This window comes from Podarcis gaigeae, assembly GCF_964106915.1.
Source record: "Podarcis gaigeae genome assembly, chromosome: 11".
Lineage (NCBI taxonomy): Eukaryota > Metazoa > Chordata > Lepidosauria > Squamata > Lacertidae > Podarcis > Podarcis gaigeae.
In genome coordinates, this window is record NC_139687.1 from 20,075,298 (window position 1) to 20,147,386 (window position 72,089).

The 72,089-nt window shown below is 42.0% G+C and overlaps 1 long non-coding RNA gene across 1 annotated transcript; it reads left to right on the forward strand.

The window, feature by feature from the left end:
• Positions 1 to 11,125: 11,125 nt before the first annotated feature.
• Positions 11,126 to 42,656, forward strand: LOC310827007. Its single transcript, XR_014556127.1, has 4 exons — positions 11,126 to 11,204; positions 17,512 to 17,565; positions 29,149 to 29,355; positions 42,106 to 42,656. It is a non-coding gene; the product is annotated as an uncharacterized lncRNA (long non-coding RNA).
• The last annotated feature ends 29,433 nt before the right edge of the window (positions 42,657 to 72,089 follow it).

The following is a 72,089-nucleotide window of genomic DNA, read 5'->3' on the forward strand; positions in this document are numbered from 1 at the left end:
GGGATTCGAACTGCCGACCTTCTGATTGGCAAGTCCTAGGCTCTGTGGTTTAACCCACAGCTACAGCAGGGCAAAACAAATGGGTCATATGCTGAAACTCAAACCTTTGATTATCTATTTTCCCAGTACAGGTGGCGACCATTTTAGGCACATTCAACTGACATGTGAGCACTGACATGCAGGTCCATTTGGACCAGGTAGAGGGCAGAATGGGAGTGGAACAAGGGAAGGGCATAATTAGGGTGTAATGTGCTTATGCACACTTCACTGATGCATGTGGGGGTCGGGAATGGAATCCCCTGGGCAAAATGGTAGCTTCCTGCACAGCACAACTCTTTTAATTGGTACAATAAATAAACATTTTAATGTTGGAGCAGATATCTCTTTTTTATTTATTTAAGCAGGATATATAAAAAAGAAAGTGATGCCATTTTGGAGAGTGGAATGTTGGGGCTCAGTAGTTAGAGTCAGATATCCTATAGTCTTTCACCTGAGGAAAAAAAGGATTCTATAAGCCAATCTTTTCCAACTGCGTGCCCTCCAGAATTGGTTAGACCAACTCCCACCAGCCCTACTCAGCATGGCCAATGACCAAGGAAGATGGAAGTTATAATTCAAAACATTTGAAGGGTACCAGGTTGAGGATGGCTGGTAGAAACAAATGGGATGGACCACTGTGACTTGGACACATGCAGAAAGTCCTAGAAATTCAATTTCCAGTTTGTTTTTAAATTTCACATGGCGAATCTTGGAAGCATTTTTGCCTACAACCTTTTGAAGCACTGGCACCACTTGACAATCTAGAGAATTTGGGTTTATGACTATACAATCCTAGAGCTACTTTATTTCTTCTTGAAGGGAAATAATTTCATGAACAATATGGCTGGCATTATGTCTATCAGCTGAAACCCATGTATTAGAAACAGTTGCCCATTGTTCTGCCATTCACAATCCACATACATGGTCACCCCATGTTGTAGTAGAAGGCCCATCAAATGATTCCAGAGGGATGGGAAGGTGTTACCAAAATGTATGCAGCTGATTATACAACATCTTAGGCAAGAAACAGCCACCACTTTGGAACACCTGCTCATTTTTGTTTCATCTAAGGTAAAGGTAAAGGTACCCCTGCCCGTACGGGCCAGTCTTGACAGACTCTGGGGTTGTGCGCCCATCTCACTTAAGAGGCCAGGGGCCAGCGCTGTCCGGAGACACTTCCGGGTCACGTGGCCAGCGTGACATCGCTGCTCTGGCGAGCCAGAGCCGCACACGGAAACACCGTTTACCTTCCCGCTGGTAAGCGGTCCCTATTTATCTACTTGCACCCGGAGGTGCTTTCGAACTGCTAGGTTGGCAGGCGCTGGGACCGAGCAGCGGGAGCGCACCCCGCCGCAGGGATTCGAACCGCCGACCTTTCGATCGGCAAGTCCTAGGCGCTGAGGCTTTAACCCACAGCGCCACCTGCGTCCCCTATTTTGTTTCATCTAGCATGAAACAAAACAACACGTCAGCCCTTCATGCGATATTTTCCATAAATACAGTGGCACCTCGGGTTACGGACGCTTCAGGTTACAGACGCTTCAGGTTACAGACGCTTCAGGTTACAGGTTCCACCAACCCAGAAATAGTACTTCAGGTTAAGAACAGAAATTGTGAGTGACGGTACAGTGGCAGCGGGAGGCCCCATTAGCTAAAGTGGTACCTCAGGTTAAGAACAGTTTCAGGTTAAGAACGGACCTCCGGAACGAATTAAGTTCTTAACCCGAGGTACCACTATACTTCACTTTTCATTCAAAGGACCTTTTACCTGAAGGAATGACCAGCGGGTGTGGAGCACACTTCCACCTACAGACAAAGCCACAGCAGTCTGAACATCATGCCCTCTATCTAACCTTTGCTCTCTTAGTGGTCTGCCATGCCCTGTCTATGACCTTTGTCTCCTTTATCATACATTGTTCTAGGAGAAAGTGACACGGTGGAAACAGGTGCCAAAATAACTTTGTACCACCCCACGATCTCGGGATTGGAAGATGTGTAAAGGTCACAGTCCAAAATGTATCTGCCTGGTTTTGCATATTGTGCTAATATAAAGAGCCTTGGCAGAGCTAGCTGGCAGCTTGCTTATGCACAGCTCACCTGCATTACCAACTCCTGCCTCATGTCCTTCACTTCATTACCTCTTATGAACATTGTCTTCACAAGACTAATCTTAAATATGCGTGAATAGTCACACTTCAAGTTTCCACACTGAAGGTCTCATTTTACAAAGTTTCTCTCAAGTTTTTTAGGAGATCACCAGAAAGATCTGAGCTGGCAGTTTTTACTTGTATTGAAGGGAATATATACATTCCTCCCTCAAAAAGGTGATTGCACGGCAGTCATGCCACAGAATTTCATGCTGTATAGTTTTATACACCAGCTATAAACATATTGTTTAAGAAAAGGAACTATGCACTGAGGCAGAATATATTAACTGAGAAGGAAAGGGTGGCATCTGATTCTGATGTCACATGAGTCAAAGGAGCAAACTCAGTGGGCTTCAGCAAAGGCAACTTTTGACAATTAAAATAGAGTGTTGTTGGATTTTAGGCTTATACATACATACAGACACACAAGCCATGTAGAAGCTGCTTTTCTGCAATGTGTTTTGATGTTACTGAGAGCTGCAGGTAAATGATGTAATTATGTGGTTGAGATCAATTGCACAAATCTCTCCCATTGCACACCTTGAATCGTGCAGCAGGATCTTCTACATGGCAGAGAAGGGCACTCATAAGAAGGCGTAATGGGTAGCAGAAACATCAAGCTGGTGGCTCAGTGATCACCATCCAATCTTTGCTAGAAGATGGGATCTCACTCAAAGCTGTGTTTGTCAAAGGACCAAGCGTGCTTCTTCATTTCCACTGAGGCAGCCTTGGAGGAAGGTTGATGGCTTAAGACTAAGTAATAATTATTTAAGAAGCATAAACAGAAACAATTGAAATCTAGAAAGACGCATTATGTGCTTCCTCTCAGGGGTTATAAAATAGGTTCTAAATTTTTTAATCTTTGCCTCATCTGTGTGTGCTTCATCTAATATGCATGCCTAGATGTAATGAATATAAATTGTATCTAAAATAAACTAATAAATTGGATCCCTGATTAGCCAAAACAGTCTCATTTGTTGAAAAGTCAAATGCAAATTCTTCAGGGTCATTGTCTCAACATGAATACAAGTGAGGTTCAGACCTTTTTCTCGAGAACACATCCTTCCCCTTTTCTTAAGAATATATAAAGTGAATGGCTAAAAGATTCTTTTTCTAAAAAAACCCCAAAAACTCCCAAGATGGACTGAGTTTTCTCCTTACTTGCACTTCTCAACAAATGAGACTGCTTTGGCTAATCAAGATCTGATTTATTATATAAAGAGCCATTCTCTCCCAATAAAGGTAAAGGTAAAGGGACCCCTGACCATTAGGTCCAGTCGTGACCGACTCTGGGGTTGCGGCACTCATCTCGCTTTATTGACTGAGGGAGCCAGCGTACAGCTTCTGGGTCATGTGGCCAGCATGACTAAGCCACTTCTGGCGAACCAGAGCAGCACACAGAAACGCCGTTTACCTTCCTGCTGGAGTGGTACCTATTTATCTACTTGCACTTGACGTGCTTTCGAACTGCTAGGTTGGCAGGAGCAGGGACCGAGCAAGGGGAGCTCACCCAGTCGCGGGGATTCGAACTGCCGACCTTCTGATTGGCAAGTCCTAGGCTCTGTGGTTTAACCCACAGCGTCACCTGCATCCCTTAACAATAACAACAAGCAAATTCATTTATTTGTTGCATCTGTATGCTTGTCTCATGCCTTTTTGGCAAGTGTATGTGGTCAGCAGATCTAAGTTCCAAGGTCCATGTGAAATCAAACCCATTTATATACAGGGTAGCGCTCTATGTGTTTCCAAGCAACACACTGAAAATCTTAAACTGCTTTACAATGAGTCCAGATAGCCCAGTTTTGTCTAATCTGAATGGTAATGGTTCTTCTGAGTTTTAGGCAAGGCATCTTGTACAACAAGAGCTCCCCTTAACTGGAGATGTCATTGATTGGACCTGAATAACTTCTGCATATACAACAGTTGAGTTGGGCTCCTACCTTCTTAGAATCATAGAATCAAAGAATTGTAGAACTGGAAGGGACCGCGGGGGTTATCTAATCCAAACCCCTGCAATGCAGGAATCTTTTTTCCCCCTAAGAAGGGGCTTGAACCCATGAACCTGAGATTAAGAGTCTCATCATCTACCGTATGAACTATCCCAGCTTGATGAAGAGTAACCTAGCACTCTCAAAGCCTTTTGCTAGAAAGGTGGAGGGAGACATGCACAATTAGGATATGTGAAATGGTTGTTTCGGACACACATGCCTCTTAAGCAGAATTGCATTTCATGGAGACTGGTGTTATAGCACCCAAAGATCACTCTCCCTGACTTTCTTCAAGGGTTCTCTATATTTCTTAAGAATAATCCTTCCATCATTGTCCAGTGCTTGCAAAGATCTGAATCACTGTGAAATTATCAAAGGTTCAGCTAGTGTATGATTGTGTATTGAATACACTTGTGGGTCCATGTCTTGAGAGACTGAAATTGCTCAGCGGTAAGAGCTGATGGGACTTCACAAACTCAAATGGAGGAGAAATAGCTAATGCAGAGCACCCCTCATAACCTAGTGCACTTGAAAGTATAAAGTATTATGGAAAGCAGTTGCAGAAATGTGAACCTGGACTGAATTACTGTATTTCATTATGTGAACCTACTTCAGAAAGACACAGAACTGGTGTGAGATCGATAATTTGACTGGTATTGCAGAGTATTTCTACCTTTCTTCTTCCCAAATCAATAAGAATGTTGAAAATGTAGATCTTACAGTTCTTAATGGTCCCTTTTCCATGTAGTTTTGTAGGTGCACTTGCATGTAACCATCTAAGAGTGAGGGGGAAGGTTGCGTGGAAATATTTACAGGCACACAGGTCCCTTCCAGCTCTACAAGTCCATGATTTCTGGATCATGACTGATATTTTTTCAACTGTCACAACAGCAGAAATGGCTGCAACTACCTGAGTATAGCCTCCTGGTTCGCAGCAGCCTTTTCTGCATGGGGTCTTGCATCCAATATATGGCTGCATGGATTAAAAATGGCCAGTTGCATGCATGAACTGATTCTCATTGTGTAATTGCCTTGTCTTCCTAGGCTCTGAATAGTGAATTGTTTTATGCCTGATGTTTAGTCGTAAACTGTGTATCTGTAAGGAACAGATTGTTGCTGACCAATCAGGCACTAATGTCTTTCATGGGATTTGGCAATGCAGCTTTTTGGGGGAAAAGAAAGTAAGCTCACATATTCAGCAAAGTGCTTTCTGAAAGGCTGACCCTAGTCTGCAAAGCGTTGGTCCTGCCTTCTGTCCTCACACGTCATGTTTCATTTGCCAGTCCCTACCCTGCTCCAATCCCCATAACTATGATTTATGTCTATTGTAGGTAGCAAGCCTAATAAGAAAGACTTGTACCATAAATTGTACCTTGGAATAGATGGATCAGACTATTTTCATTCTTTGTCAGTTTCACATGAGTTTAGTTATGTCTCTTCGGGCTGGATTTTGGAATATATTTTTTTAATGCACAGAAGATTCACATGTATATTGTATGCATTTTTGCATGCACATTTCTCTTTAAAAATGTGCTTGTTTCTCTCATGAATTATGCAATTTTATACACTAAAAAAACACCCCTGCATTGCAAACTTCAGAGACATGCACACTCAAACTGTTCACTGTCTTATATGCCCGAGAATGGTGAATAAGGTCTGTTAACTTTAAAATGAAGACCAAACAAAATCATCACTAATTGCACCATGTTCAGTACAGTGTTAGCCCTCAAACCCTTTTGGCCAACCCTGAAGAGTTGCTTCCAGTGAGTGCATTTAATAGTGAGCTAGATGGACCAATGATTTTACTTGCTATAAGGCAGCTTCCTCCTAGGAAGGCTAAGAAAACTCTTTGATGTGATGCTTGAAACCATGCTGTGCAAGCACATTGCATTATTTCAATTTGCTATTTTAAGCCAAATAAATGAGTTGTGTGTGTGTGTGTTAAAAAATGCTAATACGTTTCTTTTTAAATCTAATTTTGCTTTACTGTAATGCAGAAGGATATTTCCAATAATTGTGTCCCAGATAATTTGCAGATTATTGTAATGGGCACGATGTCCTCAGACCCTCAGCAATGGCTGTGGCTTTCAGATTTCAGTACAAAAGAGACATGCTGTACCAGGTCTCCATGTGGCAGGGAAGGAGGATCGTAAAACCCACCTCTCTCTCATTATTGAAATTAACATTCATTGATTGCATGTGCCCAACGCAGCACTCAGGCATTCAGTGCACATCAGAAACAAATTTGAAAATTAATGATATCACTTCTAAGGCATGAATCCCAATAAAGGCAATTGGAAAAAAGAAAAAAGAACAAGAAAGCAAAACTTTGTGTATTCACTGGTGTCTCTCCAACAGAGAGAGAGAGAGAGAGAGAGAGAGGGAAAGAGAAGAGCACATGAAATACCGACAACAACATCACTGGCCAAAGGACTTATTCTTTGTTCTAAGGTACATTACCAGTCCTTCTATGTTAAATGCTGGGGAAAGTCTAATAGAATCAGATTGACATTTGAGAGCAGGCTGCACTAAAATAAGTAGTGAAGGATAACAGAACAGAAAGGTAAAAAGGTTTTGACTCCACAATATCACTTTAAATGGGGAGCACAAAGGATGCAATCATAAACACACTTATTGGGGAGTTAAGTCTCAATGAATATAGTGTAGCTTACGTCTAAGTAAACATGTGTAGATTGTGCTACATGCCAGGTCCAATCCGCGCATGTAGATGGTGCTACACATCTGGTCCAATGTACTTATGGATTCTTTGGTTTGTCCTATCACATTAAAATGCAGAGCTTTATTTACTGTGGCATTGCAAAATGTTCTCGAGGCAGACACTTTCCTAACCCACTCTTCTGACAGCTAGTTAAGCTAAATGATCAGGGTGAGGTTTTTTGGGTGGTGATGGTGGTTTGGACTAGGTTGCCCTCATACAATCATATACAGCATATATGAAAGGAAAAGCAAAAGAATGGAATGTACACTTAAAATATCAGATGACGGAATGATTTAGCCTGTGTACAAAACATGCCTACAAGCAAAATATTTTCAAGCTTGAGCTACGCCAAGCCTCCTGGGGTAATATTTTGGGGAAGGGTAATAGCTCAGTGATGGGACACGGGTGGTGCTGTGGGTTAAACCACAGAGCCTAGGACTTGCTGATCAGAAGGTTGGCAGTTCGAATCCCCGTGACGGGGTGAGCTCCTGTTGCTTGGTTCCTGCTCCTGCCAACCTATCAGTTTAAAAGCACGTCAAAAGTGCAAGTAGATAAATAGGTACTGCTGTGCTGGAAAGGTAAACGGTGTTTCCATGTGCTGCTCTGGTTCGCCAGAAGCGTCTTAGTCACGCTGGCCACATGACTGTATGCCGGCTCCCTTGGCCAATAAAGCGAGATGAGCACTGCAACCCCATAGTCGGCCACGACTGGACCTAATGGTCAGGGATCCCTTTACCTTTACTAATAGCTCAGTGGTACATCACCTGCCTTGCATGCATAATGTCTTGCATTCAACACCCTGACCTTGCTATGGACCTTGGTTGGTCGCCTGTTGAAGGGGCCTGGTAGGAATTTTCCCACTTGGCAGATTGGCAGCAGCCACTTGGTCTTTGCCTACCTCATAGCAAATCATCACAACTTTGTAAGGTTTGGCATTGGAAAAGCTTGTTTATGGGAGGGGAGGTTGTGGCCATCACCTGCCCCTTTCCTTTAAGGGTATTCCGTTAAAGGAATCCTGGGGTTGTGGTTCCTGTCCGAAGCCTGGCTAGAGGCTAAGGCCATGGCACGACCTCTCTAGTGACCCTGAGCAGAGCTCCAAGTTTATGTACATCAACAGGGCTCCCTCTACTGGTGGTTAACCCTTGTGAGACTACCTGCATGGTGGGCAGGAGCCAGATATAGTCGGTTTGGGTCCAATGCCTAAGCCAATACCATTCACATTCTGTAACCAATACATTTGTGGCCTTTATTAGCCCATTAACCTAAAATACTGGTGTCTACGTGTCTTATTCATCAAATGGGGGGTGGGGGTGGGGCCTTGACACGCAATACCTAGCTAGGAGGACCAATTGTCTGACTAGGTATAAGGCAGCTTCCTGTTGTCCCACAGCTGTAGAGCAATCGCCGAGAAAGCTTCTATCCATGCCATTGCAACTGTAGAGATACAGTTATCAACAGAATGTAGAGTCAATATATCAAATCTTTCACACAAGATAAAATTGAAAGCTGTGGCGAGATCTCATAGGATCAGTAGCAAATCAAGATCAACAGAATCCAAAGCTGCAGCAAGAGCATACAATAGGATCAGCTGGGTAAAATGTCATCTCTTGTTCTAAGGTTGAAAACATAAACCAAAGCCATCATAGTCTCAGCACCAAATCCAGGTCAAAAGCCAAAATTATCTTCAGGAGTATCTAAAGCTGCACAAGCTGTGTGTGTGTGTGTGGGAGAGAGAGAGAGAGACAGACAGACAGACAGACAGACAGACAGACAAAGAGAAAGAGAAAGAGAGACAGAGAAATGGAGTGTTGCCTGTCTAAGGTTGCAAACATAAACACATTTATTGGACGTTATCCCTACTGAACACAGTGAGGTATTATTCTGAGTAAACAGGCAGAATATCAAGTAGCAAGTCAATTTTTCTTTCCCAATCATATGTTTAGTTACAGCAGATTTAAGGCTGCTTGATCTGCTCTCTCCCTTGCCCTCCATGAGGCATTGGGAAATCCAGCCAATACATGATCCAGCATATCTCAGCTGATTTTCATGAATCAGAATGGACCTAGGTCCAGGTTGTAATGATCAGTTTTGCTTCAATACAGTGGGCAACACAGATCATTGTAAATTCTTGAAATGGAATTCATTTTTTTTTAATTGTATCTCTTCCACCCATAAACATAGAAATATGGGATTTTCAGTTTAGGCAGAAGGTTGAGCAAAGTGGTGACTTGATAGAGGTTCACTTTGCCCCCTCAAAAAATAAATATTGTGGAATCCCCATTTTCGCTTCACAATAACCTTGGGTATTAGGCTAAAATATGCTAAATAGACCAATGTCAACCAGTAGGATACATGGCTATGTTGGGATTTCAACTGGTTTATTTATCCCTGGTTTAAGTCCACCTACCTTTATATTATAGCACACTGGCTCTAAATGAACAATCAGTTCCTTTCCTGTCCTTCCTACATAGTTAAGAAATAGGACAGTTTTGGATTATACAATGTATTCTCATGGCCCTTTTTTCATATAGTAACCATTGATGTAAAAACATGTGTTTGTTTTACGGTGACAGGGTAATGGCCTTGTCAGTCGATAAATGAATGAACATTCAGAGTGAGTTGCTGTATTCAACTTATGCTTCTGAGGACCAAACACCACACAGAATGTCACAAACATGCTTGTGGTTGATAGAAACCAAACTCAATGAACAAAGTAACCATATGCCTACCTACTCAGAAGCCTTACTGAGTTCAGTGGGGCTTACCCCATGCAAGCTGGTATAGGATTGCAGGATTTGAGTAGTAGCCTCAGTCATTTGGAGAGCCTAACACAAGGTCCTGCCAAATAATAGCCCTTTAACTCCCTTTGTGTGTGTACATGAAATCATGGTGTCTTAAAACTGCTCTGCTTTGGCTAGATCACGACCAATATTATTAGAGTGGAATGGAAGTTTATTTTAAATGGTACCCACATAATAATCTTTCCTTGTGTCATTTCTTATTTTTAATTCATATACCTGAAAGTCAGGGGGTGAGGCGTAAATTTCCAAGAATGATTTATAGAACAAGATAATTAGCTAGAGGTGACATACTTGAGTTTATTATGCCGGAGACCGGAGATTCTTTGTACCACACAGTGCAGGTGACTTTTCCAAGGTTGCGCTACCAGTGAGTGATTGCATAATGAGTGATATGAGCTGTCATCCATGCTTTCCATAATTTGCAAAGCCCTGGCGTTCACAGAGTTCTGAGAACACAAAGCAATGAATGAGATATTAAACCATCTAATCCTTTCCTCCCTAATCCCTTCCCCCATCCAGTGCTTGCTTGAAAACAATGGTAATGAAGGGTAGGGATTTTGTGGTTTGATGCAGGCTCCCTGTGGTATTTCTTTGAAATGCTGAGACGCTGTAGCTTGCTCTCCCTTTCTTGTTTAGCCCAGTTTAGCAAAAAGAAAACAAAACAAAAAAACCCTTCTTGCTCATCATAACCACAAGACTCCAAGGAGAAACACGAAGCGGTGTAGCTTTAAAGGTCTCATTAATTTCCTTTGTACTCCAAACCTGGAACATTAGAAATTGTGATAGCGCAGATTCTATTCCAAAGTCAAAAATTCACTCCAATTATCCCGCTATTTACATCAAAGAGAGCCTGAAAGGGATGCACACGAGAATTACATTCTTGTGCTGAAAAATTAATACATCGTTGACACTGACCCATTTTCCTGGCTTATGAATTTTTCAAGCTTTTCTGACTTGTAAGACAGATCCATGCTTAAACTTGTTTTGGGATATTGTCCCTTGAAAGATTAAAGAGCAAGGCCTGTTGTTCCTTTGGAGGACAGATAATGCATAAAATAAAATATATTTTTAAAATGGTCTTCGCAATGCCAATGTCTAGACTATTTAAATCTCAAGCACTTGTTTCAACAAGGAGGCAAATTGAGTACAAATGCACATATGAGTTGAGTTACACAAAATAGCATTTACATCATGATAGCATTCTATAAGACAAAGGCTGAATCTACACTTAGAGATCTGTAACATCTCAGTCACTCTGAATCAGGCTTCCTCAACCTCGGCCCTCCAGATGTTTTTGGCCTACAACTCCCATGATCCCTAGCTAGCAGGACCAGTGGTCGGGGATGATGGGAATTGTGGACTCAAAACATCTGGAGGGCTGAGGCTGAGGAAGCCTGCTCTGAATCCTCATGACACAACACACTGCATTCCCATGAGTCCTACCTCATTATTCCAATATTCTCCTGACCCAATTTGTGAGGTTTTTCCCCACCTCTTGTGCCTAATGTAGGTAAGTGACACATGATTCTTATGATGGGAGTGGATGATATCTACAATTTCATAAGGACTTTCCTCAAACACACCCTTGACTCTGTTTTAGGAATGGGTAAATAGGCCAGTTTCAGTTTCTCTTTCTGATTTTTTCCAAAGTTAAAATTGGTTATCCACATTTCCATGTAGTGTTCTGGAAGCTTCTCTGTGTGAAAGAAATAAGCAAAAGCTGGCTTAAATTGGTTCGGTTATCTCTTTCAGTCAAGGTCATGCTAACTATGAAAGTAGGGCCAGAAGGAGCCTTGGCTTCACTTTCTCTTTCTCTCTCCGCCACCCTTTCTGGTGTGGTTTTCTGCACATAGTATGCTTAGTGTTAAGGTTTAGACTTATCAGTGGCGTAGCGTGGGTTGTCAGCACCTGGGGCAAGGCAAGTAATTTGACCCCCTAACCCATGGATTTGCGCCCCCTAACCCTAACTCCCAGATGTTGCGCTCGGTGCGGTTGGCCCCCCCTGCACCCCCCACGCTACGCCACTGAGTCTTATTATAAGTTATTGTAAGTTTAAGTTAAGTCTGCTGCAACTGGATTTCTTATGGACAGTGCCAACCCTGAATGTATTGGACACAACCATTATCTGGTCTATTTTTTGGGACTCCTGCAAAGTGTTTAAGTTTTACTCTGCCACTTTTTACTCCAAAATCTACTCTGGATCAATATTGAGTAAAATTTCAGTGACAGCCTGACAGTGCCATGACATCAGGACATCCCTCTCTAGGAATAGGTTGTTGTTTTTTTAAAAAAGTAAAGGACCCCTGGACAGTTAAGTCCAGTAAAAGGCGACTATGGGGTTGTGGCGCTTATATCACTTCAGGCCAAGGGAGCCAGCATTTGTCCACAGACAGCTTTCTGGGTCATGTGCTAGCATGACTAAACCATTCCTAGTGCAATGGGATCCCACAACAGAAGCCAGAGCGCACGGAACATTGTTTACCTTCCCACCACAGCAGTACCTACTTATCTACTTGCACCAGCGTTCTTTTGAACTTCTAGGTTGGCAGGGGCTGGGACAGAGCAACAGGAGCTCACCCCATCGTGGGGATTCGAACCGCCGACCTTCCGATCGGCAAGCCCAAGAGGTTCGGTGGTTTAGACCACAGCACCACCTGTGTAGGTGATGAAGCAGACAAAGCTGGTCGAAGGCACTCCTAGCTGCAGAGGACACTTGGGTGACATTTGGGAGTTTCCCTAAGCTACACACTTGTTTTTTCAGAGGGAGTGGAACCACTTCCAGATCAGGGAGTTTGCCTATCTCCTGGACATGGGTACTTCCCATCCACAACCTCCATCTTCCCTGGTTTCAAGCTTTCACAGCCTCTCTCAATTCACATCCTAATTTACATACCATATCAGTGATCCCATCCAATGAAAAGGAAGGATGTTTCCAAAGTCCACAGTCTTCAGAAGAGATTTCAAAATTTAATTCAGGATTCCTTTTAAAACACTATTCATTCATTATTCCCACATGCCTTTGTTGTTGCCCTTATTGGTTATAAACTGCATTTGGGAGTCCTTTTAAGGGCTGAAAGGCGGTGTACAGGTATTTTCAATGAATAAAGGAAAAAGAAATCATTATATATGATTTGTGCCAATCTCTAGATGAGCCAAAAAAGCAAGTGTTGTGTTTTGCTAAGCAGATTCTATGTTAGGAACATTTAATATTTGTCCGTAAGATTTCATCACAGCCACTTTTGGAGAGGTGTTTTTGATATATTAAAATTGATTAGATTGTTTTGACAGCTTTACTTCTGCTCGGAGATTCTTACTGTTGCTTTTCTGCAGTAATCAATCTCTAGTCTGAAAGATTGTGGGTTGGGAAGGAGGGGGCGAGAGCTTTGCAAGATGCCAAAAATCATATGAAGCAAAATGAAACACAGTGTGGTTGTCTACTTAGTTCTCCAACTACTCCCCCCCACACACACCCCAAGAAAGAAAACAGCCAGCTCAGCCACAAAATCAATGGCTTTGGATATATGACCTCTGGCTGGCTGAGAAGACTAAAACCAAATGTGGGATTAGGAAGGACAAGACATGGAAATTGTCAAATGTAGAAGATCCTCTTTTTCAAGAGTCAGCAGGATGACTTGAAAAATTAACTAAAAATAAGTTATGTATAGCATCACCATGCACATACCTAAATAAATGGAAAGCATATGTTACAATCTATACAACCTCCTGCAGTTCTGGTTATAAAGGGAGGGAGAAAAGTGCTGAGTATATAAAAATGGTGGAGAATTTGTTACATTTGTCTCCCCCACTGACCAACAAATGAATTTTATATGAAACATACATTGAAGTTTCACTGTCCCATATGTGACCCCTCCTTGTACAGGAAATAATCAGTTTGGAGCTCATAATGTATGGAATATTGAGCATTTTCCATAACAAGGCATGGTGATGGAAGAATCAAGTTGATAAGTGTGTCCTGAGCTATAAATTTGCTATGGCCATTTCATTCATATATATATATATATATATATATATATATATATATATATATGCAATGGAAAAGATTGCTGGTTGCTGGAACATACACCAACTTTCAATTCCCAATTCCCTGATTTTATTAAATGCGTTGCTTACATTCTGAAAATTCGAGAAAATATTTGCTTCTCTAGGTTGGCCTAGATGACCCTAATAGTCCCTTCCAACTCTACAGGTCTGTGATTCTACTCAGTTTTCTTGTAGCTAAAGAGACTGTATGCAGTGTCTAGGCAATATGAATCAACAGTGAAGACCTAGCAGGAGCATTGCTAAGTATGTCTTTATCAGTTCATTCAGATGGCCGCATAAACAGTGTAATATTGTGGAACTCGTTAGAAAAAATACCCCATAGCAAATGAGATAAGGGGTTTGTCCATACTGGAACAAAATGTGGGTATGCATTTGCCTGTCTCTTCATTAACACTGGGGACCCTTCCTCCTTCAAATTTGGTGGGTTTTAAAAAATGGATAGGATGGGTGGGGGAGAACCCTGTATTTAAAGAGGGAAAGATAATACCAATGGGGAATATTAATGGGGAAACGGGCAGTTGCAGATCCACGTTTTGCTCTGTTATGAACAACCCAAATTTTCCATCCACCCACCCACTCACTTAGTTCTTTGGGTTAGAAAAATATCATCCCTCGGAGAAAATATTCATGCAAGTGCATGAAGATTCACACAACTGAGTGTTGCATATAGTTTGGCCACAATGCACACAGTTTTAAAGACAGAATTCAAAGCTTGCGGCTCCACCTTAAACACTGAAGATTTCCAACACAGAAAGTATTTCTGTGTAGTTAAAGAATAAGACTAATATATAGAACATTGTGTGAAAACACTGTTGGCTCCATATTTTTAATTTTTTTTGGAGGCAGGGAGAGGGATCCTTGGAAAAGATGCCCTATGTGGTCCCCACATCTTGTCCACCATTTCTCTTCCTCTCTGGCCCAATTCTTAAGAAGAAAAGGTCAGCTAGGTCAGGAGGAAGATCAACTGCTGGTCCTCCTCCTTGCTCACATATTTACTTCCAAGTGTCAATAGTGGGAAGGGCAGCAGTGCCAGTGGTGGTGGATGTTTCATTTGGACAAATGGATCACTGCCTTATGAACCCCAATCTGCTCTCAGTCAGCCCCCACCAGCCTGTCAGCTTCCTCCTCATGGGCCTCAATGTTGCCTAGGTAGAACTCAGCAGGCAGTTAGAGGATAGGGACACAACTTGAATTAGTTGGCTCTGCCATTCATTAGCTCTCGCCCTACCTACTATTGGTCTCTCTGCCTTCTGCCCTACCAGTCCCAATGAGCAATGATCACTACTGACTCTGCTAATCAGCTGTGGGTACCATGCTGATATATGGGGCCTGGTAGATGCCTGATGGCACCAACTCCCAACAACCTCTACATGAGAATCGTAGAGAGTTACTCTTGTGTAGACATCGTCTACATGTACTGAAAAGCCAGGGCCTTTTGTAGGCGCACTTGCAATGAAACGGAGATTTCACAGTGTCATACATGAGAACTTACACATGGCTTTGTGTGGGAAATATTTCATGTCCGATGTAGGTTTTGGATAGTCATTGGAGGGTTATATTCAGGGTTAGGCAAGGACCGCAAGCTGAGGGGATTATAGGAAACTGACAGATTTTCTGACAGAGGGCAACCTTCCAAACTGATTTATCGAAGAAATAAATTAGTTGACTGCACTGTGCTTTATTAAGTGGAACATTTTTCAGCTTTTGACATTTTGAAATTGGTATCAGCCACAAATGTTTTCCTAGCAAAGAGGACATGAAAGTTGCTCCGGTTAAGTTAAGGGTCCATGTTTTATTTTCTATTTCCATGCAGCAGACACTTTCAAACAGCACCAAGCCAAAATGAGGTGTGTGAGAGTGAGTGAGTGAGTGTGTGTGTGTGTGTGTGTGTGTGTGTGTGTGTGTGAGAGAGAGAGAGAGAGAGAGAGAGAGAGAGAGAGAGAGTATGTGTGTGTAAACACACAGTGTGTGGGTATGTTATGTGAATATTTTCACCATCTTTATGTATGTTGATTTTGTACAGCCATTCATACTTCCCCCTGACTGGATGTGAAAGGGATGTTGAAAACCAATCCCATTTCAGAATACTGAAAAGGTCAAGGTAGTATACTTGATAAATATATGAGACATTATAACATTTTTGGTATCTAATTTTCATGTCTTGCACAGCATTAATCTTATCGAAAAGATGAACCATACTAATGAGAACTGGAAATAGTATAAATCTGGCACATTCCCTTGCATAATTTTTAGACTGTAGAGGTGCGAAACTCACCTTAGCTGGCATATATTGTTTCTGTGTTAACAAAAGTGTAAGATTGACGCTAAATTGAAAGCATATTTCTTCATCCAAATGAAGGCTAATTTTACCACTGCAAAGGCTTGTAAGCTATTTTCATTTCTGTATACGGCAAATCAACTGTTCAGAGGATTTTGCGATGCTCAAGTTCAGTCCTTTGTAAGAAATGTAATTTTAGTAAAAGGAACAACTCCCTTGTTCAACACACTGAATACAAAAGTCTTTTGAGGTCCATAGGTTCTGAGGAACACTATGTTTCTTTGGGAATGTGGGAAATGCCATATTGCAGACGCCACCATCCCAAGTTGCATGCACAAAAATTCAAAATCTCAAAATCACAGAGAACTTTTGCCCGAGCTTGTAATGTTGGATCCACAATTTGGCTTGCTGGTTATGATTTCAGACTGCAAAGTTCACCTAGTTGTGTGGAACAGCTAGAAAGGATATCAGCTGGCACACACTTTCAAAATCAGGCTGCAGTTGTCCCTGGGAGGACAGGACATGATGGAGTACTGCCTCTCTTCTGAACTTTGAAGATGGATGGCTGCTGCCACAAGTAAATCAAGGGGTTGAATTGTGCACCATTCCATCCCATTCTTCCGCAGTCTATTCCCATCCACAAGGTGTTCAGCAACAGCACCTAGAACTTGTTAATGAGAGGAAAAAGTTAAAAGGCAGCCCTGGGACACCTCATAAAATATGAGTGTTTTTTAAAAAACAACAACAAAACAAATAAATTTTCATGCAAGGATTTTTTTTAAGTCCGCACATAGGAAGCTTCCTTATACTGAACCAGACCATTGGTTCACTTAGTATTATCTACAATGACTAGAAGTGGTTTTCCCAGGTTTCAGAAAACAAGCCATTCTCAATCCTACCTGGAGGTGTTTAGGATTTTTGCACCCAGAGCAGAGACTTTACCACTGAGCTAAGGCCCTTTCCCAATGGCAAGGTTGTGTGTCCCAGTTGTGTGTCAAGCCTCCCCCTCCTGTTTTTGGTGAATGCTGTATGAATATCCTCATCAGAAGATTTTATGGTGCACTTTGGGCAAAAGTTGAACATCTTGCATAGCAATAGAGATGGCCACTGTTGCATCAGGAACGGAACAGATGATGTGACTCAGTGATGGAACAAAATCTTATAACTTTTGCCCTTATGTGATCTTATACACTCTGGTAGCAAACTACTGGGGGCATTGGTTACAAATGTCAGATGATATGCCAGAGTTAGAGGAAGCTGTGAATCTTTTGGAACATATTTGTCTCAACGTTATTGAAAGGGCTTTATTTTTTTCCTTCGTTAATAAGCTTTGTGCTGCTTTTGTATTAAAAATAAGCTGCTTCTTGTGAATGAAAAGTGATGATACTTACATTTCTTTTGATCTTGACAAAGGCCACAATCCTTTTGAATGCTTTATAGTTTATTTGGCTTCTTTTTCTCTCTTTCTCTCTCTCAGGTCGTCCTGAGTAGTGGATATATCACATCTAATTCTCTTGAAACTTGGCCAAAGGTCAGTCTTGTGCAGGAGTGATACAGGATTAATGTGTCAGTAAATTGCTCATCACTGCTTGACATGAGAAATAGCTGGACTGACAGAATGCTGGCAGATGAGCCTTTAGCCAAGGAAGTTTCATCTGAAGGGGATTAAGACTAAGGCTAAGCCTTATGAGACTTTGACTATGCCACATTGAAAGAGAGAGTCCTGCCCTTTGTCTTTATATGTAGACAGCTTTCCCCTAAATTGTTCCGTGTTTCAATGCATTCAAGCCCTTGCAACTGGAGAAAGTTTAGCCCAAGTTTTCTCTGTGACACTTTTTAGCATCTGTGCCAATTATCTCCCCTTAAGAGATTTTTGGGGTTGGGTGGGTGGGAGGTTCTGAATGCCTGCTGTCAATAAATCCACCATTGTTGCCACAGGAGGGCACTGGCAGTAAATACAAACATGAGGGTAGCAATAGGTGACTTTATTTCCCCATTATAATATGATTTTACCCCATGGTTGTAAGGAGCCAGCTATCTCAAATCACACAACAGGCTGAGGAAGGTGAGCAGCATGGGAGCAAATTTGTAATGGAGAAAGGGTGCAATATTGTTTTGTATTAATTTTAGAACAGTTGGCCAAATAGTAGAGGGGCGGTACTTTAAAAAGCCATTAAAAGTGTATGGGAGTTTTCTGCAGTGGCTCCCACTCTGTAGAATGCTCTCCCCAGGGAGTTTCACCTGGTGCCTTCAATATACATCTTTAGGCGCTAATGTTCCTCTTCAACTGGACCTTTGGCTGATTAACACCCAACACCCTTTTAAATGTGTTGTGGGAAGGGAAATTCTTAGTTTTGTTTTTATTTGAATTATGTATTATTATTATTTTTGTTAAATCCTATTTTTATATTGTGAACTGACCTGAGATCTAAGGAAGAAATGCAGTATACAAATTTAATAAAGAAGAAGAAGAATTCACAGTTAGGGGTAGGGGAGAAATTCACTTCCGGTCTCATCTGGAGCCAGACCTACCAAATTTGTACCTTCCAAAGCAAGATGGGAACTGAAGCACAGCCATCCTTCAATATTCGTGCTTAACTGAATTTTGCTACGCAGTTTGCCAGCCAAGCAATGTTTACAAAAACACATATACTAGGATAAAGTGTGCCCCAAAAATGGATATATTGGTGAAAATAATAAACCAAAATGGATCATATTAGGTTAATATTCTGGTAACCAAAGGAAAAGGCCCATATGTTGTGTGGAAAGTCCTGACTCCTACATAAAATTATTGTGAAATATAATAAAAATGACATGAAAGCAACCCTTAAGCAGATTTAGGCTGTGAATGCATAGGAAAATGTCCTAACCATTTTATTTGAGAGGAAAGTTTTCCTCACAATTAATTACTTATAAATGTTATCAGATCCCTAAAAGCATCAGCATTGTGAAATATGCTTCCTAATTTGGACATGCTTGCTGAACAAAGAGGCTACTAACAGGAAGAAATGCATTTGAAGTGTTCCAGGAGTGGCCATGTGTCCTGCTTTAAAGCCCTCTATTTCAAGGGCTGTCTGATTTAAAGAAACATAAGAAAGGAGTGCAGAGTTCCAGAAGCTGCCTGTCAACAATCCAAACTTTATTCACTATACCAGACTGATTCATTATTATACCTTCTCTCTTCAGGTGATTTTTTTTCTAGTCACTCAATATTTTTTCTAGTCCTGTAATGACATGCATAGACCTGCATCCCATTATGGGCTGACATAAAATGAAGACAAGTACATATTACTATAGAGGCCCTTTGCATGTTAAAGTGGACCTTATAGATAATTGTTGAAATAAAAAATTGTCCAGTAGCATCTTATAGACCAACTGAGTTTGTTCTGGTATAAGCTTTCGTGTGCATGCACACTTCAGATACACTTAAACAGAAGTCACCAGACCCTTATATGTAGTGGGAGGGTGGGGTGGGGTATTTCTCAGAAGGGTAGGAGGAGATGGGTGATTGGCTCAATGGGTATGGTAAACCTGTTGACTACTTATAGGCAGGTAGCCATGTTGGTCTGCCGTAGTAAAAAAATAATAATAAAAAATCCTTCCAGTAGCACCTTAGAGGCCAACTAAGTTTGTTATTGCTATGAGCTTTCATGTGCATGCAGATTCTGAAGAAGTGTGCATGCACACAAAAGCTCAAACCAATAACAAACTTAGTTGGTCTCTAAGGTGCTACTGGAAGGATTTTTTTAAAAAAAATTGTTTCTGTTGACTACTATTAATGACTATTAATGACTGCAATTAGTCCTACAGGAAAAAGCAAGGGATAGTATGCAGATGCTTATAGGTAATTGTCATGAATTTATTTATGGACAAAAGAGAGCACTGTTTTACACCATGCAAGATGTAATTATGGTACCCTAGACAAATACATGGATGATGGATGATGATTCAGTGGCTACCAACCATGATGGCTATGTTCTATCTCCACATTTGGGGACAATATGCCTCTAAATAACAGTTACTGAGAACCACAGGTGGGATGAGTGCTGTTGCACTAGGTTATGCTTGTGGGCTTCCTATGGCATCTGGTTGGCCACTGTAAGAACATGATGTTGGACTAGGTGGACTCAGTGGACTACTGTGTTTATTCAGGGTTTGGTCCATGTATTTTATATTCTGTTAAAAAGGGTGCATCTGGTTGATCAGATGAATCTTCAAATCAATATAAAGATCCTTTTGTCTCTGATGGAGTATTTTGGAAGTAAAGGTAAAGGGACCCCTGACCATTAGGTCCAGTCGTGGCCGACTCTGGGGTTGCGGCGCTCATCTCGCTTTACTGGCTGAGGGAGCTGGCATACAGCTTCCGGGTCATGTGGCCAGCATGACTAAGCCGCTTCTGGCGAACCAGAGCAGGGCACGGAAACGGCATTTACCTTCCCGCCGGAGCGGTACCTATTTATCTACTTGCACTTTGACGTGCTTTTGAACTGCTAGGTTGGCAGCAGCAGGGACTGAGCAACGGGAACTCACCCCGTCGCGGGGATTCAAACCGCCGATCTTCTGATTGGCAAGTCCTAGGCTCTGTGGTTTAACCCACAGCGCCACCCGCGTCCCTATTTTGGAAGTAGTAGAGGAAATAAGTGTTTTGAAAAATAGATAGGAATAGGGGTTCAAAATAACTTGTCTGGCACTCATGAGCAGAAGGAAGTTTGAAGCCAAGGGTAAAAGAAGCCACACACACAAAAACCCACACGGTAAAAAATGATCAGGCAAGAAGCTTGAGAAAAGGAGGAAGAAACAAAGACTTAGATGGATTTTTAAACCACCAAGGAAGCAATGCTGGGTTGTTGAAAGCTTAAGTGATAAAAGCTGAATTGTTGCTGAATACATAAAGAAGCCACTAATGGAAATCAAAGAGAAAAAGGTAGGCTAGACTCTCAGGGTATTAATTTAAACCATATCAGCACTGGACATAATCCAGTCTTTGCTGAAGGTGCAGTCTATTTCCACAGGCCCCAAAAAGCAACACATCTTTTCCTCCAGAAGCTGGGTGGCATCAATGGTGGTTTCTGATGGTGATGCTCAGGGGCTCATATGTGGTTCTCTCCTCCCCATATAATCCTCACAACAAAGATATGAGGTAAGTTTGGCTGGGAAACAGTGTCTGGCCCAAGGGCACCCAGTGAGCCTTATGTACATGAAGTGCTATCACTGTGACATTTGCTCCAACTGTGTAGAGAGGAAAGTGGGACAATGTCTATTGTCTATTGGTTATGCATCTCTAACAGGCCGTACATTTGGAAGAAGATCTGCAGAGCCTGTATTTGCATGCAGCCTAACCCTGAAATGCAGAACCCTGCATGATCAGAGTTCCCTGTCTCTGGCAGAGCTGATATTTCTCTGAGGAGTTGCCACCACAGACTACCTGAATGAACCCCTGATCTCATTATACACAATCTTGCCTTATATTTCCCAAAGTACACACAGAAACACCCACCCACCTCAGTTACTTCTTGTCAAGTCAACTCCTTGTCCCAGTGGTTTTCAACGCTGGGGTGCCTTGAATGATGGTCAGGGGTGCCGCAGGTAACACTGGACTCTGTCCCTCTTTCCTTCCCTCCTCTGATGCCATCTTGCATCTCTGCCTCCCAAAGGCTTGCACAGCTGTTTGTTGCAGCAGCTCCAGCTACAAGCTCTGAAGGCAAATGGTGCCTCTGGGGCCGGCCAGGGGGTGCTGGTTGCCAGGAGCTGAGGTGGCCTTGGAGTAAGCAAGCAAGCAAGCAAGCAGGCAAGGGAGCCCAGCCAGGCAGTCTGCCAGCCCTTGCTGTTGGGAATGAATAGACAGTGTGAGGAGGCATCTCTTTTTGGGGTGGGGTGGGGGCAAGCTCCGAGGCCAGGGCACCGGCAGCAGCTGCCCGGAGGACTCCCAAGGAGAGGGGAGAGGAGGCTGAGGGTACACTCCACAAGGGAGGGTGATTGAAAAAGGGTGAGAGGCTGCCAGCTCTGCAGGCAAGGGGTGACATAACTGGGCTCCTGAGCCACACAGTGGTACCGTAGAAAGAATGTAGTTGGTCAAGGAAGCTGTGCATTCCGAAAGGTTGAAAACCTCTGCCTTATCCTGTTATCACAGTGGCCAACTAGGTGCATTTAGCTAAAACATTTCAGCTCCCCCCTCTCTTTCAGATACTTTTTCTCCCCCTCTTCTTTAATGCACACATACAGACATAATTTTATTTGTATGACACCTTTCCACAGTTCAAACCATGGTCAAGGTGGTTTTTATATCTGTTAAAAGCTACCCAGAGTGGCTGGGGCAACCCAAACAGATGGGTGAGGTATAAATAATAAAATTCTTAAGGTTATTATTAATAATATGACAACATGAAAAAATACATAACTTCAACACAACAAAAGTACCCCGTATTTTTCGCTCTATAACACGCACCCGACCATAACACGCACGTAGTTTTTAGAGGAGGAAAATCCGTAGGCATGCCACCTGTAGGCATTTCCTCCATAACACGCACAGACATTCCCCCTTACTTTCTAGGAGGAAAAAAGTGAGTGTTATGGTGCAAAAAATACGGTATTTAGCAACAATAAATAAAACTTTAAAAAACACACAACCAAACTGAACAATGTTCACATAAATCACACCAAGATCTAAAATAATGATTTAAAACAACAACAACAACAACGGCAAAAGGAGCAACAGCCCCCTGGCAGGGGTTGTTGCCCAAATAACACCCCAACCCAAGAGTCTGTTCAGCAGCCTCAGCTTATGTAGCTGGAGTCTGTCCGTCAGTCAGGGCCTTGTCCTCCTAGGCCTGATGGAAAAAGGCCTGCAAGATAGGGAGCAGGTCTTTCTGCACATATCTCTGTTCTCAGATCCCATCCTGCAGGTAAATAGTCCATTCAGAAGGGAAACTATTTTAACCATTAGCCCCTATTAGGGACATATCAACTGGGCATCCTTGGCTATTAGCAAGCCATCAGCTTAACAAAGCGGCCCTAACAATATGAACATAGAGACGAATGGCATAACTACAGGGGGAAAAAGTAGAATCAGGGATTCAGAGAGGCGATCAATATATGGAAAGGCAAGACAACTAGCAATGCTGATGAAAAGCAGCCATAAAGAGTAGGGTAGATAAAAGAGGGGTGCATAATAAGATAGCAGTAAATAGACAGATAAAAGGCAAAGTTCTGGCAGGTAGTAAGGAAACAGTCAATAGGGGAGGGGAGCACAATTAATATGGCACATAATAAAATGCAAATCAATGGGACAAAGCTCAGCTAATTCAGCAAGAGGCAAAGGGTCAGGTAATATTAATAATGAGAACAACTACTAAAGCAAAGCCCTAATTTTATATAGCTCACTGTAGATATATCAGAGAGATCACTTCATTTACTTGGTGACCTTGGGGGGGGGGGCAGTCACCATTTCCAAATCAAACTTACCTCACAGGTTTGTTGCAAGGATTATATGGGAAGAGAGAAAACCACTTGCTTTGTCCTTGACTCACGTTCAGTGCCATCATTCACAACATCAGTAAAGTAAAATAATCCCTTTTACCTGACTCCACTATTCTTTCCAACCACCAGCCCGAAATTTAGCTGCCACTTTGTTGTGTTTCAGATAGGTAGCCGTGTTGGTCTGCCATAGTCAAAACAAAAAAAATTCCTTCCAGTAGCACCTTAAAGACCAACTAAGTCAGTTCTTGGTATGAGCTTTCGTGTGCGTGCACACTTCTTCAGATACACTGAAGAAGTATCTGAAGAAGTGTGCATGCACACGAAAGCTCATACCAAGAACTGACTTAGTTGGTCTTTAAGGTGCTACTGGAAGGAATTTTTTTTGTTTTGACTTTGTTGTGTGTCAGTTATGTGTTCCCACATAACTAAACCACATGTCTAAACCACCTAGCCTTTTGGGCTTGATGACCATAAAGTCAGCAGTTCAGGTCTGCGCGATGGGCTGAGCTCCCATTGCTCTGTCCCAACTCCTGCCAACCTAGCAGTTCGAAAGCACGCCAGTGCAAGTAGATAAATAGGTACCACTGCGGTGGGAAGGTAAATGGCATTTCTATGTACTCGGGTACTTGGCACAGTATTCCATGCGCCAGAAGCGATTTAGTCATGCTGGCCACATAACATAGAAAGCTATCTGTGGCAAACGCTGGCTCCCTCGGCCTGAAAGTGGAGATAAGCGCTGCACCCCAAAGTCGAATTTGTCTGGACTTAACTGTCCAGGGGTCCTTTATCTTTACCTTATGTGTACCCATATAAACTGTTGTGATGGATTCAATTGATTCAACTGTACATCAGAAACCACCACTGGTGCCTGATGTCATCCAGACCTCAGGAAAGAATGGATTAAATGAAGAGGAGGTGCAGCAATAACTGTCAGGTGGCCTCCACCATTTCCTTTTCTTCCCTGAGTGAAATAGAGGTCAGCTCCTTCATGGCATCTTTTGGTGTTGCTTTCTCTGCTTGCCAAAGAAAAAAGTCAGTCCTGTTGAATCATGTTGGACTCTGGCTGGTTTCTATTTGAGATGCTGTCAGGTGCTGTTCTGTAAGCCTGCCTGGGGCAAGGGCACAGCATTCCTAAGAAGAAGAGTTTGGATTTGATATCCCGCTTTATCACTACGCGAAGGAGTCTCAAAGTGGCTAACATTCTCCTTTCCCTTCCTCCCCCACAACAAACACTCTGTGAGGTGAGTGGGGCTAAGAGACTTCAACGAAGTGTGACTGGCCCAAGGTCACCCAGCAGCTGCATGTGGAGGAGCGGGGACGCGAACCCGGTTCCCCAGATTACAAGTCTACAGCTCTTAACCACTACACCACACTGGCTCTCTCACTGGCAGAAGCAGCTGTCTCCATCATTGTTGCTGCCCCCCCCCCAATCTCTCTAATGTGCAAGATTCCAGGGATTCAAGGCACTTACTCAAGTTTTGCGTTTCCTTTAGGAAATGAGGCAGTGTAGTCTGTTGTGTCTTTATGCTATATGATTTATTTGCACCTATACACAACCTGAGCCTACAATGGAGGAGTTCACAGTTCACACCCCAAGAAGATCTTGCTTCTTCCATAGCCACAGCCTTGGATTCTCAAAGAAATCAGCCACAGCTGTTACTTTGCCTTTCCAGCATTCAGCTTTCTGCCTCCAGCCTCTAGCTTAGTCGGTTAGAGTGTGATGCTGATAAAGCCAAGGTTTGCAGGTTCAATCCCCATATGGGACAAGTGCATATTCCTGCATTGCAGGGGGTTGGACTACATGATCCTCAGGATCCCTTCCAACTATGATTCTTTGAAAAAACACATACTTTATTTAAAGCCTGTTTTCTGTCCTCACTAAGAGCTGGAGGAGAGCCCCACCCATTGGTCATCTGACAGAGGCCCTCTTTCCTTTGTTTTCTTAATCGCCCATTTCTCAGGCAATCAGCTAGTCTGATTTATATTTTTGCACTAATAATAATAATAATAATTTATTATTTATACCCCAGCCACTCTGGGCGACTTCCAACAGAACACTAAAATACAATAACCTTTTAAACATTAAAAGCTTCCCTAAACAGGGCTGCCTTCAGATTATAGGGATTAGAAGTCTGGCACCCACAAACTCCTAACAATATATTGTGTTCCAAGGTTCTGTGCTTTGTCTTTGCCCAGGGGGTGCAACTTCAGGCCTTTCTTTCTAGGTCTGGAGCATTAAACACCCCATAGTTCTGTACCCTGTATGTGTGTGTAAATTCTTGGGTAGGCTCTTTCAGTTATTTCATCCTGTAAACATTGTTGTGCAACGGGCCCCAGAAAGCCCTGCTGTTGCAAAACAAAACAACACAAACAAACAAACATTTGTTTCCTCCTTTACAGCAGGATACAATGGAGGTAGATTCTGTTATTAGTTGCTGAAGTTTTATCTGGGTACATCACACATATTTAATCCCAAAGCATCTCTGTGAGAAAGCTAACAATGCAATGCTATTGTTCCGGTTTCTTATTCATTGTGTTAGCGCCTACATCTTCATTCAGAGCTATTTTCCATGCTTATGAATTTTCTCACCCCAGGATTATATATCTTTAACATTTATCTCAAAATTGCCTTATAAAAATAATGACGTTGGAGAAAAAGGTGGAGAGAAGCCCACCGACGGGAAAGAGCTAAGCTGTGTGCTGTAAGCTGATTATGGGTAAGAGGACTGGAAGGTGAGACAGAATGTTTATTTCAGCATCTGGTATTAGGGAAATCTGAGTCATTCCATTGCTAGACTTTATTTCCATGTTTCTGATCACTGGTTCACACTCCCCCCCTTCCCGCTGGTATCTGCCTTCATGAAATGAACCACACCTCCTGATCCTTGAAAGGTAAAGCCAGTGCCTCTATCAGAAGAGCAGAAGTTTCATGTGATTTTTTTTTTTGGGGGGGGGGATGGCGGGAGTGGAATCCAGAAGAGATGGTGGAGGAGGAAGATGCAAGCCATGAGATAAAGGGAAGGGGAAGGAAATGGGGTGCAGGAAGGGATGTAAGGAACACAGAAGCAAAGATGTGCATGGAACAGGGCAGATTGGGAACAGTCCCAGTTGCAGTGGGATCAGGGGCTTATGGAAACCAGTTGGAGTGCAATTCATGAGACAGGAAACTGGGTTTCCATAGTTGTGGGTATGTGAAGTAGACATGGTCAAAATGGATGTGCAGGGGAGGTGACATGTGGCCATCACTTGCCCCTCCATGCGTAAGGGTATTCCGTTAAAGGAATTCGGGGGTGTGGATCTTGTCCAAAGCCCGGGGAGGGGCTAGGGCCATGCCACAACCCCAGCGGGAAACAAGGGGGGCTCCAGTTGATCCACATGGGCAGGGCTCCTGCTACTGGTGGTTTACCCTTATCAGACTCCCTGCAAGGCAGGCAGGAGTCAGATATAGTCTGCTGATGCCAATGCCTAAGCCAATACCGCTCACATTCTGTAACCAATAAAGTTATGGCCTAAATTTTGCCCATTAACATTGACCCAAATTCTGTGTCCTTGTGTCTTTATTCTCCTGGGGTGGCTTGGGGGTCTTGAAGCGCAATATATATATATATTGTGAAATTGATCAGTGTTTTAGTGCAAATTTCTCCTAATATATACGGCTTAATACATTTTTAATTTTTTTTACATGTTTGGGCAAGGGGTTTCAATGAATGTAATGCATTTTGAATGTTACTTTCAGCAATGTATTCATTTAAATGCACACTTTAGCCCAGTAACTCCTGGCTGGAGTACTGCACTGCAAAATTTGGCTTTCAGGTTGCATATTCTTTCAGGAATGGGCTCATCCACACTTCCATTAGTGTTGCAATTTGTAGGCACAGGTCCATGCTTTGGGTGCTGAAATGGAACAAACACTAAAATGCAGGAAAACTAATTGACATTTGTTCCGATTCAGCAGTGGGTTTTCTCAATGGGGCAAAACAACTCCCCCCCCAAAAAACCCCTGCTTCTACCTGGATTGTGCCTGGATCTACCTGGATCTGTGCCTTCAAACCACTGCACAAATGGAAGTTCAGATGAGCCCAGTGCAAATTAAGTAAATTAGCATTTAAATGTGAACTTAACCAAACATATTTCCCATTCCTAGTATGAAAGAAACTCACAACCCCCTAGATCTGCAGTGGCAGAAATGTTTGCCCAGTATGGAAGGGATGTGTTTCTTTTTAAAATTCTTTTAATGGATTCCTGCTAAGCCAGTCCTGCATCCAGACATGGGGTAGAAGAAATACAGATTTAGTGGGAGAGAAAACTCCTGGAGAAAATGAAACAGGAGTGATGGGGAAAGGGCCTGGAGGCCTCCCTTCACACCGGTTGATGTACCCAAGACATTTCACAGACTTTTCACTAGTCGTTTTGTAAAACTTACAGAGCAAGAAGGAAACGACATGAGAGGAACCCTAATATCCCAGGGCTAGCTTTGTCACTTATACTGATAGCTAGCGATGATGCTTCATTAACTAGTGCAAACGCTATAACATGATAAAGCTGCTGTCTGTATTACTGTTGCTATAGCTTAGAGAAGGTTGAATGGGCAACTATCATACTGTTTTTGTCGACTAAACCCAGGATATGTGGCTATGGAAAGCACTCTTCTTTCTTCCTCTCTTCGCCTCCCCTCCTTCCTAAATTGTCCAAAACCCCCTTGACAATCCCCTAAAAGTGCACATTCTTAATCTTGCATTTTCAATAATGGTTTTAGACTGTATTTATTGTAAGCCACCAAAAGAAGTTTATGTTGCTGGCGAAGTGTTTGACGGAAAGAAAAGCGCATACACCACCCATAGCCACATTGCAACGAATAAGGTAAGCCGGAATCTGAAGCCACCAAAATTAGGAATAAATTATTAAGCACTTTGAGAAAGAGGCTTTCAGGGAAAGGAAAAGTTCTGAAAAATTGGAGGCTGTGATTTGGTATAGCACTAGCTCTATCATTGCATTGTAGTTTAATGACAGCACAAACACACAAGCTACAATTTCTTAATTTAGTGAGAAGGTGCAAAATATTGAACTTCAGTAGCGGTTGGGTTCACTGCTGAGGTTCTGAGGCCCATCTTGAATCTTTAGAAAGCAAAAAGTGTGGTATTTTAAGATAATTCATTATTAGTATTATCTTTCTGTGTGTCATATTAACTATAGCAATGTTCTCCACATAAGACAAACAGGCACATTTTTTTAGGCAAAAGGATTTGTGCTATTGGCATGCATACCTATTTTTATAGTGCCTTGTACTATATTGCAACCATTTCGTGTATAGAACCTGTGAGCTAGCCAGAGATAACAGATGCTCCGGAGACCATTCTTAAAATGTTCCTCCCGCTGACATACAAATCACTCTTTTTATCTCTCTCTCTCTCTCTCTCTCTCTATATATATATATATATATATTCTGAATTTTGACCAAATCTGTCAAGGTTCCTCAAGAGTTAAGCTTCTTATGTAAGCTTGAAACTGCAATATTCTTTTGTTCACAACTTGGAGAATAGATGTAAATTTTAGACGATTAGCTACTTTTGACTGACACATTCCATTTGCTACATTTTGCACATCTTGCATTATTGTTTCCACACCTTTTTGTTGGCAGATCAGCCTACAAAAGACCAGCCAAGATATTTGGAGTCTATGAATTCTATTCACACAAGAGAGGTTACCATAGAAATGAAAGAGAGATCTCATTTACACATCTTGGCAGTGCATCTTCTGACAGCTGTGGTTGACACGTTTGGTAGCAACATTTCTGAAAGATTTATCTTCCAGAAAAAGGAAACTGAGCATACTGCTAGATAAAGAGGTAAATGATTTTATAATTCCTCATGTTTTCCTCATATGCCCCTCACATGCCCAGCCCCCTCCATTGGATGAAAGATGAAACTGAAGACCCCCTTTATATTGTTCTGTTCCCAAGATCTCAGATCCTCCCCATATGCTATACAAGCCTAATTGTTACTCCTAGTTTGAGATGAGCAACACAGACATCTTCAAGTAGTTTTTCTTCTTCTGGGGAGACTGTTCATGTATCCCAATGTCCGGGCTGCCATATTTTGTTAGAGAAATGCAATATTCCCCTTAGTTAGGGTATCTATTGTGATTGTAGGTTCTGGTTGAAATGTAAGTTGTAGGAGAAGACATAGCGATGAAGAATATCACCTCTTTATGATGAGATTGAAGATTCCTGTTACACCATTCCGTCTTCAACCCCAAAGTCTCCAATCCTTTGTACACTCTTACTCATATTTTGTTATGTATGGGTAGCATAGACATCACTGGATATAAGCTGGATATACACACACCATATGCCTACAAATACACATCCAAAGAAAAGCATAGCTCATCAGGGGTTTTGTTTTTTATAACAATCAGAAGTTGTAGCCACCAAGGCTGCCCTTGTATTTATTTACTTAGGTTCTTTCTATGACATCAGTATTTATCACAAGGTGGCTTGCAATACAGAGCAAATGTTAAAATCACAATTACAGTTGCATTGCCCAACTACATAAAGTAAAGGTAAAGGGACCCCTGACCATTAGGTCCAGTCGTGGCCGACTCTGGGGTTGCGGTGCTCATCTCACTTTATTGGTTGAGGGAGCCGGCGTACAGCTTCCGGGTCATGTGGCCAGCATGACTAAGCCGCTTCTGGCAAACCAGAGCAGCGCACGGAAACGCCGTTTACCTTCCCATTTACCTTCCCGCCAGAGTGGTACCTATTTATCTACTTGCACTTTGACGTGCTTTCGAACTGCTAGGTTGGCTGGAGCTGGGACCGAGCAACGGGAGCTCACCCCATCATGGGGATTCGAACCGCCAACCTTCTGATCAGCAAGTCCTAGGCTCTGTGGTTTAACCCACAGCGCCACCCGCATCCCAACCACATAGTGGCCACTTAAATAAGAATAAGAATAACCTTGCTCTTTGAATGCCATCTTTTCACCTACTGTGGTTCTAGAATGCATATCTTGTTCTCCCAACACCCCAAATAGCACACCCTCCAATATTTCTCCATTGAAAATAGGGAAATCCTATTTCATACCCTCCAACATTTCTCTGATAACAATAGAGGTCTCCACTCCAACATTTTTCAGGTGAAGATAGGGGTGGCCTAAGGAAAAGCGGGACATTCTGGGATTAAATCAGAAACTGGGATGGCTTCTGTAAATCTGGGAATGTCCTCGGAAAATAGGTACAATTGTAGGGTCAGAAAGAACTTCATGGCTTACCCTTGCAGAAGGGCCACACCTCCTTCTAGAAAGTGGAGCTGCACTAATGCAAATAGTAGAATGCCAGATTTTTAATCATCTGCAAAGGCCCTAAGCAAGGGTCACATCAACAATTTCCTTCTTTTCCCCAAAGCAATAAAGCAGAATTTGGAGCCTTCCAGTACAGTATGTTGCCTCCCAATCCTTTCAAAGATGTTACTGGGCACGAAACAGCACGGTGGGGAGCATGTGCAGATTAGTTCCGTAAATGAAAAGCTTGTATTTACTTAATGTAAATATTGCACGGGAAGTGACACATTTGCTTTGTCACATTGTCAGTATGAGTTCCAGTTTTGCACACAGCAATTAGAATCAAACTCAAAACCTTTCAGATTCACTCAGCATTGTTGTTTGAGTGATGTCTCTAGCCAAGTCTGGGTTCCAGAGTTCAAGGAAGAATGCAGAATTCAATGTTGCTTTATGAATGGTGGAAGAATAACCCATTCAGCAACTGAGGCCAGTTTTGAAAACCACATGAAGGGTGACTGTGCAGGCAGAAATAAACAGTACCTTCTTAGTGCAAACCAACCATTTCTTTCAGAAAATGCTTAAACGTTAGCCCCATGTGACTTAAGGATTTTAATTGAAGCTTGCCGCCACCACTGATTTTTTTTGTTTATTTCTCATTTAACATACATACATCCTTTTATTTGCAGGCCACCTTCTCATAGTTCAAACCATGCTCAAGGAGGCTTACAACATGAAAACATTACATAATTACAAATATAACAAAAGCAGCCATAAACAATAAATAAAACACATTCCAAAGTACACAACCAAACTGAACAATTGCCACATAAATCATAGTAAGATCTAAAAATAAAGTTACAAAAATTAATATCAATTAGAGCAACAAACCCTCCCAAATTAAAAAAAAAAACCCAAACAAGACCCAAGAGTCTGTTCAGCAGTCTCAGCTTTTGTAGCTGGAATCAGTTATAGGACCTACAACCAAGATGGACAGGCAAACCTGTATTGTAGTCATTTTCTTATAAGTAACTACATTATATATTAAATGGATGAACTTGAGGGTGGAAGATTATTATTGGATTCAACTATAGAGAAGTGGCAATGGTAAAAGAGCCAGTCACAACATTTAGGGTGGAGTGGTGCCATGTTTATGTGGAGAAGAGAGCAGAGTAACTGTTCTGCAATCAAAAAAGTTGCAGATTGAGGACCTGGCATCTCAAGATAGGGCTGGAACTCCTGCAGGTTCTGCTAGTCAGTGTAGACAATACCAAGGTAGTTGGGCCAATTAGCATAAGGCAACTGCCTCTGTGGATTCTGGTAACACACATACACATGTGGTTCCCAGACAGCCTGTCCTTGGGCTCCAGAGGCAAGTGAATGTACCAAGTGTTCAAAACAGCAACAATTGTTCCAGTTGTAACATAGTCTAGCGTGTGGTTGACACAGAGACAGTCAAACTGTGAGAGAGATATGGCGAGAGAGAATGTGGCTTTCTTAAAGGTTACATGAATATATAACACCCACGTTCTTGATCTGGAACCCAACTCATCAGCCTGGGGCATGATAGGACCTATGCTGGCCAAAGTGGAGGGCAAGGTGGCACCCTCCCCATTCCAAATAAGCACATCTGGCAGATGAATCTTACTCCAACACTGGCAACTGAAGAGCTCCATTTACCACGCCCAAGTGAGACATGCTAATTTAGGTGGCAAAGGGCAGAGATTGTGTGGCACTCAAAGGTATATCCTCCCAACAGATGGGTATGGCCAGGGGGCTCATGAGGAATGGCTAGAGAGCTGCCCTGTCATCTTCCCAGGATCTGCCACCTGAGATGACCATCTCCCTTTGTCCTCTTCCACCTGATATATTATCACTTAATCACGGGGAACAGTGACTTCATTGCTCAGCTGGAGTCCCTAACAGGGCCAGCAATTTATTACCTATATGTCATACTTCTGTAGTTGAATAACCACTCATTCCAATGTTGCTGGGCTCTTATGGGGTTTGTAAAGGTGGTTCCCAGTGGCTCGTGATCTGTCAGAATCTTTGCAGGCATGTCAAACAAACATAGTGATGGAACTTGTGAATGCCCTGTGTGAGTGCAACAACCGGTCCTAAAAGTTATGCAGAGTTAGCCTGGGCTAAAGTCCAGGGTATGGTATTTAATTTCTCTGATCAGATGCCACAATGCTCTCTGTACTCCACATATCACAGCCCTAATCATTGGAGTAGAGGTATGCTGAATCTTATAGGAAGGAAATATGTAGTTTGATTTCTGCTGAAATCCAACAAACCTTACGTGTGGTTCAGTGCAAGCTATAAACCACTGCACTTCATCGACAAACACAAGCATAACAAATGGGTGACAAGGGAATTTCACAACACTCAACAATGAAGTGGTTCGGGTCAGCAAATTCCCCTTTTCTCTAGTTCAATCCATAAACTCATATTCCACTACCATCCCTCATACACAGTTGACACATTAGGAATGTGCCATTCTGCCCTTCAGCCTGTCAATTTCCAATATGCTGTAGTAAGGAAAGGAAAAGACTGTCTCCTCTGGCTTCTCATTGAGATATATTGTTCTGTGTTCCCAGAAACTAACTATCTGGGTGGTATCTCATGCAGACTTGAAGAATAGTCATTCCTTTTCAGGAATGCATGAAAGAGTGATAAAGGGGCAACAGTGACTTTTCTTGAGTCCATTCATTCAGGTCATGTCCTCTAGACCAGCAGAGAGAGTGTTTGCCCCATCTCCTACATGACTGAACTTTCAGATGCTGGAAGATGGGACAGGGTTCCTTCCCTGTCCTTCTCCATGCATGCAGTATCTTCTGCTTAGTCTTGTTAAAAGGCTATTATAATTCCAATCATTGAAAGTTTTCAGCAGTTGTAATTCATATGGCTCTACTGTGATCAACTAGAGAGAACTGTGGTTTGTGGCTTTGCTGAATGCTAGTAATAGCTGGAGTAGTGTTCTCGAAGCTACCAACATGAGTTTGCCCAAATTGCGGGAGGCAGTGGAAGACAGGAGTGCCTGGCGTGCTCTGGTCCATTAGGTCACGAAGAGTCGGACACGGCTAAATGTCTAAACAACAACAACAAAATTAACAGACATGACTAACTGAAGTCTATTAATTTCAGTGGTCCTCTCTGAGTAAAACACAGTGGAATTGCAAGAGAAATCCATGTCCCCATACCTTCTGTAATAACTTAGTAAGATGCAGATTTTAGAGGGATAAAGGGACGCAGGTGGCACTGTGGTCTAAACCACTGAGCCTCTTGGGTTTGCCGATCAGAAGGTTGGTGGTTCACATCCGCATAATGGGATGAGCTCCAGTTGCTTTGTCCCTGCCTAGCAGTTCAAAAGCACGCTAGTGCAAGTAGATAAATAGGTACCACTGTGGCAGGAAGGTAAATAGCGTTTCTATGCACTCTGGCTTCCGTCATAGTGTTCCATTGCGCCAGAAGCGGTTTAGGCATGCTGGCCACGTGACCTGGAAAGCTGCCTGTGGACAAACGCTGGCTTCCTCAGCCTGAAAGCAAGATGAGCACCACAACCCCATAGTTGCCTTTGACTGGATTTAACCATCTAGGAGTCCTTTACCTTTACCTTTTTTTAAAGTAATAGGGAGCATTTTGAACCGAGCCTAAAAGCTACCCAGAAACTGGTGTGGATGAGCAACCAAAGGTCACAAGGAATGAATTTTCATATTATGCAGAATGGGAAAATAGTAGGCCAAGTAGAAAAAATATATATACTGTATGATTTCAGACCCTCCAAGTGTCCTTATTTTCCAGGGACAGTCCTGAATCTGCAGAAGGTGAAAAGTGGGGAGAGAGAGGGGGAGGGAGAGAGATGGGGGAGGGGGCTAAATATATTTCATTCTATTGCATAGAGTTTGTGCATGGTTTTTGTGTCAGGATTATGTAGGTAGGTCTCTCTCTCTCTCTCTCTCTCTCTCTCTCTCTCTCTCTCTCTCCATTGCTTTGGATAAAATGGGAGCTTGTAAATTTCATTAAGGGCGCCCCTAACTATTTTCTGATAATCCGAGCACCAGGATACTTCCTTTTTTATGTGCTTAATGTGGAAATTAGGGAGAGGGTTTGTCAAGATCAAAAGCTAGAAGGGGAAAAAAGGATGTACAGCGATAGCAATTATCCAATTTCAGCTTTCAGAGGAAGGGCAGTAAAAATTCTGCTCCTAAATTCCAGTAATTTTTAATGCTGCAAAGTTTCCATATCCTTTAAAAATATATATGCTAAAGGAAAAGGTATTGGTTCAGTCCGGAGGATGAATCTCTCTGAATTGCAAAAACCAGGGTGAGAGGAAGGAAGGTAACAATCCGTAGAGGAGCATATTTCAGTTTTGAATTTTTAATGGGCCATTATAGCATAAAAAGCTGTGGGCAGAGAAACCATTTTAGAGTAAATTAAAATACCTTGACAATATCAATTGAACTTTAGCAGAGCAGCCAAGTGATCCAAGTGAATGAAAAGTGATGAAAACAGGGGACATGTTTATAAATATGTGTGTCACCAATCCATTTGGGTTATGGGATCATTTTGCCTTCTGGGGAATTAACATGTCATGTTCACCTGAATGTGTCATAGATCATCCATTAGTAAACCATTCTTATGATTCTATGCAGTCCCTGATCTTTTGTCAGGACCCAGTGAAAAATAATTGCTCACTTAACCAATACACTTAGAACCGGAGAGCATAATAAATGGGTGGCTTTTGGAGGAGAATTTGGTTCACCTTTACTGCCCATAATGCTTTTACTATATATGTTCTGTCCTATTTTTAGAGGGGCTTAGACAGTTCCTAAAACACACACAACTTAAATACATTAATGCATTTTAGTTTATTATTGTTAGTTTGTGTTTACATTTTAACTTTCCATTCTTTCTTGTAAACTGCTCTGGAAATGTCATTAAAGGCTGTTGCAAAAGTACCTTTAACCAATCCACAAACAACTAAAAAATATTTGAGTCTTTGAGCCAGAAAGAAAGAAAGAAAGAAAGCTTTTAATTGTAAAGTAACAAGTAATAAATGGTGTAGAAACATCATCAGATAGATTTGTTATCATGAAATAAGGCAGTTATGTGATGATTTTGCCCTTTTCATTTGGTTCCAGAGAATGGGAACCAAAAGAATAATAAAAAAAAATAATCAAAATGTATGCCTGCATTTTTGTCTTGCCTTCTGCCTGTTAATGAACTGCAATTACTGGGCAACTAGCAGCATGTTATGGATTAAATGAGGATGCAAATGCTTGATTTACTGACTAAATTATAAGGAATGGTGGATGAATCCTCCTCGATTTTTGAAGGCAATTATTAAAATCACGGTGTTTTATTTTTATTCTTAAAATCTCATTGTTGGCATCTGTCTGTCTCAAGAGACAATGGAGTATGCCTCCAGGGGTGAAGTCAAATGTCTGCATTAGCAGCACCAAAGTGACCTCCCCGGGGCACAAGTCTGGGCAGTGTGTCTGGAGGTATAATTAGGTCAACCCTGCTAAAGGGCAGTCAGCAGCTGTGGGGGAAGGATAGGCGATAATGAAACAGTAGGGCATTAGGACCCAACATGCATTCCTCAAATTCTATTCTGTAACACAAGAATGGGAACTGAAAGGAGTCAGCTGAGAAAACTGGAAGGATAAGAGACATAACAAATGGATAAGAGTGTGGAAGGAGAGAAAGGCTGCTTATGTTTGTAGCTCTCCCAGGTTACAAATGTGTCCGAAGGATCCAGACTGGTGGAAATGTATAGTCCCAAATGAGACTTCATTTTCATTTTTCTGCCTCTCTCTTGTGTGAAACAGCCATAACAGATCAAACACAAGAGGCCATCCAGTGTCATTCCACAACATTGGAATTTGAATGCAGCCAGTATTTTTCAATGGAGCCACAATCAGATTTATGCCATTTAGTGAGGTCATTAAACGATATTGTGTCAAAATTTGTTAATTTTTTTTCTGGTAGATGCAGAAACCTTTCCCTTAAGGCAAAAAGGTAAAGGACTCCTGGACAGTTACATCCAGTCAAAGCCAACTATGGGGTTGCAGCGCTCATCTTGCTTCAGGCTGAAGGAGCCAGCGTTTGTCCACAGACAACTTTCCGGGTCATGTGGCAAGCATGACTAAACTGCTTCTGGCTCAATGGAACACTGTGACGGAAACCAGAGCGCACTGAAATGCCGTTTATCTTCCCACCACAGCAGTACCTATTTATCTACTTGCACTGGTGTGCTTTCAAACTGCTAGGTTGGCAGAAGCTGGGACAGAGCAATCACCCCATCGTGCAAATTTGAACTGCCAAGCTTCCAGTCAGCAGGCCCAAGAGGCTCAGTGGTTTAGACAACAGTGCCACACACACCCTTATACGTTTTCTGCCATGTCTATACTTTCTTCTATACTATTCAGGAATTGTTTTGAAACCTCTGCTCTATGGTTCAGGTTTACAGTGCTGCAACAGATGCCTGCCCTCTGCCCTGATCCTGAACAGAGTTTGGAATAGGGGCAATTTGTTGTTGTTGTTTAGTCGTTTAGTTGTGTCCGACTCTCTATGACCCCATGGACCAGAGCACGCCGGGCACTCCTGTCTTCCACTGCCTCCCGCAGTTTGGTCAGACTCATGTCTGTAGCTTCGAGAACACTGTCCAACCATCTCGTCCTCTGTCGTTCCCTTCTCCTTGTGCCCTCAATCTTTCCCAACATCAGGGTCTTTTCCAGGGAGTCTTCTCTTCTCATGAGGTGGCCAAAGTTTTGGAGCCTCAGCTTCACGATCTGTCCTTCCAGTGAGCACTCACGGCTGATTTTCTTAAGAATGGATAGGTTTGTTCTTCTTGCAGTCCATGGGACTCTCAAGAGTCTCCTCCAGCACCATAATTCAAAAGCATCAATTCTTCGGTGGTCAGCAATTTACACCAGTTTAATTCTAGTTGGCGGAAATTCTGCAGGTTCCTATATTGGTATTATCTGACACAGATCTAACCATGTGGGAAACTGGTTGTTTAGACCATGTGGCCACAGAGGAAGGCAATTCCCCCCCTTCCTCCCGATGCATTCACAATCTGGATCCTGCCAATTCTTTACAAAGTGGTGCAACTAAACAACCAACAAAGGCACAGCCAACCATAAAGCATGGATCTGGTTAAAATGCCACACCAGGTGGAAGCACACTACTGACTACAGGCTTCTTAATTGCATGTGCATCACAGTATGTTTGCAAGCACTGAACATGTGGGATACAGTTGTCTGCACCTAATGTGCAAAATATGTGTGTAAATTAGCCCTTTGCCACTCAAGAAATTAAGAAGTAAAAACACCTGTTTTAGCTTACTCACTGCATTTCCCTGAGCAGTCAAATTACATCTGGCATTCAGCTCTTCATCTTTTGTCCATGCAGATATCTGCGCATGAGCCCAAGGAAAGGGACATTGATGTGGTTGTCTTAGCTCTCCCTGTGCTTGTCTAAAAATCCATTGTTTGAATGGCTGCTTGTCAATGGAGGGGTTAAAGTGGAGCAATTTATCTACTTGAATGCTGGGAAAGGGGGATTCAAATGTCTTTCTGCTGCTGATCCACATTCAAAGGTACTTACTCTGTATAAATGGAGGCAGAGAATAGGCTAGGTTGTTTTTAGGATAAAAACTAGCATAAATAAAAATTGGGGAGGGGGGGAGAGATCTTCCAGAACAAGGTATTCCAATTAGTTCAGCTTAGTTCTATTAAGCTGTGCGCTGTAGATAGACATATTGGGCCTTTTATGAGCTTCATTGTAATGTTTATCATTTATTTGTTCATTACAAAAATTTTGCTTCTCTCAGCATTTGAAATGCACAGAGATGCTTTCTTTAATCTGGGGATATTAAATTTTGAACTGCAGTTACAGGAAGAGCCAGCAGAACTGCAGGAGTTTTTTGCTTCCAAGAATACATATTGCTGATAATCTTTAAATTCACCGTAGGTGCCCAACTATAGGGTATAATAAAATCAATTGTCGAAAAGGAAATTGACTGCAGCATTACACGGAAACGTTTGTGCTTAAGAAAGCCAAGCATATATTGTTTTGCTGTGGGCAAGAAATATTTCAGAAATCTGTTCTGTGCTGTAGCAGCTGGGACCAATTCAAGAGAACATCTCCTGATAGAGATACCTTGCAGGCTGAGTGAGAACCAACCTCTCAGCCTCCCTTCCTTGTTTCAATGGATTTGGGTTGGAACTGCCACCAGGCAACTACTAGCAAGAGGTGGCTGCTTTCATCACCAGCTGAGTGAGATCCAGTTGATTCTTCGTCCCACTCACTAGCCCCAGAGGAATTTGGTGGGAGCTGCTGTGTGGTAGGAAACCAGAGCTGGATGACAAGGTCAAGTTCAGGAAACATTACCTGGATAATTCTGGTTACACAAGGACATTGGCTAATTTCTGTTCTTGCACTACTTGATTCGAACGGGACTTTTGTTTTGAGAATCTTTTGCAAGCCACTTTGAGGGGCTATAAAGCGAGATGTAAGCCTTTTGTGTAAAATGAACCAATGTATTATGCCTCTCTGCTATTTGTGAAAGTCAAAATATATCTTTTAGCCTCTGCTTTTAGAGTCAAGGAATATTATGCTCATATGCACAAACGAGCGACAAGAGCTACAATGAGCTGCATGAAGTACAAGAGAAGGTTGAAGAGGAAGCCAAGCCAAGGCTTTCCCAACCTTGCTGAACTTGGTTTAAAGCAGCCCTCAAATCTGCTCTACCATTGACTCTTTAGCCTTTCAGTTAATATTCATGCTCAAGGAGCAGTGTGGTGTGGTTTGATGGTGTTGGGCTATGACTTGGGATACCAGACTTCAAATCCCTACTCAGGGATGAAACTCACTGGGTGACTTTGGGCAAGTCAGTCACTCAGCCTTACCTGCCTCATGTGAGGAAAATGGAGAGGAAGAAAAACATGGACGCCCCCTTCTGATCTTTGGAGGGAAGGTAGAATACAATTGTAATAAGCAAACAAACATGGAGCCTGGTGAAGTTATGCTGTGAGCTCGCTACTGCCCATGGGTAATGAAATTGTTCTTGTGTTGACTTTGGAGATCACTTTTGGGAATCAGTATGGTGTCTATTGGTTATTCTGTTTTTGTGTGTTAATAAAAGTTTGAATATGTTGCCTTATTTCTGCCCTCTTTTTTGGTAATGCTCAGGGATGATAAGAGTTGCAGTCCAATAATACCTGGACAGCCAAAGAGTCCCCAGACCTGCTTTGGTTCCTCAACTTTTTGATGACTTACGTTAAAGGCAATAAATCCAGAAATCAGTGGCACAATACTCTGCTATTTCCGCAATGATGCAGATAGTAGATTTCAATAATTTATTCAGAAATCTATGTATGTTGAATGTCCTTCCACAGCGTATAAGGACACTGGACTGGAAATAATGACTTTATTATGATATTTCAAGATTCCTCATCTGGAAATTATGGGTGGAAAAAAACAATCATACCCCATAAAAATTGCAACCAAATCTTTTGTATATCCACATAAAATATTTTTTTGTCTTGATTTAGTGGAAACAAGATATATTTGACCTGAATTTGAAATAATAATTCTGAGAGACACTTCTCAATGAATTAGTCAAATATTGACTCTGTACTGAATAACAACCTGTGCAAGCAGTACTATCGCTTAAAGGGCATGGCAGATTTATGAGTTGGGATAGGGAGGTGGGAGGAGAGGAAAGATGGGTTTTCTTTCATAATTTAGAAGTCCTTTAAGATGATACAGTGATCTATGTTACAAGGTCTCAAACCAAAGAAAATATACTTACCTTTGATGTTGATTGAAGTAGTACTAGACAAAACTGAAGAATCACTAAGTGAGTCTAAAGTCACAATATTTTTGTTAGCTAATGATACCATGATAGCTAATCTATGGTAAATATCAGCAAGGTAATGCTCTTGTTTCTTTGTACAAATTAAATTAACTATTCCCCATCATGCTTCCCAACATCTACATGAACCTACCATGTGGACGTCTCCATTGAAATGTCACAGCTATGCTAATAGCCTATGCAGATCTTTGCCTTTTTCCCCATTTTCTGAGTCTAAGAAGTGCTGAACAAGTATGGGGCAGGTTTTAGACTGAATGAGAGTATGGAAGGGGGATAAATTAATTCAGTTTTCATGTTAATATGAACCCTACATAACTCACACTTCTTGAGCTATCTCCAACCAAAAGGTTGTGTACGAAAAAGCATGCCAAAGGTAAAGTGTACACAAAAGTTGCATATTAGTGTAAATAACATGCAAAAGTGCATTAGGAATAATTTCTTATAAATGAGTGAATTAAGAGGAAGGCACTCAAAATGTTTTGAATATTTTTGCAAACTATTTTTTTTTTTATAAAAAAGAAACCTTTGTGGAAAAGGAGCAATCTAGGATTTCTCATTTAAACTGAAAGATTTGCCCATCCCTAGATGAAAGCAAAGAAACGGAAACTTGCTCAAGACAAGATGGAGGAGCTGTTGGTTGGAGAAAATATGCATGTACAGCCAATCTTTCCTATTGCCTCCACTTCCTCATAGAAAACTACAAAGCAGCCACAGCAAAAACAGATTGCTCTTGATGCCCACTGTGACTCACCTCTCCCTGAAAGCTTGAAGAAGGAGGGGCATCTTTACCTGCTGAAAATATAAACATTCTTGACTGAAACCCTACACCATAAGGAAAATTAATGTCTACATCAGAGTAAAGGAATGGAAATGGTTGCCCACCTGGTCCTGTCTAGCTTAACTCAAAACATTCACATCACATTCAGCGTACAAGTTATTTCAATTATATGCTACTTTTGAGTACGTAACTCCTGCTGAGGAAATGTTGGGATCAGGTGCGAGTGTGGAAAATAATCACAATATGCCATCAAGAGTCCCAGTGCATAAACCAAAAATAAATTTCGCCTCCCCCCCCCATTTCCCTCCAATGTAAAATGCAACTTTGGCTATTGTACTTATGCCTCTTTCCAATGCCTGTGTTGTTTAGATACTTTTGTCATGATAGGCTCCAAGGTTAGCCTTTATTCATAAGGCTCAGGCAAGAATAGCTGGAAGTGAATATATATTGCTGTAAAATTGCTATTCATATTGATATAGCCATACCTGCAGCTATTGTGTATGACAATATTTAGATCATAATCTGGTTATTTTGTCCTACACTGAATGTAAGACAAAGCATCAAAGATATTTGGATTTATATTTAGACACTATCTCGCAGCTTTGGGGCTCCAGTCTTTTAAAGCCCAGCTTTCTTAAAAACTGCATTGTTTTTCAGCAGGTCTGTGCAACTTGTTGAAATCTCGGAAGCCAAGCACAGCTCACAGTGCCGCATCTGCGAGTCCACTGGGCCTTCCGGAGGCTATGAAACAAAACAGAAGAATAAACACCACAAGAGAGCTGTCAAACAATGGACAGGCCCCAAAACTTGTCTGATGGAATTAGTTTGGTGGATCATGTTGTGCAGGCCTGATCTGGAGGAGAAAATTGAAGGGAGGGGAAATAAATTTGCAGCATGGTTATCTAAAAGAAAACTTAGCACTGAATCCAAGACTGGACATCCTTTTGATCATCTCCACAGATTTACAACTCATGCCACCTTCAGTGGCAAAGATGTTGGCTGGTATCCCATAGATTCCATCTTGGAAGTGCCATCTTTCCCATCCACCATCATGAATGACATTCCATTGTGAAAGAGGAGCTAAACTTGGAATATAGTAAGGTGCATCAGAAGGGAGCACCTAGACAGAGCTTTTAGCCTTATTATCTATTGTGACTGACCATGGACTGATGATGTTGCCTTCCAGTAATAAATGTACCAAGCTATGCCTCTGTTTGGTCATCAACTAGGAGAGAGAACATCCTTTTGACACTCATAAAACTCTTCACAGATCTACTCAGTCTTTACAGACTACAAAAAGGTGCTAGAATTTAAGATCTAACCACCTTTCGAATCCAGGTATAAGTATGTCTGTGGTTGCCTGAAATTGGACTCTATTGGACTATAAATAAGGAAGTTATAGTACACCATTGAAAATGGTGGATTCTATAGGCTTGGTTTTAATCACAGCTATCCCTGATTGATGGGCTTCCCTTTGTAATTTGTTCTACTGCCGACTATTCTCATGATAAGTTAACAGCAGAGCAAATAACCATGGGAGGTAATGGAGTCCCTCAGAGGATGTTTCACAGACTAGGCAACATTAACATCTGTAAAGTACTTGTGATTCTTCCCAAAGCCAGTGAGTTATTCAATCTTAGGCTCTAAGGATTTATAACATCTTTTGGTTTGGGGGACATAAGCATTTGTATTGCAGCTATTAGTTATGGCTGTTTCCTGGAATCAATTGAACAGAGCTGCTGTTTCTGATTTTTCTCTGTCTCATATTATTCTTGCTATACCAATTATTAATGTGTGTTCTGAGATAATCCAATATCTGTTATAGCCTTGCTTCTGTTTCTTATTTTCAAAGCACCAATAACATGATGCACATTAGAAATACGCAAGGCAACATTAATTGTTTTTCAGTATCATCATTCAAACACGAATACTGGTTTACTTTCAGTCAAACAGTCAAATCTGAAATTGTAGTGTATGTTCACTATAGAAGTTCATTTTAACTGTGTTACAACAAATGGATTGTGTCTAAGGGGTCAATTTAAATTTCAGATAGGTACAGAGGGGTGTGTGCATGCCTGCAAGGGTAGTTTTGAAATTTTCAGAGGAAGCGATTTGCTTACCCACCTCTTTCTGAATTATTTTGGGAGGAATTTGTCTGAAAAGAGAAGGGAGGCACAGAAAGGGGTTCACAGCAGATAACAGAAAATACCAAAGTCTAACAATGAGGTAGGTTCAAATGTGGATGCTCATGAGCTTAGAGGGTGAGCAGAGTGGGACCGAGAAAGCTCACTGGGTGACCTTCAGCCAGTCTCTTAGCGTAATGCACCTAAAAGGGTTGTCAGAAAAGTACCTGTTCAAACCAAATGCACACCTTAACTGTACATAAAGATAAACTTGAAGTCAGACTAGAACAAGGGTAGCAAATATTATGCCCTCCAGATGTTGGACTACAAACCCTGACTGCAGGATTTTTCTCTTCTGCTGCTGTTACAGCAGCAACACCACCACTCATCACCCTCCTTGCTCCCCACACCCATTGGATAACATTTGAGAGGGGGCAGTACTGCTTTGGAGTGGGAGCCGGGCTTGGCCTTCATCTGTGATGGCCACGGGCCATCTATCTTAATTTATTCAAACTGGAAAGTCCTAACTTATAGATTAATTAAATCACTTGACAGATCTCTCCAGCCTACAGATCATGAAACGTGTGGATTCCATAGATCAAATAGGCTGGGTTCTCTCTATGTTACAGAAATATAGGCTGAGGCATTGCATTTGGGGTAAATTAAAATGGTGCAGGACCATCACAGATGTGAGCCAAACTCCTATTGAAAAGCAGCTGCAATGCCAAACCTGGTTGGCTGAAGGCTAAAGGCCTGGTCATTCACACATGCACAGAAACCATGTGAAAATGCTAGATATCATCTATTTGGAGAACTTTTTTTGGGGGGGGGGGACAAACAGGCCTCAAATGAGTCAAGGCATGTGAGGAAAAAGTTCCAGCCAAGAAAGTTAACAATGCTGTAATTGTCATTGCTGCAACTGATGACAGCAGTCCCCATTGTCAGAAATTAATCTGCAGTAAGGATGAAACTCTAGCACTACCCTGCTTACACAATGGAGTTACATGGAAGAAAGCAGGAAGGGATTAGGATCAGCTCCTCAGCGTCTAAATACTCTGTCTCCTTGACTGAAAGCTTCATCTTCAGTTAGAACGTGAGCGGCAATGCCAGAGGGGATTTTAAAAAGATATTTTCTGGGGCTGGGGGAGGAGAAAGGAGAAGCATAAGCAAATGCACTCAGGATAGTTGCAACTCTTTCATGGCTGTATCTAGGATTCACTATCCTCTTTGATGGGATGTTTAGTTTAGGTGGGATTAATCTAATCTTACGCTTTGATGTATGCACAGCAGTATTTATAGATATTAACTAATCTAACAAACACAATAAAAAATGCTTTAAGAAATATTCTACATTTTTTATTTTTGCAATAATTTTACAAAATATTTAAGAAGAGCGCTGCCAATTTTGGTATCTGAGTGAACAAGTCATGATCATTAGATCATGTCATTTTGCAGGCTCTGTTGCAAACCTTTTAATTAGCTTTAATAATTGCAAACTGGACCTGGAACATAGACAAGCCTATTTTCTAGAATAAGTGACAAATCAAAGTAAAAAAGTAAACATGGGCATGTGGAACATAATCCTCTTGTGGACGAGCAAGAAAGAACTGCTTGTATTCAGCAGACAGGATGAAACCGAACTTTCTTTGTCTCTAAGGGGTGAATGCACTAGTTTGCTGCAAAAGAAAGGATATATTATATAAAATATTTCTTTCTGGAGTGGTAATTTTATTAAATGCATCAGTTTTTGAGATATTGGATTCCATTACTTCCAGCCAACATTTGTAGATAGGCAACACACATATACAATTTACGGATGTTATTGCATAACCCCCATTGGAGGGTTTGTAGTACATTGGAACCTCGGGTTTAAAACATACTTCATTCCGGAAGACTGTTTGCATAGCTGTCAACTTACAGATTTGAAAATAAGGGACCAGCAGCCTCAAAAATATGGGATCAGCAGCCAAAATAAGGGATTTCCTTTTCCCACACCATGTGCCCCCGCTCCAGACAGACCTTTTCCCCGGCAAGGGTGAGTGGGCCGTCAATGTTAAACTTCTGAGCCCCTCTGAGCCAAAGGCAGAAAGCCCAGCCAGCAGCCAAACAAAGCCTCAAGCGGTGGTTCCCACAGCACAGCAACCTGGCAAAGGGGATGCAGCAAGGAAAAACACCGTCACCTCTCCGCTGGGAAGCGCTGAGCAAATGCGAGTCCCCAGGCAACACGGCCGATTTGATCGGCACAAGGCATGCAAGCTCCACCCCCCAGTTGTTCTTAGACTCCTTATTGGGTGAGCAACACAGCCAAGCAACACAGTTGGAGCCTCCCTCCTCCCTGGCCGGCAGGGAGGGAGGGAGAGGAGCTGCCTCCTTTGAAACGCAGGGAAATTACGGGATATTATCAATCAGGGACAGCAGCGGGACATAGCCCTGGGATAAGGGAGTTTCCCAACAAATAAGGGATGGTTGACAGCTATGACTGTTTGTCTTCTGAAACATTAGAAAACCGAGGATTTTGTGGTCGGCAAAATCCATTGAAAAAATGGAAAAACATGCAGCGGAAGCCATTTGACTTCTGAGGCGCGTTCGAAAATGGAAGCAATTACTTCCAGGTTTTCGGCATTCAGGTTCCGAATCACTCGGGTTCTGAGATGCTTGAAAACCAAGGTTCCACTGTACATCACAATCCTAGATTTGCAGGAAGTCAGGGTAGAAAAGGCGAATAAAAATGAAGGCAGGTTGCACAACAGCACTGGGCATGGGAGAGAGAAGGGGAGGGAGAAGAGAAGAGGGAAAAGGTGCTTTAAAACAAAGCTCTCTCTCTCTGCCTCACGAGACCAGGGCCCTGCAGGATCTGATTTCTTTCCGCAGGGCCTGTAAGACAGAGTTGTTCCGCCTGGCCTTTGGCTTGGAGCCAATTTGATTCCCTCTCCTTCTTTCTTTTTTCTTTTCCTTTCTCCTCCTGTGATGGGGCTACATTTTAATATTTTAATGTTGTTTTTAAGTTGTATTCATTCAACTTGTTTTTATTATTGCTTGTTAGCCGCCCTGAGCCCAGCCTTGGCTGGGGAGGGCGGGGTATAAATAAAAATTATTATTATTATTATTATTATTATTATTATTATTATTATTAAAACAAATGGCAGAGGTTTGCATAAAGTGCTATGGAATATTTGAGGGCTCCACATTCTTCATCTCTCTCACATGAGGCAGCTGAGGAATGGAAGAGGGAGAAGTTTTTAGTATAGTGAGAAGGAAAGAACACAGAAAGGGGTGTGTGTGGCCATTTTAAAGATTGGCAGAAATTTGAATAAAGGAGGGTGGAGAAATACAGAAAGGAAAGAAATTGAGAGGATAATGGAAGTATTAAACAACAACAGAGGTTTTCCCCCATCTGTGATTTTCAGCAACTGATATTCAGAAGCATAATGTGTCTGATAGTGGAGGTAGGGCATAGCCATTGTGGCTTGTAGCCATTGATAAGAGTTACCCTCCATGAATTTGTCGTAGCCTCTTTTACAGGCAGTCAACCTGATGGCCATCACTGTTGGTTTTTGTTTGGTTAAAAGAAAATATATATGGTAAATAAGAGGAAAATTCCCTGGATACATAAGATCCCGGTTTGGTGAGAAGTACTGTTTGGTGAGAGAACCCAAGCAGAGATTTAAAACCACAAAATAGTCAGCCAAGTAAACAGTGGAAACACAGGCAGTTAGACCTTTAAACATCCCCTTCGAAGTTCCTTCCAAAGTTCCCCTCTTTGCGTAGCAACGGAAAGAGACCGCACATTTGGTAAGTTAAAAGTGGTTTACAGTGGTACCTCGGGTTAAGTACTTAATTCATTCTGTAGGTCCGTACTTAACCTGAAACTGTTCTTAACCTGAAGCGCCACTTTAGCTAATGGGGCCTCCCGCTGCCGCTGTGCTGCCGGAACACGATTTCTGTTCTCATCCTGAAGCAAAGTTCTTAACCTGAGGTAATATTTCTGGGTTAGCGGAGTCTGTAACCTGAAGAGTATGTAACCCGAGGTACCACTGTACTTACAAACTCTTCAAAGATCAAATTCATGCAGCGTTTAGAAAACACATGCAGTAAAGCCTATGTACCAAAGGAGTGAATATTTCTAAATTATTTGCATAGAAACACAAAGATGGCTTGCTCAAGCCTCATGGTCTAAGCTTGGAGCATCTAGCTTAGACCTCCTTGCTGGTAGGGTTCACATGGTATAATGGAAAGAACAAAGGCTTGATAACCCTTCCTCCCAAGGTGAGGGAAAGTAACTTAGCCAAGCCTGGCTGCATAGCTTTCTCTATAGTCTTAACTCCTTCATGCATTAATTAGATTTAAGTATGTTGGTTATATGGAGCTGAATACTCCATAATTAGTACCCTTTGTGGCAGTGAATTTCATAGTTTAACTATGTGCTGTGGGAATAAGTACTTTCCTTTGTCTGTCCTGAATCTTCCAACAATCATTTTTCTTGGATGTTCCTTTCGTTCTGGCTCCTATGAGAGAGGGAAATATCCAGTGTTGAAAGATAATGCAGATGTGTTTTATGTGATAGCACACCTCCACCAGAGCTTATAATCCGCTTCTCCTTTGGCAACTGCTCCCACTGAATTGCAAGCTGCAGTTCTGGAAAAACTTCAAAAGGGGATACATATACTGATTTGGCAGCCATACACCCATATTCAGTAGTTGGGTTTAATTGTTTAATTAAATTGGCAATGTTCAATTTTAAAGTTTTTCTTTTTTGTACACCTGGACATCATTTGATCTTTACTGTACATCCTTTACTTGAAATCAGTGCTATTTTTCTGGAAAAAGAGGTGGCAGAACACCATGAACACCTCTCTTGTTCTCTTATAATTGCAAGCTGTTTATTATTGTTGTTGTTATTATATTATTATTATTGTTATTATTATTATATTATTGTTATTAATATTATTATTGGTTCCTTTTGATTTATTGGTTTGTTTGCTGTTTGTATAGGATTATTATTATTACAATGGCCCATCTGAGAGGTGTGTCAGAACTGAGTTCTGGTGAGTTCCAGCTGAAAAAAATGCCCTGCTTGAAATTACAATTACACCACTGTCATAAACTGTGTATTTTCCAGCTTCCTATTTTAGCTCACCTATCATCACTTCTTTGCCCAGTATCAATAAAACTGCATTCCTTGACTGCTCATCACAAAAAATTGCCAGAATAATTTAATATGTCGAGTAGATAAGCTGATACTTAGCAAGGATAGCAAGAAATAAAAAATTAAAATCCTGTCCTCCATCCTGCGGCTTTGACATATAACAACCAGTTCTTTTGCAGAAGCTCTTCGGAGAGTTATAAGGAGTGTATTTTGGTGTCATTACAGAGAGGGAGTTTAGTAGATCTGTATTTGTCACTCTTTTACAATACTCTAGTGACAACAAGATTCTAAAATGAATACTGCCAGCCGTTAACTAAGCTGAAAATAATATGCTTTTTCAAAATAGCCTGATTCATAGAGCTCAATTGGTGACAGCCTTCCTTCTGAGTCATTCATATCCAAGGGCACACTCCCAAACCAACTTGGACCAAATACTTGTTTCTTGCTATGTGGTTGATAAAATGCCAGATTCTGCTGGTGCAATGCATATAATTTGAGGCAACGGCCCAGAACGACATATATTTAGAGCAGACGAGAGAGAGAGAATACTGGCAGCCATTGTGCCAATGTACATCATTCCAACACAAAGACCAGTTCACATAAGCAACCCCCCGCACTCCTTATGCAACTTCAAAAAGTGCTACAGAGGCCACTTTTGTGAAGTGGTTCCTACATCATTGCGAACCTTATGACAAAGCCAGGGTGTCTTTGCCAGAAGGAGTGAGCAATCAAATCACACAGTCACCTCAAATTTATATTGCTAGGCCCCAAATTCATCGCTGAAATAGTATTTCATGTGATGGAATCGGGTAGGAAAGGTCACCTACAGCTGAGCTGAAATTCCTTTCATCTCCTGCCGAGCTGAATGGCTTTCTCCTCTCTGTGGCTCTTGTAAGTTCAGGTTCACATATTGAAAGGCCAGGGTACATCTATGATTCCTCTATTCTGGGAATAGGCTTTGTTTTATAGAAGAAAAAAGGCTGCCCGCCTTCAGATGACCTGCCTCAAAACTTCTTATATCTGCTGCCTAAGTTATTTGACTCTCTGGCTTTTGTGGAGCAAATCCCAATAGCAAAAAGTCATCTTCTCTTCAATGAAGCTGACTTCAAACTTTCATCCCATGTTAAAAGTGGCTTTTCGGGGTGTGTTTTTTTAAAGTTAATGTGCTGTGTTGGTTCCATAGGCTGGAGTGTTTATGAATTACTGGCTCAAGAACAGAAGAACAGTATCTAATGTGTCACAGAATCATAGTGTTGGAAGGGACCATATCTAGCCCCACAAAACGCAGCAATCTCAGCTAAAGCATCCATGGCCATCCAACCTCTGCTTAAAAACCTCCAAGGACGGAGAGTCCACAACCTCCCAAGGGAGACTGTTCCAACAAGCAGGGGGACAAAAGAATGTAAATATCACTCAAGCAGCACCAACGTATCTAACACTTAGATCAGCCCTGCTTTGGTTGGTCATAAAAAAACCGGTGTTGGCCTAAGTTTTTGTTTTTCTCTACATTTTTTCTAGGGAAGTTTTGTTGTGATCCTAGCATTTCTGATATGCACATGTTAATTTTCCCCCCATTTCTTGCTTCTCTTTGTATTCAGTGAATTGGGGAATTCTGGCATGTTTACCCTCATCATGCACATGGAAGCTCCTGCACACATAAGGCTCCAGATCTTACCCACTGTCCTTTCCCATGTGTATGAAAATATTAAAATGTTTACTTGTTTTGCAATGATTGCTTCCCTCCTATGTTTTTAGCTGTTTCTATTTTAGCAGTAAGCTTCCTTGAGTCCCTGTCAGCGAACAAGACACGCAATAAATGAATAAAATAAAATAAATACGAATAGTCCTTATGATCCATTTGTTTTTCTCATTCCTCAGTATAAGATAGCCATGATATCTTTCCTATTCTTTCTTTCTTTCGTCCATGAAGACAGCTATGGCAGTGTGTGTGTGAGCGCAGGCAGGCAAGGTGGGAGATTATGCCTTACTGCTTTGACCCCTTACAGGGCTTACAGTCCCAGATGGGATTTGTACAGATTTAGATGTGGGTCTTTCTTTCATCTGTGATCCTCCTTCAGTTTTTCATCAGATCCCCTGCTACTGCTTTTTTCCTCCAGAGGAAAGGCTCCAGAGACCTATTTGAGCTACTTATTTTCAGTCAGGCCTGCCTGAGAGGGTCAGAAGGTGAGCAGCTGTGATAATGGACTAGCAAATGGCAGGGAAATTCGTGAAATAACTGCAGTGCTTTAAGCCATGTTTGGATTGCAGTGTTTATTAAATGTAATTGTTTTTGTAACTCATGGGTGGGCAGCTGCTACTTTTCGGGAGGGGGGGAACCTATTCTTTACTAGTTTGGTTGCTTAAATGCCTCTGACCCTGAATCAACCACAAGCAATCAAGATGGAGTCAAGGCACTTAAACTGTGATTATAGAAAGAATATTAGATCCCATAAACTACATAGCTACACACCATCCCATTTTCTGCCTTTCTACTCACCGAAGCTAACAAGCAAAAGACAAGTGTGTGCCAACATAATATTGCACAGAGACTTTCCTGCACCTTAGGATAAGCCATGCCTAAATATAATGAACATCACTGTTGTAAACAATATAAATTGCAGCTGAGATGGGGAGAACTTTACCCAAGGCACCACAGCTTATTGCATATTTCTGTCAAACTGGATCCTAAAGTGTTTCACAGAATGAAATAGTGCAAGACCCTATGTGGTATGCACTACAAAAAGACTGGGGAGAGAATGAATAAAATTGGGTGGCCCAGGGCTTTGGCTCTGATCCTGACAGCCCAAGTTAATTGGACCTTGAAAACCACCTCCACACCTTACAGAATCTGCCTGCCCCCTCCAACATTCCTCCGATGAAAATAGGGGCATCCTATTCCATAGTAGCAGTAGTAGTAATTTTATTATTATTTATACCCTGCCCATCTGACTGGGTTGCCTCTGCTACTCTGGGAGGCTTCCAGCATACATAAAAACATAATAAAGCATTTTTAAAAACTTACTTAAACAGGGCTGAAATATATAAAAAAATAAATAACTTCTCCAGTAGCACCTTAGAGACCCAGTGGCGTAGCGTGGGTTGTCAGCACCCAGGGCAAGGGAAGTAATTTGCGCCCCCAAACCCGTGGATTTGCGCCCCCTAACCCGTGGATTTGCGCCCCCTAACCCTAACCCCCAGATGTTGTGCCCAGTGCGGCCGGCCCCCCCTGCACCCCCCACGCTACGCCACTGTAGAGACCAATTAAGTTTGTTCTTGGTATGAGCTTTCGTGGGCATGCACACTTCTTCAGATACCAGCTTAGTTGGTCTCTAAGGTGCTACTGGACAATTTTTAAGTTTTTAAAATATATTTCTACTGCATCAGACCAACCTGGCTACCTATCTGAATCTTAAACAGGGCTGCTTTCAGATGCCTTCTAAAGGTAGTAAAGTTACTTATCTTCTTGGCTTGGAGTTGCATAACTCCAGTGCTTTTTTAGGGGTACCCTCATTTTGACTCAAGAAAATCACCATTTTATAGTTCAAATCGGGGAAAATAAATACAGTAAATGGACAAAAATACAAAGATTCACAAAATATTTAGGGGTATGTGTACCCCTGCATCCCCACAGAAAAAAAGCCCTGCATAACTCAATATCCCAATGAAAATACCTGTAGGGACATCCCAGGAAAAGCGGGTCAATCTGGGATCAAATCAGAAACTGGGATGGCTAATATAAATGCAGAACTGTCCCCCCAAAAGAGGGACACTTGAAGGGTCTGTCTGCCCACCAATTTTAATCTTGGAGATTCTTTGTAAGCTAATTTTGAAATTACCAATGGGTAATTCAATGCAAGGGATGCGGGTGGCGCTGTGGATTAAACCACAGAGCCTAGGACTTGCTGATCAGAAGGTCAGCGGTTCAAATCCCCGCGATGGGGTGAGCTCCTGTTGCTCGGTCCCTGCTCCTGCCAACCTAGCAGTTCGAAAGCACAAAGTGCAAGTAGATAAATAGGTACCACTCCGGCAGGAAGGTAAATGGCGTTTCCGTGTGCTGCTCTGGTTCGTCAGAAGTGGCTTAGTCATGCTGGCCACATGACCCAGAAGCTGTACGCTGGCTCCCTCGGCCAATAAAGCGAGATGAGTGCAATAACTCCAGAGTCGGCCACGATTGGACCTAATGGTCAGGGGTCCCTTTACCTTTAATTCAATGCAAAACTAATGTCCCACCACCCCCAAAGCTCATATTGCTACTTAGCAAACTAGAACCCTGTGCAGGCATTCATGTGATGCAGAAATGAAACCATGGAAGGAGTATCAGGGGCATCGATCCACTCAAGGTGCCCCTTGCGCAGAGGCAGCACATGTACTCAAGTGGACAACCCATTCTCACAGTTTTTGCCGGGCATAGCTCAGACATATTGCAGCCTATGTGCTGTAGACTGCTATGCAAATTTTGCAAACTTGGAGGCTATTTTGCAGTATGTGAAAGTATTCAAGTCTTTAGAGTATTGGTTTCCCATTTATTTTTATGAATATAAAATTCTAATTCAAGGTAGGGGACTGCCTCTGCCAGTTAATTTATTTATAATATGTCTAGTTGCACATATTAAATATGATTACTCTTGGTTACATATGTCTTCAGCACTTTGTGCCTTTGAAATTGCTGTGAGGCTACACAAGATGGCTGCATAAAGCTAAAATAATTAGTCTAACTGCTTGGAGCGGGATCTTTTGTTTGTTTCATTACCAGGCTCCAGAAGAATGATGTTTAAGTAGCATTAGTAGCTAAGTTTAAAGTTTATTGTTTTTTAGGAGAAGGTTGCTAGAAGCTTTTCACGTATGTTTCCTTATTATGATCATTCTCTGTGCAACCACGGAGGCAAGTTTTCAAAGTTCACCAAGGTTCTCTGGTGACACCCTGTGAATTAAAAATATATATGTTCTATATGGAACAGCTGGAAGTGAGGCATATTTATCTTTCCAGTAGTAATGAGCCCTTGCAGAGCTCTTGAAAGGCAGAAAGGCAGAAAAAGAAGAAATAAGAAAAATATTGTAAGGTCACAAAGTTAGAGATTAGTTTTGAAAGAAGACTAGGCACTAGGGATGTTGGAGGATTCCAACCAAAATGGAAAGAGGAGTGGAAATTGCAGATGTTCACTTGTTAATTCCATCGTGCGAATGCAGTTGGTATTCACCCTTGTTGCTTTAAGTCCACAATGGCTATGTTGTTGATTAAGCCCCCACTGCTCACATTTGCATTGTGTTTCATTTGCACTGAAATAAATGGGGTTGGATAATATAATGACTACCTAATTACATAAATTATATGAGTTAGGTAATTTCGTTGCAGGAAACAGTGAGACAAATTGCAGAGTTCTTTGGCAGAAGACAAAATGTGGCATACTGGAAACAGTGTTGCAGGAGATAAACCCAGAAAACAATGATTTCATACATCCCTAAAAAGGCACAGGATTCATTGAAACCTAATTTGACTTTTGATTTGATTTTGTTGTTGTTCACACAGAGGTCTCTAAGTGGCTAGCATATGTAAAAACATATGCACAGCATATGTGGAAACATAAACATGGGGGGGGGGGAGGAAATGTAATAGCAACACAGTCACACAAATATACATGCAAAACGCCCACCCTGCCTCATACAGCCATAGAAAGCTTTTGCAGCACACTAACAGCAAAAACATATTGAAAGTCCTCAAAATAATAATAATAATAGATTTTATTTATATCCCGCCCTCCCCAGCCAAAGCCGAGCTCAAAAGCCTGACAGGGGAAGAATGGGAAAGTAAATTTCTACCTGGTGCCCAAAAGATGTTAAATAAGGTGTTTGGTGGACCTCACTTGGGAGAATTTTCCCTAAATGGGGAGCCACAAACTAGGAATGGACGGACTGTGTGCAATGTTCTCTAAGAAGAAAATAACATCTCTGTGTCTATTTCTTTCTTCTGATGGTATAATGCTGCTTTTGGATAGTGAATTTCAAGCCAATGATTTAGCTAAATGTATTGCTAGGAATGCAAGATTATTCATAGTGGAACAATTAATACAGATTGACATCTTTATTGCTGATGTACCTGGGTGACTTGGTGGTACACAGTTTGGTTTAGGTTCATGCAGTTCTCATGATATGCTCATGAGAAACATATGTCACCTAGTTGTCACCTTTGACCTCTTAAAACATTTTCTCGACTGTGGTCCTGAATTATTTTCCATGCCTCATTAGAACTTGTGCACAGAGACACAGTTTGCAGGAGGAGATTGTCTCCTTTCTCACAGAATCCCATTGTGGCCATTTTTCTTTCCTGTCACCTCTAAAGGATTGAAAGCTGTCTTGAAATGATCTGAGAGAAGATGGCATTCAGCAGTTTTAAGGGAGCGGAAAATGGAGAAGAAGAAAAAATTAAGAACAGAGAAAACATAAGATTAGAAAGAAAGAAACAGTTTGCTAGTACATCAAATCCTCCCCTCCGAAAAGGCTAATCCTGATAGGCACTTTTTGTGACATTACACGAAGAAAAGCAATATCTTTTATTTCCAGCACATGCGACCTTTATCCTTATCGACCTCCTCAGCATACAGCATTTTAGAGGCATTGCCTCTGGTTTCAGATGTTTTGTATCTGCCTTTTGCTCTCTCTTCCCTAGTGAAGTCTGAGGGAGACACCTTTTACTGTACTTTGATCTTCTCTCTTCTATGCAACCTCAGCCACAATGGCAAGCCAGCTAGATAAGGAGGAGATGTCATCTATCTTTTATGAAAGACTATTGTATAGTTTCCAGAACACATTCCTTGCTTTTGAAACAGGTTTCGATTTTGTTTTAGTATCCCGCTTGCTTGAAAAAATAAAAAAAGCAAAGGCCATAAGATAAAAATTCCAAATGGCACAGCTTTGGATTTTGAGTGAGTAAGTTAGTACATTGTATTGCATTGCCTAGCTGGCCAGAAAGGAATTTCCCCATAACTCGAACCCTAATTGACCACTTTGAACCTGGCTCACTAGCCAGGCAGTCATGTCCCCCTGGCTGCGACAGCCAGGGGAAAACCCTCATCCTCCATAAGGACAGAACGGCTCCTGACACTGCAGCAGGAGGGTCCGATGGAGCTCATCACAGCCATGGCAATTCCTCTTGGGGCCTTTCTGAGGACATGACGGGCCCTGTCAGGCCTCCTTCTGCCATGTGACATCATACATGTGGTGTGTGTGACATCACACATGCATGCCAGGCACTCACAATGTTGGGCAGAACCCAGAACACCTGATCAGGTAGCCACCATCGCCATTATAAGAATAGTAATAGTAATTTATTATTTGTACCCCGCCCATCTGGCTGGGTTTCCTCAGCCACTCTGGGCGGCTTCCAACAAAGATTAAAAACACATTAAAATGTCACACATTAAAAACTTCCTTGAACAGGGCTGCCTTCAGATGTCTTCTAAATGTCAGGTAGTTTATCTCTTTGACATCTGACGGGAGGGCGTTCCACAGGGCGGGCGCCACTACCGAGAAGGTTCCCTGTAGCTTAGCTTCTCGCAGTGAGGGAACTGCCAGAAGGCCCTTGGTGCTGGACCTCAATGTCTGGGCAGAACGATGGAGGTGAAAATGCTCCTTCAGGTATACTGGGCTGAGGCCGTTTAGGGCTTTAAAGGTCAACACCAATAAGAGAACAAGGGATGCATTTATGGTGAATTCCAGAATCATTTTTTCTAGAAAAATAGCACTTCTTTCCTGCCCATCTGGCTGGGTTGCAAAGAGAATGGAGGAAGACCTTGGGTTGGTGCAAGCCTAAGAAGTCTGACTGTCATGCCTTCCGAAATGGGCTGGAAAGCCCTTACGTGACCAATAGCCATCCCTCCTCAAATGAAACTATTCAGGGCTTCTCAGCTAAGAGGGCTGTGTGGCAAATTCACCCTCACTGCCAAGAGTGGCAGTGGCATTCTCAATACTTCAGTTGTGTATTATGGTGAATTTCAAGGACATCAAGCAATGCGCTTCTCTAGATAAATAGAAATACAACTACTGATTAACATTTAATATTGGAGAAATAAAAATACAGCCCACTGGCTCACATTTGAATGCTTCAGGTAAATTATACATGAAATTCCAGACACATATCCTCGCACCAAATGTAGAAGCTCTTACTTGAAGGTAAGTAATGCTAAAATCAATGGGAATCATGTCTAAGTAAATACATTTAGGTCTTTGATACTGGCACTCCACATTTTAAAAAGGTCATGTTCCCTTACAGAATAAGTGAACATAAGCTCTTGACACAGCAATGATAAACTAATGATAGGAAAAGGGTGAGCATCCGATTTATTCTAACCAACTGCAGCCACTTAGAGGTTAACCATTTTTTCCTGAAATTGATTAAGATGAAACTAATAAGAACCTCCAGAACAAAAATAGTAATTTTAATACTTTGCAATATCTTTCATCATACAGCAGAGGAAATAGTTCTAATTTGCACAGGCACTCTCAAGAATATAGATTTAATTAGCAGATATCTGTCTTATTTATTATAAAAAAGCTGAAAATTTATAAAATCACCTCAAGGGTACAAAACTGCTTACTGTTTAATACTGATTTTATTGACATTTCCATTATACTGATAAAGAATAATGTACAGATTAAGTCATTTTGTAGCCAGAAGAAAAAAAATTTTCTTTTTAGTGAAACACTCTGTCAGGAAAAGATGAATAATAAACAAAACCAATCAGATTATCATTATTATTATTTAAAATATGGTATTTGACATCTTGAGAGTCTTGCCTTGCATGTAAAAAGTGAATTCTTAGTCCTAGTGAACAGATACTACACATGATCTTAGCCAAAAGGCCGAGAAGCGATAGGGGTGTTTTAACTTGGAACTGTTTAAATTGTATTGTTTATGGATAAATTTTGATGTATTGTTTTTAGATATGGGCCAATGGCCGTAATCAATCAATCAATCAATTTCAGTCCTAGTGAATAGAGTGCAATAATTTAGATACATATTTGTGGTGAAGCCTCAGAAACATTTTTTGGGGGGGGAGACACTGCCTATATATCCTATGCAAGGAAACTTAACACTCTCCCCTTTACACCTCTGGTTACTCAGACTCCCCTCAAGCTTGAAAGTCTGTCTGGTGATTATGCTTTATCCAGTCCCTCAGTGTCCTTTTGTGCTCAGGGATGGGGCACCTTTTCTGACCGGTGGGCCAGAGCCTTCTCTCTCCATTCCTAAAGGGCCAAATTTGACAGATGGCTAGTGCATACCCTCCAACATTTCTCCAATGAAAATAAAGGTAAAGGTAAAGGGACCCCTGACCATTAGGTCCAGTCATGGCCGACTCTGGGGTTTGCGGTGCTCATCTCGCTTTATTGGCTGAGGGAGCCGGTGTACAGCTTCCAGGTCATGTGGCCAGCATGACTAAGCCGCTTCTGGCAAACCAGAACAGCGCACGGAAACGCTGGTTACCTTCCTGCCAGAACGGTATCTATTGATCTACTTGCACTTCGACGTGCTTTTGAACTGCTAGGTTGGCAGGAGCAGGGACTGAGCAATGGGAGCTCACCCCGTCATGGGGATTCGAGCCGCTGACCTTCTGATCGCCAAGCCCTAGGTTCTGTGGTTTAACCCACAGCGCCACCCGCGTCCCTCCAATGAAAATTGGGACATCCTATTCCATAATGATGATGGTGACGATAATAATTTTATTATTTATACCCTACCCATCTGACTGGGTCGCCCCGGCCACTCTGGGCAGCTTCCAACATATAGTAACATAGTAAAACATTAAACTTAAAAAAACATATCCTATACAGAACTGCCTTTATATGTCTTCTAAAGGTTGTACAGTTACTCATCTCCTTGGTTCTGGGGTCACATAACTCCATACCCTCTAATGTTTATCTGATGAAAATAGGAAAAGCAGAATATTCCAGGATCAAATCAGAGACAGGCATGGATTCTGTAAGTCTGGGATTGTCCCTGGAAAATAGGGGCACTTGGAGGGGTTGGCAAAGTTGCTGCAGACCTTCCATTGTCCTTTGCCAACTCCCCCCCCCCCATGTTAGACATTTCTAAGCTTGAATCATAGGATTCCAATGTTCAAATTCCCACAGAGCCATGAAGACCCCCTGGGCTGATGCTGAGCCAGCCACTTCCTCTCATGTACCTCACAGGTTGTAGTGAGGATTCATTATGCCCATTGGATAAAAATGGGGATTTAAATGTTGTAGTAGTGGTGACAATAATCATAATATCTTGACTAGCATTAATAACTTTTAGTCAATGTTACTTCTGCTCAGTGTGGACATATTGAAAATAATGGGCATTGGAAACTTAGTTCCATTACATTTTAAGGATCTGTTCCAAATATAACTTGGTTCGATACCGTACTTCGCCTAGGGTTTTCAGCCAGCTTTGTGGTTTGAAACAAACAAGAGTAAACACATCCATTCACACAGATTTACACACCCTTTTTTAAAAATTCGTTTTATAAACAAGAATAATGTTATACAAACAGATACACCAAGTTTTCTCATGTCATTTGTATATCACAAAAACAGCATAATAAATGTGCAAAAATATATACAACATATATTTCATTATTAGATTTACACACCTTTATAAAGGTGGCCTAGGAAAGGGAAAGAGCCAGGAGTGAGTGTACGAAGACAGGCATTGCCTGTACGAAGACAGGCTTGAAATATGTTGTCCAGACAGTGTGAGGGGAAAGTGGACGATTCCTATTCTGGCAGTCCTGGTGAGCATCAAAGCGGAATTCTAGATTCAAGAGAAGGTTAGAGCTGGAAGAGTGAAATGAAGAAGAGGAAAAATAAGAATATGAACATGCAGATATTGTTTAAAGATATTTAAGTATATATATTGGTGGCATATGCATGCTAACTAAGATGTATGTTCTGCTGAGTTCAGTGTGGCTTACTCCCAAGTGGGAAACGGGTGGCACTGTGGTCTAAACGACTGAGCCTCTTGGGCTTGCTGATCGGAAGGTCAGTGGTTCGAATCCCCATGATGGGGTGAGCTCCAGTCACTGGCGGAGGAAGAGGGGTGTGGGTGGAGCGCACCACCCCCGGCACGTGATCCCAGTGGGGTGCTCTCGTGGCTGCCTCCCCCGCCTGCGCTGGGCGCCATGCCCCCGCAGGCAGCACACCATGCTTCTGTGGGCGGTGTGCCACGCCCCTGGGATGTGTATCATGCTTCCGGGACACGCACCAGCCATGCCCCCACCTGCTCTTTGCCCCCCGGTGCCAGAGCATGAAGTTCTGCCACTGGCTCCAATTGCTTTGTCCCAGATCCTGCCAACCTAGCCGTTCAAAAGCACGCCAGTGCAAGTAGATAAATAGGTACCACTCCAACGGGAAGGTAAACGGTGTTTCCGTGTGCTCTGGTTTTCGTCACGGTGTTCCGTTTTGCCAGAAGCGGTTTAGTCCTGCTGGCCACATGTCCCAGAAAGCTGTCTGTGGACAAACGCTGGCTCCCTCGGCCTAAAAAGTGAAATGAGCGCCACAACCCCATAGTCACCTTTGACTGGACTTAACCATCCAGGGGTCCTTTACCTTTTACCTTTACCTTACTCCCAGGTAAATGAAACTTATGATATGCTTATCATAGAATCTAGGCTTTATTCCACAGCATCCAGATTGCTTTAAATTTTGGTTCAGAATAGATATGGTCCTGAATATGAATCATGGACACACAATATTTTCATACTTCTCCCTGCTGTGCCTTGAAGTCCTCAGTTCTGAGGAGATTTCTGCACTCTGAGCTTTGAGAGCACTGCTGTTGTACTTTCTTCGAAACAAAGCTGACCTGAATTCATTCTTTGGAAGGGAGACTGAAACACAGTAAATTACATCTTTGTCATCTCCTCAGTGTAGTGAGGTCAACTATGGCCAGAGAAAGCTGAGCAGCACTTGCTGAGTTACAGGGGAACAGTTCCCTGGTGCTTAGAGAGCCCGACTGCTGCATAGGTCTATTTGACCTGTGCTATAGTTGATAAATGAAAGTACTTTTAGAGTTATCCTGTTGTTAGTTCCTGCAAAATCGTAAATTGCTTTGGGGAAATGTCATTATGCTCTGAAAGCAAAGAGGATGTCAGCAACAGCCTTTAGCGTTAGTTCTGTGTTAGAATGAAAGATACCTAGTTCTCTGTGTTAGAATGAAAGATACCTGGTCCTCTGCCATCTATATTCCTCTTATGAAACCTTCAGAACACTTCCCATCTTACACAACCTCAAATTCTTTGAAGGTCTGATCACTGCAACCGGGTAATATGGAGAACTCGTTCGGAAGCATATTCTTGAGGTTTGGAGAAAGGTACTGTGAAAATGAGAATGGGAGATTTATCTAGTCGTAAGGAAGGGAGGAAAGAGAGGGAGGGAAAGAGAAAGAAAGAAAGAAAGAAAGAAAGAAAGAAAGAAAGAGAGAGAGAGAGAGCATAGTAGACCTGAAAGAAACTGCATAGTGGACTTAATAATGACTGGTAATTTGGTGTTAATTCGATTAAATTTTTGTTTATTGTTATAGGAGTGTATTGTTCTTATATACAAGTTGCTTGTATCTGTGAATGTATTTTTGCATGCTCATTTTTAACAGTTTTGTGGCATTTAGCTGTATCTTATCATGTACAATTTTCTTATGCACACAGCTTAGAGAGTTCTTTGATTAAGCTGTTTATAAACCTTTCAAAAAAATGAAATGTGTTCAGATGCTTGTCAGAAAAAGTCTACTTGCGTTGATTTTCAAATCCCTATTTTTAAAACTTAAATGCATTCACGAGAATATTTTTAACCAGATAGAATGAGATGGTGGCAGCAATCTCAAACATGATTATTGCACATGATGCTGTTGTGTGCGTCCATATGGGCCAAGTCAGAAGACCATCTCCAACATAAAGTTTTGTACCCTGAGGATGGTGTTCAGATTTGTCTTTGAAAATCTGCTGTGTATTCATGGGAATAATTCCAAGCCATCAGAAATAACAGCCAGGGAGGACTTCGACTAAACCAGTTGAGGTGACACCTCAGAAAGCCAAATTCATGGCAGAGGTTCTTGTTTCCAGCAGTTCCAACCTCTTCTAAATAGCTTCCTGCTTTAATACATGATGAAAGGTCAGAAATGATTGGGTTAGTCATCCCAAACAGGCTGGAGGTCAACAGATTGAGGGAGACTTTCTAGACTGAGGGTGGAATCCAACACATGGGCATAGCCAGGATTTTTGTTAGGGGGCACTATTTGTTGGGGGGCAGTCTTTTGTGAGAAGGGGCAGAACCTCAGATTTGTATTGATTGATTTTGATTGATTATGGGGGGAGTTGCCCCCTGGCTACACCCATACCCTCACACCTGCTGAAGACCTTCTGATCTTACGCCTGCCTCTGCTAATGGGTGAGGAGGGGAGTCCATTTTCCCAGTTCCCCCCTCTTTATGCAGTCCTCAACACCCCAACCAGATGAAAATCAGCTCCAGAGAGTTGGGGTACCCTCCAAAGCAGTGTGAAAGGTGGTGCAGGTTGCCAATGGAGGAAGGGGAAATTGATCGGACTTGTTAGGTGAATTTTTAAAATCTATGATTTTATAAAGTAGCCTAAATATTATAAGGGGCAAAGCGTGTTCTCCCTAGCAGAGAGCACGTGTTGCGGTTGGGGAACAGGCCGCCCTCCCATGACTAGGCAAATTGATCAGCAACCCTAGCCTTAAGGGTTAATTGGGTTGCTGGGGAATTTTGATTGTTACCAATTCGGAGGAGGAGTCAGAAGCTATAAATAGATGGGCCGGACGTGGGGACGTCCTTCTTGGCCGTTTTGCATCGGATCACCCGCCCTCCCTCCCTTTAATAGGGGGGTTTTATCTAAGTTTGATCGCTTGACCTTGCTATGCCTGTCATGGGGTCGTTCGCCTTGGAGCGGGGGCCTAGTAGGAATTTTGCCATCTGGCTGATTGGCCGGTGCCATTTGGTTTTTGCCTACTGCGTAGCAAATCGTCACAACTTGTAAGGTTGGCGGTTAGGCATTGGTTAATTGGTGCTTGGAGGGGTAAGTGCCTATCCCTCCAAATGATGCGGAAAGGGAATTCCGTTAAAGGAATCCAGGGGCTTGCCATTCTTTTCGTCCTTGTCCGTGGAGCCGGACTTGGGCCGTGCAAGCCCCACCGGAACATGAGGGTGAGAAGCGAGGCTCTGTTTCCCGGCCTCACTTCTCAACCAATACTTGTTTCCCACGCTGGCTTCCAGTGGAGTCCGGATGGACCAGCTCTGTCGTTGAGGGCCAGGACAGATAGTCATAACCAATGCCTAAGCAACCACTCACAATTTTTTGTATTTTGAATAAAGTTGTGGCCAAAATTATGCCAAAAACCTTAAACAAAAATTGATGTGTGAAGTGAGTAATTATTTGGGGGGCGGCACTGTGGAATTCAACACGCAAATCAATATACATGTGTAAATAATCACTCCTATTCTAATAACATATATCTCAGTAGAAGAAAACAAAACTCTATGAAAACTTTGCATTTCATTTGGCATAGAGAAAATGATGATTGTGTTTCTATGAAAAGTGTTCTTTTTACTTGAGCTTCTATCTTTTATGTTAAACCCTGGTATTTAATTTCAGTCAGTGGTTTGTGGTTGAGACTTTGCTACTGCTTTGAATTGGAAATGTTCTGTTGGTACTGCTGGAGTTATAAATTTAATCTTGATTGCACCAAATCTATGTCATCAAAACGCTTTTTCGTTCTTTCAATGCTTGCATGTAAAATTAATTTTGTTGCTGGGGTTTTAAGTTTCCCTATTCTCTTCTCAGTTGCTGCATTATTTGTCTACATATTGTGTTGTCTTATTTTTATTATTATTATTGCTTGATTTCTCTTGCCATCCAGGAGTCTAACTGCAGCAGTAAGAGTTGAACAAATAATGTCACCGTTTTTGAAAAGCAGGAGGGAGGCAATCATTTTAGTTGCAAATGATGCTATAATAAATAATGAGATTCATTTGGTTAAATCCTTCCTCAGAACCTGGAGAGTAAAATAGGACTTCTTTAATGGCATGGCATAAAGGGGCAATTTTGTCTGCAGAATGGTGATTTGATTATCATACATTTCCCACAGGGTTTCAGTGCTGAATCAACTCAGAAAACAGCCTCTACCAGTAGCACCATATTGAAAATGTTTGGGCACAAGCAGCGGATAGAGACCAGGAGGAAAATCTGTGTATATAAATAGCGATATCTGCAAAGAGAATCTCAGAGGGGGACAAATAAATTAAAAAATTAAAAATTTGTCCAGTAGCACCTTAGAGACCAACTAAGTTTGTTCTGGGTATAAGCTTTCGTGTGCATGCACACTTCTTCAGATACCTTCAGATATCACATGCAAGCTTATACCCAGAACAAAATTAGTTGGTCTCTAAGGTGCTACTGGACAATTTTTAAATTTATTTCGACTGCATCAGACCAACATGCCTACCTACCTGAATCTAGAATCAGAGCGGGACAGGGATAGAAGTACAGGACCAAGAAAAGAAAACATATGCTCTTTTAAACTTCTTTCTACCCCTCTAACCCCTGCTTCTTTGGCCCATCCCACAAACATATTTTAAAATATGATGGCTCTGAAGGGGAGGGATTGAGTTTCCTTTTAGCATCTATCAAATACGGACTGAGTTTGCAACTGGGGAAGGCTGTGTGATCCTTGTTGACATTGGGCTCATCCAGACTGCCTTTTCTGCTGCGTTTCTAGGCACACGTGCATACCCTCCAACTTTTCTCCAGTGAAAATAGGGATGTCCTATATTATTATTGAGCGGGACGCAGGTGGCGCTGTGGGTTAAACCACAGAGCCTAGGACTTGCTGATCAGAAGGTCGACGGTTTGAATCCCCGTGACGGGGTGAGCTCCCGTTGCTCGGTCCCAGCTCCTGCCCACTTAGCGGTTCGAAAGCCCATCAAAGTGCAAGTAGATAAATAGGTACTGCTCTGGCGGGAAGGTAAACGGCCAGAAGCAGCTTAGTCATGCTGGCCACATGACCTGGAAGCTGTCTGTGGACAAACGCCAGCTCCCTTTGCCTATAGAGCGAGATGAGCGCCGCAACCCCAGAGTCGGCCACGGCTGAACCTAATGGTCAGGGGTCCCTTTACCTTTACCTATATTATTATTATTATTATTATTATTATTATTATTATTATTATTATCCATGATGATGATGAGGGTGGTGGTAATAATAATAATAATAATAATAATAATAATAATAATAATACCGTGCCCACCTGACTGGGTTGCCCCAGCCATTCTGGGCAGCTTCCAATATATAAATAATAATAATAATAAAACATTAAATAATTTTTTTAAAAAACTTCATTATACACGACTGCCTTCAGATGTCTTATAATGGTTGTATATTTACTTATCTCCTTGGGGGGGGTCACATAACCATACGCTCCAACATTTATCTAATGAAAACAGGGACATCCTACCATACCCTCAAACATTTCTCTGATGAAAACAGAGATGTCCTAAGGAAAAGCAGGGATGCGGGTGGCACTGTGGGTTAAACCACAGAGCCTAGGACTTGCCAATCAGAAGGTCGGGTGAGCTCCCGTTGCTCGGTCCCTGCGCCTGCCAACCTAGCAGTTCGAAAGCACATCAAAGTGCAAGTAGATAAATAGGTACAGCTCCGGCGGGAAGGTAAACAGTGTTTCCGTGCGCTGCTCTGGTTCGCCAGAAGCGGCTTAGTCATGCTGGCCACATCACCTGGAAGCTGTACGCCGGCTCCCTCGGCCAATAAAGCAAGATGAGTGCCGCAACTCCAGAGTTGGTCACGACTGGACCTATTGGTCAGGGGTCCCTTTACCTTTGAGGAAAAGCAGGGCATTCTGGGATCAAATTAGAAACCAGGATGGCTTCTGTAAATCCGGGACTGTCCCTGGAAAATAGGGACACTTGGAGGGTCTGCAGGTGCAGGATTTAAAGCTCTGTGTCTGGGCATCATTGTTATTATTATTTTGATCCCAGAGCTTTCCCAGGGAAAATCTGCATTTTACCGTTGAATCGGAGCAAATAGCAATTGGGTTTTCTGCAGATTGACATTTACTCCTATTCATTGTGAAATCACAGGTTTAAATGCAGGCCCAGATCTGGATAGTGCATTGCAAAAGAAAGTCTGGATGAGCCTGTTGTCCCATTCCCTGTACTGGAAGTGTCATTCTCCTTGCTTACGCTTAGTGCATTGAGTTTTCACATGCTCACGTACTTAGGGCATATTCCCACGACAAGCAATGTGGAAGGCAGGCCTCAGCTGAACTTTGTTTCGAATTTTGTTGTGTTGAAGACTTTGAGAGACAGCTGCACAATAATATTGTGTCCCAGGAAACCTACTCTGGGCTATTTTCAAAGGAAGCAACTTTGCAGCAATGTAAAAAAACAAAACAAAACAAACCCTTTAAAGTCACATTGCCACTTGCAAGCCATGACATTGCAAACTTTAAAGGCTGGCATTCCCAGGGCAGCGCTTCTTACTTTAAAAGAAGGCTTTGAACTTGCAATCTGCTATATGAATAGAAACCCCTTAGTGACAAGAAGCCTTTATTGCAATGGCTGGCAAACTTTAAGAATGAAATAGATGCTCAAAGGTCAGAAGAGTATAATTGGTATCCTATTTAAACCCTGTGATTTAGACCTGGCTTTTAGTAGCATGGGGCAAACTCATTTTCTCTTGTTTAAAACCAACTCAGATCTTACAGGCTCAAGACTCCCATTTCATACTTAGATTGGATACATAGAACTTTTTCTATTTAAAAAGGAATGGTTGGGGGTGAGGGAAAGGAAGCACAATTCCAAAAAGTGAAATCTTAGCGTAGTACAAATATTCAAGGAGATGAGAACTTGGAAAATGATTCAGCTTCCAAATTTAAAATATTCAGCCTAAGCCTTACCTAATTTTGAGAGGTTTCCTTAAGGATCAGCAGCCTCTCATGTTACAACTTCATTCTTCCCCCTTATTGCTTGCATATTTGGTGGTGGGAAAGCAGCGATGGGAAGGACAAATGGCTTCCATGGAATAGAAACTGCTTCCCCTTCCTTTTTTTTATTATTAAAGATTTTCTTGTTTTACAGAAGTAAGTGTAATGTCTCTCGTATTTTTTCCATGTGACATTTTTATAAATCCGTTTCATTTGTTGAGACACTAGGGGGAGAAAGAAGAAAACAAAAAAAAGGGGGTGGAGGGAGGGAAGATGGGTGGGGTGGGGTTGGGTGGCGATGTTTCTATTATGCTTAATGTATGTAGGGTTTGGTGTCAGCGTTACTTGTGCTGTTCTCTTGTGTTCCTTTGGTGGTGAGAGAGGTTGGGGTTGGCCTAGGGTGTGGTTGTTTGTTTGTGATTGGCTGTGGTGATCTTTGTTTTCGTGTCCACATGTGGTGGGAGTGCCCCAAAATCCAACTATTCTGGACAACAGCCACACGAGAAATATGTAAAATAACTAAGCAAGTATTAGACATCACCCCAGAATTGGCCCTACTAAACATCTTCCAAGACAACAATGCCCATTTACACCACAAAGAACTTATAACCCACCTAATTTCAGCAGCCAGAAACACCATAACCAGACCCTAGAGAGACCTGTCAGGAGTAAGTATGGACCAATGGTACCAAATAGTATGGGAAACAGCCTTACTAGAAAAATTAACCAATAAACTGAAACTGACATGGGGACAAACAGAAGACGCCTTTACCCCTGTATAGCTATATACACAGCCCAACAAGACAATGACAAGAATCCACCAACAGCATACAAATCAATATGGCTAACCTGCTTCCCCTTCCTTGAGAAGGTGTGCTCCTACCTGCACACACCTTGCTCCAGCAAAGGAACAATTGGGAGTCCACTTTGAGCTTTGAAGCCTTGCTCTTAGTCACCCTACACTTGACATCATGTGGATGATGGATGGTGGGTAGGCACAACTTCCCAAAACAGCCCTGTGGGTCACATGGGGAGGTAAGTAGGTAGTGGCTTAGCATGGTTTGCCAGTGCCCAGGGTCACGTGGAGAGAGGGAAATAGGTGTATTCATGCACATTCAGCTGCCTAACAGCGTCTGCATCACCCAGAAGATTGCAGTTGCAGAGATAAGAAGAGTAATCTGGAGAGGTCACTTCCTGGTTTGCATGGAGAAGCATTTTCAACAGAGCTCAATGACGGAAGTGCACAGCTGGATTGAGGCAGCACAGGGTGTTGAAAATTTGCACCTCCTAACAACTTTGCCCCCAGGGCAACTGCCCCTCCCCCCCACTACGCCATTGCTGGTGGGTCGCATTTGGCCTGCAGTCTAGATTTTCCCTGTTTTAGCACTTGTGTTGCATGCTGAAGATCCCAAGTTGAGTCCTTTGCATCTCTAGGTAAGGTCAAAAAGGGCTCATGTCTCAACTAACTGGGGAACTTAGAAATCAAGACGATAACAAATATAAAAAAGAATGTCTAATGCATATATACAAAAGCATTGTAAGGAAGTTGTTATGTATTGAAGTTCTCACCCTGGGCCAGCAGGGGGATACTGTAGATAGTTCAGGTCCACATATGCAAATAAGGGATTGAAAGTGACGTTCAGTGATTGGATAGTTACAGAAAATAGTTACTGTTGCGTTCTAGTGGAGCTCTATATAAGCAGGCTGGCTGAACCCTTCAGTTCTGTTCTGTTCTGGCCTGTGAATAAACAAGAGCTGTTTGAAGAATCGCTGTGTCGTCTGATATGTTCACCCACAACTTAACAGAAGTGAATACAGCAGGGTTTTAAAAATATTTGTAATGTTATCGGTAATGTTTAAACTTGGTGGTAAAGACTTTATTGACATGCATAAATGAAGATAAAACAAAGGAACCGGGGAGGGAGGGGAGGGATTTAATATAAAATTTCATGCTTTTTAAACTATTTTATTTTCCTTTAATGTACTGATTTTGTTTACAGTGGTACCTCAGGTTAAGAACTTAATTCGTTCTGGAGGTCCATTCTTAACCTGAAACTGTTCTTAACCTGAGGTACCACTTTAGCTAATGGGGCCTGCTGCTGCGCCGCCTCCATGCGATTTCTGTTCTCATCCCGAAGAAAAGCTCTTAACCCGAGGTACTATTTCTGGGTTAACGGAGTCTGTAACCTGAAGCGTCTGTAACCCGAGGTACCACTGTATTGTGAAAATTAATAAAATGATTATTATTTTTAAAAAGGGCTCATGTCTCAAACCTTGAAAAACCACGGTCAGTGAGTGTAGTAGATAATACTGAGCTAAATGGACGAATGGTCTGGCTCCTGAGTGAGTATCTTAGGTTCCAGAACTTCATGTACATTCCTCAGAAAAGTGGGATCACCAGCAGAATGTGGCTCTACAATTTCCCATGAAAATATTGCTCCTATTAAGCTTTAAAAGGGCAATAAGTTAGGAGATAGGAAGATACCCATTAACATATATATATATGACAGGAAACTTAATCTCCTTGGCTGTTTTCATTGCATAGAAATCATTGCGTGCAAAGGGGATTTCATAGCCACATTCCCAGACTTGTCTATTTATTATAATGTATTTAAAACACATCCCTCCTTTCCTCTGAAAGAGCTCAAGATTGTAACACAAGTTATAACAAATATGATAAAACCAAATGATTAAAAACGTCCACAGAAAGATAAACACATGAAGCGCAAAGCGGCTATTAAAGCAATCGATTATCTTCCGACAGTGAAAACAAAGTGTGTTCTCCCTAACAGAGAGCACGTGTTGCGGTTGGGGGAACAGGCCACCCTGTCATGACTAGGCAAATTTGGTGGAACCCAGCCTTTAAGAGGTTAATTGGGTTGCTGGGGATTTTTGCTTGTTGCCAATTTGGAGGAGGGGTCAGAGGCTTTAAATATAGGGGCCAGACGATGGGACGTCCTCTTGGCCGTTTTGCACTGGGTCACCCACCCTCCCTCCCTTTAATAGGGTGGTTTTGCTCACTTGACCTTGCTATGCCTGTCATGGGGTCGTCCGCCTTGTTGCGGGGGCCTGGTAGGAATTTTGCCATTTGGCTGATTGGCTGTTGCCATTTGGTTTTTGCCTACTGCGTAGCAAATCGTCACAACTTGTAAGGTTGGCGGTTAGGCATTGGTTAAATTGGTGCTTGGAGCACCAATCCAGCAGCAATCTGCAGCAATCTGCAGCAATCATCCAAATGATGTGGAAAGGGAATTCCGTTAAAGGAATCCAGGGGCTTGCCATTCTTTCGTCCTTGTCCGTGGAGCCGGACTTGGGCCGTGCAAGCCCAACATGAGGGTGAGAGGTGAGGGTCTGTGTCCCAGCTTCATTTTCTCACCCAATACTTGTTTCCCACGCTGGGTTCCGGTGGTGTCCGGAAGGGTCCAGCTCTGTCCTTGGGGGGCAAGGACAGATAGTCATAACCAATGCCTAAGCAACCACTCACATTTTTTGTATTTGAATAAAGTTGTGGCCAAAATTATGCCAAAAACCTTAAACAAAAATCGAAGCGTGAAGTGTGAATTATTTTTGGGGGTGGCACTGTGGGACTCAACACGCAATTCAATGTCTTGCCACGTTCGGCTCTCACCAGAGTGAAAAGTCAAAGTCTGATGCTACTTGGTGGCTTCAATAAACTGCAAACTCAGATTGCATCAACAGCTGTCCCGTTGTAATTCTCATCCCAGAGTTTATGTGAGTTTGGGGCTGCATGCATGCAGCTGCTGCTGTCACTTCGATGCCTACATTCAAAATCAGCGCTCAGCTGTTTAAGGCTGCTTGCAGCCATTGTCAGCTGTGTCAAAAGGATTAGCACGCACCCGGCATTCTTAAGTCCCATTGTGGCAAAAATACTGCAGGAATGTCAAAATAGGTCCCAGAGAGCAGGTGGGAAGAATACTAACTCAGCAGGACACAGAAGAGATGCAAAATGGCACAGGGCAGACAGGACTGAAGAACTGAGCCTGGGAAATATTGGGAAAGACATAAATCAGTTTTAGTCCCGATTACTGAAAATAGTAAGTTTATTTATCTGCAGCAATCATACCCCACCCTTTAGGCCAAAAGGCTGTCAGGGTGGCTTCTAAAATGGTCCCTCTTCTCTGGATCATAATAAAAAAATTCTAGAGGGATATTTTCTTGATGCAATTAGGAGGGGGTATTCTTTTTTTCCAAGTGGGTAACAGAGAACAAGAAGCACAAAGGGGGTACCTTTCATTCTGTATTTTCTTGTGGGGGGAAATGGAGAAGCGTGGAGCTCTTTGGACTTTCCAGCTGGATGTTTGCTGAATTTCCACAAATATTCCAGAATCTGTTTCAGGTTTCAGAAGGCATGGATCAGGGACAACAGTTTCTGAAAGGTTGAGGTTTCTCTGAGGCAGAAGGTTTTGATGTACTCGTGCATGCCAATGAAAACTTTTTTTAAAAAAACCAAACCACAATGAAGCCCAACAGAATGGAGGCAAGAAAAATCAATAGTCAATTCTGGCATGTCTTCATACTTTTGTTGCTGAATTACACCTGGATCAGAATCTCTAGGTCTAGGATAAAGGCCGTACAAGATGCTTGACTTTGGACAACTTTTTACTGAAAGCGTGAAATAGAAGATGCTACCTTGCTTATTTCTTAACCCTTAAAGGAGTAGTCACTATGTAAAATATTGTTTTCGTACCAACCCCTCAGTATTTGTAACAGCATAGAGTGTAGCAGGGTGGAACTATCTATCTATCTATCTATCTATCTATCTATCTATCTATCTATCTATCATCTATCTATCTATCTATCTATCTATCATCTATCTATCTATCATCTATCTATCTATCTATCATCATCTATCTATCATCTATCTATCTATCTATCATCTATCTATCTATCTATCTATCTATCTATCTATCTATCTATCTATCTATCTATCTCTATCATCTATCTATCTATATCTATCTATATCATCTATCTATCTATCTATCTATCTATCTATCTATCTATCTATCTATCATCTATCTATCTATCTATATCTATCATCTGTCTATCTATATCTATCATCTATCTATCTATCTATCTATCTATCTATCTATCTATCATCTATCTATCTATCATCTATCATCTATCTATCTATCTATCATCTATCTGTCTATCATCTATCTATCTATCTATCTATCTATCTATCTATCTATCATCTATCTATCTATCTATCTATCTATCTATCTATCTATCTATCTATCATCTATCATCATCTATCTATCATCTATCATCTATCCTATATTGTATATACCTGCAGGTCTATCTAACTCTCAATCTAGCATACCCTCAACATTTTGGGTAGGAGAGCAATTCGGGGCACCCACCTCACCATCCCATCT